This window comes from Centroberyx affinis, unplaced genomic scaffold (assembly GCF_046629955.1).
Source record: "Centroberyx affinis isolate AG114_WGS23_722 - 3 ecotype Tasmania unplaced genomic scaffold, CSIRO-AGI_Caff_v1 ptg000511l_1, whole genome shotgun sequence".
Taxonomy (NCBI): Eukaryota; Metazoa; Chordata; class Actinopteri; order Beryciformes; family Berycidae; genus Centroberyx; species Centroberyx affinis.
In genome coordinates this window covers 254,156-322,194 of record NW_027279161.1, presented here as the reverse complement: position 1 = coordinate 322,194, position 68,039 = coordinate 254,156, and the positions used below count along the sequence as shown (strand labels likewise).

Below are 68,039 nucleotides of genomic sequence, written 5' to 3'. Positions count from 1 at the left end.
CTGATAATAGCTATAGATCATGATAATAAAATTAGTCAATTATAGCAAGGAAATTGGAATCATTTGTCCATTCAAGTGCATATTTTATTGATTGAAGTAATCCAAAATTAACCAAAGGTAATGAGATTATGTTACGGAGTTGGAGAAAAACAGTGGATTACATTACTGAAGTACTGGAGTAATTAATAATCTGCAATAGGTTATTAGGTAACCTCGTCTAGCACAGCAGACATACCTAACACATAATATTTTCAAATAAAATACTAATCATGGGAGTCTAGGTCTATAAAGTTGTTGTGGTTTTATGTTATCTCTGACCTCAATTTAGGCCTATAGCTCAAAGTCAACTGAATTAGCGTACAACTTGAGTCCAAAGTCCATGAAACACATGAAATGATAGTGCAGTATGGAAACAGTGTGTTATCACATGGATCACATAAACCTGGATTTCTGATTATTTTACATTTCTGTCTTTTTTTAAATGTTGGAGATTCAGGAGAAAGTTATTGTAGATATAGTTGACAATTACTTCCAGTGTTATTCCAGTGATGTACACAGTGAAGTGTCTGGATGGACCCTAATAATTCCCCATTAGGCAACACCAACTGTGGCCTTATCACAACTGAAATGCTGAAACTCAGTGCTTTCTATCAACTGCACTGCTATAAAGTCAAACTGGACACCGCATGGATAAAGTCTAGGATGATTTGTCCATTCATCCCTTATCTTAATTACCTTATCAGATAAGAGCAATTATGGACACACAGTATCTAATCTATGTAGCTGTCAGATAAGCTCTTTTAAATGTATGAATATTCATACTACATTCCTGTACAGGAGGAAAACAAAATCTGTTGCAACTTTTAGATTAGACCTTTCAGTTCTAATGCTTTTTAAAACCATAGTCATTTGAGCAAATAGAAAAATCCAGCTACACTTAATGAACAAGTAAAACAAACATTTTTTTATTATTTTACAACCAACATGATTCATACACCGTCTACATTCCTTTGTTCCTATAGGTTTATACTATAGTGTATCTGTTCACCTGGCGAAGGCAGTTATATCCAAAACAAGTTGGTTTTAGAGGGAATAAAGGGTTTCCTTGATGAAAAGTAAGAGATGTGCAACAAACTGGGTAGAGGGATCAAACCCACCAGTCACCACACTGCTGCAAATTGGACCAAATGTAAAGCTGAGTTTGTAAATTATTGTAAACAAGCACTCACTGAAAAAGACAAGTGAAGTAAATTTGCTGTGCCCCTTTTCAGCATGTGATGTCATGTCTGTACAACAAATGGGGACTCAGCACTTGACTCCTTTGTAAGTGTCTGAATGTATGCCAGCCAGCATGCCGACATTATGATCTGTGCTCTGTCCCCTCAAAAAAAATGTGTCTTTCACCACTTTATCTTTATTGCTTGTCGTAACATGAATAGTGTTGCATATCCAACTCTTGCCCCTCTTCTCCAGACCTTTGGCCCTCTGCATAATAAAAGGGGCCTCATGAAGAGAGCGCCATTCAGAATAAACCTGTCACTGTTGCTGTTAACACTGAGTCCATAGCAGAGCGTTGCTTGTCTCCATTATGTGGCTGTTGATTTTCTTAGTGTGGTTGGTGATATGGGCTGGTGGCACATACTGGTACCTCTTTGGGAAGCCAAGCCCGTTCTCCCTGGAGTCAGTCAGACCCCCTGGACCTCGAGAACTTGATCAAAAGAAGCGGGACAAAGTCATCAAGCAAGGTAAAGTCAATGCAGTCCTGTTGAAGAAGTTATGATTAACCAAATGCTCCCAAGCAGCATTACAGTGAATTTGCATTGTAAAGCAATGATTTATCAGAGAGGAATATTTTATATCAGTTATGCCTGGTAGGCTCTTTATTGCAAAAGTTCTTACATGGACTTGATTGTAGGTACAAAATTGCACAAGAAACAGTACATTATAATATGTTATGCTATGATGGGATACAACTGTAATGTGAATACAACTATAATGAGACAAAACTGTGGATGTCAGATATTCATTCTCCCTGGGAGCATGCACTCTTAAAAACCCATGCAGTCCAGTATAAAAACCTCATAGTGTATTACAACTGGATTATTAAAAGATGGAGTATTTTTCTCTTTTATGTAGTAACCTCCACTCTCCACTCCAGCAAAAGTGGTCCACTCCAGCAAGTGAAGTGCCAATACTGCAAACTAAATAAATAGAAAAAAAGAGGCTACACTATAACAATCGAATCTAGTCATTACCTAATAATTAAAATCTAATCCAATAGCCCCCAACAAACAAACAAACAAACAACAAACAAACACACATATAGAGCCATTATTTAGAGTAAGTGCTTTGATGTCAATATATTATACAAATAAAAACATTTTTCATTGCTACCATCTACACTAGAACCACAACTGGTAACAGAGTGACGTGGAAACAAAATGCATGTTTTTCTCAAATACCACCAAACTACAGAGGTGAAGCACTGGCTCCTGTACAACCTCTGCTGTCACAGTAAGCAGATACTGACATTTCCAAACATCCCTCACCTAAAAATGAATTAGACTAGAAATTAGGAATAGACTTACTTGTTTGCATTTTATTGCATGAACATGTGGAGGAATATTGAAAAGCAATGGACTTCAATTTTGCAGTGAGTGAAATACTGGCTATCCTTACTTGACCCTGTATACAGGCTCTTATACAACAAGTTTGGCTGAAGGTTAACCATGCACCATACTATAATTTAGAATTTTGTGGTTTTGCAACAGTCGAAACTTTGAAATTGCAGACAAAGCTGTTTCCCACGAAAAATCTCCATGGAAACCAACACAAATTAAAGTCTCTTAGGTGGGGTTATATCTCTTCTATATTAAAAAAACATCTTAAGAATCTGTTTTGTATCTACCACATTTTTCCACCTTGTGATTTTACTCTGATTTGAAAGAGTTTCTTGAGTTGAGGCTGAGGACTTCATAGAAATCCCAGAAAAGGACTTTTCTGTCAAAACAGCCTGACCTAACATTTACTGTACTTTTTATAATTCCTGGCTGTGCGGAGAGAGTTTTATCTAAATTATTTGTCTGCTGTGTCATAACTCTAATTTGGATTATACCACAATTACCAAGATTGGAGTAATTGACTTTCATGTGTGCAGTTTATCTTAATTATGACCAGGAGATTATGGTAACAGTCTAATCTACTGTTTATTACTCTTATGAGGACAGAGATACGTTAAGATAGGTTAAGGACCCATACATTTATGACAGCAGGAGTTGTGCAGTGCAACCTTCAGCCTATTTTATGTAACAAAATTATGCAACACATTTTAAACTCTCAGATTCAACATTTATCCTCATTTCAAGTCACGGTGACATTTACAGCGTATCTTGTGAAATCATCGCCAGATAACAAGATAAATATTTATTATTATACATCAGTTCAATTAGGTACATGTATGTTCTGTATATGAATGTTGCAAGTGATTTCTGTCCAGGTTTCAGCCTTGAGAAGGTGCCCCAGAACCTGGATGCCATTGTCATCGGTAGTGGGATTGGTGGGCTGACAGCTGCAGCCACACTGGCCAAAGCGGGGAAGAGGGTCCTGGTGCTGGAACAGCATGACCAGGCAGGAGGCTGCTGCCACACCTACATTGAGAAAGGCTTTGAGTTCGATGTTGGTAAGAGGACATTCATCTACTCATCCTTTAAAGGTTCCATGTGATTCATTTTTCATGACTTTTGTTTTCAAATAAACTATGGATAAGAATCGTGTTCTTCATTATATTTTGGAAATAAATGTAGTTTAGTTAAAAGTTGAATTGAATTAGTTAAACTGAATGAATTTGAAGACTAAGTCACAATACTGGACCCTGATTGGCTGACAATGCCAGCTCCTCTAATTCAAATGAGGTAAACCTACTGAGTGGAGGCTTTCCAGTTCAAATTGACCTGAAAACTGACCTGAGTGGAAGAATTTCAATAATTCTTTAGTGAGGGAGCCAATCAGAAACAAGTCCAGTTTTGATGCACTTACAGTCTGAAACTGCCTGGAAAAATTTGAAAATGCAATAACTTTAAATTTAACCACTCAAAATCAGATTTTAGCAATGTCTTCATTACACATCTTTGATCATATATACAAAAAGATGAAAGCTTGAATTCCTATTATATGGGACCTTTAAAAGGACACAACAATCGACATGTGCATTTAGGCTGTTTTGTAAAGACTATTTATTTCCCTGGTATGACTTCTGAAAAGCAATGAAATGACACTGTAAAATAAAAATCCAGAATCTACAGGAAATACCTACAACATGTTCCTACAAATGTTTCCTGCTCTTTCCTACCCAGGCCTTCACTATATCGGCCAGCTACATGAGAACAGCCTGCTGCGTATCGCCTTTGACCAGATCTCCGAAGGCCAGCTGGAGTTCCAGGAGCTGGACCAGCACTTCGACACCATTCAGATCGGCCTGGGCGAGGAGAAACGGGAGTACACCATCTTCACCGGCAAGACTGAGATGAAAGCCCACCTGCAGAAGCAGTTCCCCGATGACACTGAGGCTATTGAGACATTCTTCAACATCATGAAGGTACTGTCAATTAGAGGAAACCTATTTAGGTCACCCATCTGCCCAATATAGTCACAGAACTATGAATTATAATCCTCCCAAACCTCTCTGTTCCAACAGGTCTCAGCTAAGAAGACCCACTATCTGGCTACTCTGAAGCTGATTCCGCAGTGGGTGTCTTTGTTCCTGCTCAAGTCAGGCATCGCAGACCTTGTCTCCCCAGTCTTCCGCCTCTCTGGCACATGTGCAACAGACTTGGTGAACACCCTCACCAGCAACAAGGATCTCCATGTCATCTTTTCCTACCTTTTCTATGGTGGGTCCTCATAAATGTTGCAAGAGATATGACACAGAATTCATCTGGGACATGTAAGATGATGATTCCCCTAAAGGTTTAGATGATCTATAGTTACAGTCGGTACTGTCTTTGTGTACATCTTTAGGTGTACCTCCAAAGGATTCCAGTATTGTGATCAATGCCCTCCTGGTTCATCACTACAAACGAGGTGCCTACTACCCAAAAGGAGGTGCCAGTGAGATCGCCTTCCACATCATTCGTACCATCCAGAAATACGGAGGCAACTGCCTGGTCAGAGCTCCTGTCTCCCAGGTCCTGGTCAATGACAAAGGAGCAGCTTATGGTGAGGATTAACTCCAGCTCATCTTTTATTTGTTAAACAATTAAACAACATTGGCCACCAAAGTTAAAAAAAAACAACAGACTGAACTCTTCTATTCTGTGCCATGTGAAAGGTGTGAAAGTGAGGAAAGGCCAGGAGGAAGTGGAGGTGCATGCTCCTGTGGTAGTTTCCAACTGTGGCATCTTCACCACCTTCCAGAAACTTCTGCCGCCTGAGATCCAAGTCAAGCCAGGTGAGCAATACTGATGAGTTGATTGGCTGATTGACTGTTTGTGTTCAATCAATCAATATGTTTCCTTACATGGTCTAATTCCCAAATTTTGTAATCTACAAAATTTACTTTCTGTGAAAGTAACAAAGAAGTAGTAATGTAAAGTCCAAACTTTTCCCTGTTACAGATATTCAAGAGAGACTGAACATGATGAAACATGGCAGGGGGTCATTCTTGGTCTTCTCTGGCTTTGATGGAACCCAAGAGGAGTTGGGACTTGTGTCCACCAACTTCTGGCTGTTCAAAAACAATGATATGGATACTTCGTAAGTATGACACACATACATAACACTGAACATCATCCATAACACTGATTAAAGATGATAGGTGGCTTTCAGCGCTCACAAGGTGGCGCTGTTGTATAAGCATTAGGAATAAAAAACTATCTGCAGAAGCAAAGCTGACTTTCCTCAGTCAGTATAGAGCTGCTTGAGGAAAATATTATGCATGTAACAGCAGAAAAAACACTGTGAAGATCTCGTTGACCTTTTCACATAAGGAAACTCATTCTTATATACTTCATTCATCTCTCTTTTTGCCCTCTGGGTGGAGTACAGGATCACACAGGTTTAAGGCAGGAGTTAAGTATCTTACTCAAGGATACTTTTATAAGTATGGCCACACTGGGGATCAAGCCTGGGCCTCTCCGGCTGGGAAGCAACCTCAATAACTACAAGGCCATCCCGCTGATCTAATTTTTATGTTTTTATGTTTTTGTAGGATGGAGGAGTTCTTTGCAATGAGCAAGGAGGAAGCCCCAGATAACATTCCCATGATGTTCATCACAATGCCATCTGCCAAAGACCCTGAGGCCAAAATAAGACACCCTGGTACAAACAAACCTACTACTACAACTACTACTACTACTACTGCTACTACTACTAATAATAATACATTTTAGTTACAACATGCTATCAACATACCCAAAGTCCTTAAGTAAACACATCGAAATGTCTTGAGTATTAACATGTTTTTAAGATGTTTTTAAGATGTAAGATGTAAGATGTGTAAGATGTGCTATTAACACATCTGTGATCACAGATGTGTGAATGATGTGAACACATCATTCACAAATAATACCCATTGAGGTCACAGGTGTGTGTCCGTATAGATTAACCCATGATGTCTTGCATGTTTCATGTTCGCAGGAAAATCTTGCATGACGATATTGACCATGGTGAAGTACGAGTGGTTTGAGGAATGGAAGGACACAACTGTGCGCAAGAGGGGTGATGAATACCACAACTACAAAATGAGATTTGCCAACAAACTCTTTGACTGGGCCTGCACTATATTCCCTAAAATCAAAGACAAGGTATGATGATAACAATCTCCCTCATCCTCTCTCATATAAGCACTGGTGCAGACATGTTCAAGTCTTTGAATAAAATGTACATTGCAACATTTATATGATTTGTTTTTCAGCTGGTTTTCCAGGATGTCGCTACCCCACTGACCAACATGCACTACCTGGGTGCCCAGCGTGGAGCCATGTACTCCGCTGAGCACAACCTGGACCGCTTCCATGCTGAGGCCGTGGCAAGGAACAGGTGCAACACCCCAGTCAAAAACCTCTACATCTCAGGTATGAAACCTTCACATGAGACATTTGGCAAGGCTTTTATGTTAAAACTGTATGCAAGTACAGTCATCCCTTTGTGTTGTCTGATGAGTGACTTAGAAAATGTCTGAACAAGCCCTCAGATTGATTCAATTACTCTTCAGCTGGGAGGGCTGAATTAAAATAGTATTGCAAGATCAAGTACTGGGCAGGCAAGGTTGAAAAAAATACTTTGAAGCTTGTGAAGAAAAACCTCCCCTAGAGGGAAACAGAGACAAGACTTAGAATCCAGACTCCAGCCTTGTCTCATCCATGTATGTGTCTGTCTGCTCCAGGCCAAGACGTGTTCAGCTGTGGGATAGCAGGCGCTCTGCATGGTGGACTCCTCTGCGCCTCCACTGTCCTGGATCACATCGTCTACATCGACTTGCTCCTCCTCAAAAAGAAGCTGAAGAGGAGGAAGGCCAGAGAGCTGGCCCAACTGGCTAAGAAGAAACTGCAGTGAGATTGCTCTCTACTTCCCCTGCAGGACAATGGCACAACTGTTTAAATACTGAAACCTGGTGCAACAGGACCCTTGATTACAGTGGGACCCACACTAGGTTTTTGAGAGATTGGTGCCTTGGTCAACTTACCCAGTAAGTGTGAGAACATAGACAACAAAGTCATCCATGTGTCCCCATAGATCATTTGCTCTGGGGCTCCGTGCTAACTTTTGAACATACACTTTTTTTTTTTTAGCTGTACACAGTCTCCCATTGCCCGCAACATTCACTTCCTGTATTAACAGGTAAAGTAGTCCCCAAGTGGTCCTAAAAACAGTACCGTATTTATCATATTTTGTGTAAATTTTCTCAGAGCTGCAGAGCTGCTACAAATTTTTTTGAGTTGCCTATGCTAGTCGCCTACTATTACTCAACAAAGAAATATACTAAAGAGTTAGCATGGAGCACTGGAGCGAATGATCTACCAGGGACCTATGGATGATTTTGGTTTTGGTTGATGTTCTCCTCACTTAATGGGAAAGTTGACCAACTTGTCCCAAAAACTTGATGCATTCCTTTAACTGTATCCATACCCTTGATAGATAGTGATCACTTATTTCTTAGTTGAACTTTGGTTGAATGAACAGCTGTATCTGAGATTACTTAATTTGTAACAGTGATAAACATTTAAAAAATGTGATATTTAAACAAGCTTGCAGTGTGTTTATAGTGCCTTATCATGATCACAAAAATACAAAATGGTAAATGATAAGGAAAAATGTGTTTTATTTTATTATATTGTACAGGTCTATGTAGAAATGCTATTGCTTCATTATTTACATTTGTATTTAATTATATTGCGATCTTTTTGATGCTAAATGAAGGTGTGTTGGAAAACAACTCAAATTTAACAGTATTATGTCATGTTATCTCATCTTTTGATGATCTGATTTTGAAAGATTTATTTTTATGACTGTTTTTTATGATGTATATAGGGAAACATTTTTTTCCTGGTGCACATTCCTGATGCACATCCAAATGCACATTTGTATTTTATCCTTGACAAACTTGATAGACCAATTAAAAACTCACATTTTGTCTATCTGCAGTCTCACAGAGTTAAATGTTTTCAAACGTGCTGAAATTGAGAAACAGTGACCAATGGCAAAATTCTCATGTATTATCTTATGGAAAGTCGAATGCAAGAAGCCATTTGGGCTGCTTTGTAAGCCCAAATGCTTTGGCCTTTTGAAACATGCTAAATGTCCCTCTCAGAACAATACTTTACTATAATCTGCCAGTGAAGTCATTCTGAAACACTACTGTCCAAATCCTTTACACAAATTCTTCACTCATGATAAGAGCATAGGTCGGAGTTGAACAAGTTATTCAAGCAGTTCAACAAGAAATCCATTTCTTAGGCTACAGTACAGTATAAGGACTTCAGCAGCTGAGAGCCTAAACTGATTGATCATGTGATTAAATCAAATATTACCTATAACAAAAACATTAATCTATTAAGATTCATTATAATTATAATTAATAGCAGTGGGCAATCTAGTTATTTAAATTATTTAGACATTGCTCTATAGTGAACTGACCTTGTATCCCCCCCTGGGTTTACCAGTTCCCACCTATGTTGTTCTGACCTGGCTAGTACCCCCATGTTGTTTGGCTAAGCGCTGGATTCAAAGGTAGAGGGGGGAAACCTCGGATTTCCTGCACTAAGTGAACATTTCCTCAGTAAACGGTGAGCAGATTGGCTGGCAAACTGTGGTCTGAAAGAGACGAGCGGGGGGATCCGAGGAGAAGAATGCCCCCTCTGTCCAGGCAGCCGGTGGGATGCCAGTGCCTCTCTCACTCTGTTACCTCCATCCCTCTGCTGCACAAGCCCGGGACAAGCCCCCTGCTGCTGCTGCTGCTGCTGCCTGTGTGCATGTTCTGTACTATTCACCTCTTACCTTTAATACTTGTTGAGAGTGAAAAAGGCCAAACTAAAGAAAGTTTAAGGGAAGAAGAGCAAAATGGGAGTAAGACGAGTTAATTACATTGGCTTTGGCTGGCTGGAAATTCAGTGGGCCATAACATGTAATTACCGTGGCTCGATAAAGTGTACTACTTGACTAAAAATAAACGACAACATGGCATCTACAGTAACTCTAACTTTCCTACACTGACTTACTCACAGAGCTATAAAGAGGAATGTAGATGAGGGTAAACCCACCTAAACCCAGTTTACCCATCTTTCTTCCTGAAATAAAACTTTATGATGTTAATTCATTGTATACATTACAATAAGTACAATTAAACTGATGTTAGTGATATAGGAAAGGGGGTTTTAAGGAAAAGGCAGACAAAATTGAAAATAAAATCGGAATGATTTTTGTTTACATTGGAGGTTGTGATGCCTAAAACTGATCAGCGACTCCGTCATAGTTTACCCACCTTTTTTTTTTTTTTTACCACTACATCAGTGCCTATAAAGATTCATCATCTATGTAGTTTATCACTTTCTACACTTTCTACACTCAGCTGGTTTGAAACTCTAATCAATTTTGTAGGGGCATAAAGACTTTTCCAAGTAATTGCAGGGTCTTAGGAAAAGAAGTGCAGTGAAAGGTAACTGTAGATAAAATTTGGCCAAGTCATTTCACCCAGAGAGACACACAGCGCATACCTTTATTAGGAGGCTATTTGTGTACGCTAAAATGAGTAGATTTGAGGAGGAATTCTAGCTTCTCTTGACCAGCATGAGCACCACCTTAACCCCCTTCCTCTTTTCTTCCACTTGTGGGCGGCTCCCACATGTTAAAACATGCTCTTATATCAGGAGAGGCCCAGAGGGTCGGATCTTAACAACACACTGTCCACTCTTTCCACTGCCTCTTCCACTCTGTCCTACACTCCCCACTAGCTCTCTTTCTTTTAACACTGAAACCCAGCACATGCACACTGTATGCTAAATATAATGTGTGTTGCAATGGCTACTGTACTGTATTGCTTCACTGCCAATCCAACAACACTGACACGTGAAACTTTCGTTTGCAGAAGGTGAATAGTAGGAATCTCTCCTCCTCTAAGGCACCTTTTCAACATGTCCTGTAGCGTTATGATTGGCTGAGAGATAGCAGTCATGTTGCTGGGCTCTCTTCTCTTTGTTTCGGCCAGCTTTCCTTCTTTTCCAGATGTTGGGGCTCCTCCCCGTGGGGCCAGGCTTGGCAAGCCGGCCTGCTGCAGCCTCCCACAGCTTGAACCCAGCCAACCGCCGCAGCTGCTTCCAATCTGAAGGCTCTCATAAGAAGGTCTAAATAGACGGCCCAGACGAGAGGAAGACGCAGTCTGAGGAGAGCACCCAGGACAAGACTGGGCTTACTGGCACGAGCGAGGGATGAAAAGCAACACTATCAGTTTGGAGGGTCACATACAGTGGGAGGGCCAACTCTAGTCACCTACCATCTTGTCTTACAGTATCATACCCTTGATAGCTGACGTCTTTCACATCAAGTTTAAGTGTGGTAGAACTTTCCAGAGGGGTTTCTACAGCTACACACACATTTTGTATGCATGTGTATGTCTACATGGGAAAGGGCAAACAAGATTTCTTCATGTCTGTTTCTGTGGATGAAACCAAACCAGTCTGTAGCTGTTTTCCTGCTCCGCACAAATCCTTCTCTCTAATATTGGCAAAAGCCACCGCTTGAGGCCAACTTTCTGTTGAGCTAAATGGAAAGTCCCAGGAAAAATGGCAGCTTCCTCGTCATTTCTGCCCCTTTTAAAAGTCTTCCTACAATCTGAAACACTATCGGTTTCCTCAAGTCTACATGCTTGTATACTCACGGCTCAGAGCAGCAGTTCCGCATACTGTTTAGATTAGCTCTGCATTGGTGGAAAAGATGATCCTCCAGGGTGAGAGTCTGACTGAACTCTAGTCAGTGTCTCTTTCATGCCATCGCTCCATCTGCACAAAGAAGAGTAGAACCTCAGTTTTTCATGCTAAATAGTACCCAATACAACAAATACATATCAAGGATTTTGAATTACCCAGAGCAATCTTTTTCGACAATGTCTCATTTAGTTTTCCCCACTTTACAATGGCATACATCATGGTCCTGTGCCACCATGGATTTGCATAGTGCCACCTTGGAGGACTCTATTACTGGTTGGTGGCTCTCCTCAGCCTACCATCTGAATCAGGTCTAGGGAATGTATCTTGGCAGGCCTCTACTTTCCCTTTTCAGCTGTTAGTAATATTTCCTGTGGGGCTGCTCTGCACATTTGATTATAAATTATGTTGCATGTTGGAGTTTGGATGAGAGAGGAAAAAAGAGAGGAGGCTGGAAGAGGGAGGCCCGGGGAAAGGAGAGAACATTTGGAGCTCAGCTTTGCATAAAGCAGGACCACCTCTTTTTAGAAATGTCTCATAATTGTCATTTACTCAATCTCCCCAATTCTGTTCAATTGCCATTGCAATTCAGCGGCAAGTACGAGAGGGTAGCAAAGGTTTTATCCTCCTAAAGCAAGCTACACCTCTGCACCTGGCAACAACAAACAGCTGAACTTTGACATCCCAGCCAGTTCTATAGAGATCCCAGGAATGGAGTGATGGTCCCACTTACAGCCAGCGTTTCTGTCTATGCAGCTGCGGCACTACGACTAACACAAAGTGGCTGGGAGTGACACATTGTGCCAGAGGGAAACATTTTCCACTCTGCCATTAGAAAACAAAAGTAATCACTACCTGCAAAACCGCAGAGCTACACTATTGTGCAATCATAGTTTACACTGTATTTCAGAGTTGTGTTGAGGATAAGAATCTGGCTTGAGTCCAGTGCTGGCAATGTTATGGGTTGGGAAGTTAAGGACTTTGATATCTGGAAAAGGTACATATAAACAACTACAGAGGAGATGTTCATAGCTGAGCATTTTGAAATAATGATGCAATCTTTCATTTATTATATGTAAATAATTGGACTGCAGATTAAGGCAACACACAGGAAATGAAAGTATGATCTTCTGGTTGCGAGAAAGAGTTAATCTCTCCTCTGTTTCACACCCATCTGGACTATGTGAGAGCAGCTCCTCCTTCCAGTGGATGCTTCGGACATGATCCAGAGCCTCACATTTCACCATTTAGTCTTGAAGTTCTCCCCCACCTCACACACAGTAACCCTCACCACCCTAATGCATCCGCATCCGTCATTGTTCCTTCCGCTCCTCTGCATCTAGTGGAGGCTTGTGTTTACACGATATTCCAGCTTGTGAATTCGGGTTGAGCCTATTGTTGGCAGTGGCAGACAGAGTATGCGCTAGAGGGGGCCCTTCTGTGGGAGTGATCCCAGCCAGCCTTACATGGAGATGACTCCTCAACACTGGGTTTGGATACAGACAGCATAGTTTATTTGTCTCAGCGGTGAAGAAAAAGATTGCACTTTCTTAGTAGAGAAGGAAACTAACAGGGTGCAGCTGAAAAGGTTTTAGTGTGGCGTTTTGAAAACCTTCCCTTTAAGTTTCAGGAATGAGCTTTGAACATAAACTGATATTTCTAAGCAGTGGGCTGCAACATATGTGCTGGATTCAGTAATGGAAGATTTTCTTTTTTTTTTTTTAAACTGTTCAAGATCTGTTCAAGAGACCAGTCTGACATCCTTTTTCCACATTTTGGAAGAAACTTACAGGTTGTTGAGATGTGCTTAGGTCTTGATCTTCAGACACCATCTGTTTGTTTTTGTACTTAGCACAGATATGAGGAGCATCTGGCCAGGAGGTGGCATACTCAATTCCCTTATGGATTTCAACTCTCCATCTATTCAGTTTGGTATTCTACCTAGAAAATGTGTTCAAAACCCCCCAACCACAAAGTACAAGTGCAGCAAATGAATATGAATATAATTAATCTACCATGATATACCTCCCTATGATCACTAGATTTACTAACTTAATTTAACTGATATACCTATCACTAGTGCTATGAACCGATTAAGTAATAACAACAATACAACGCAATGTGCCAATTCCATTTCCTCTGAGGTTGAGAAAAACCTCCCTGAACAAACACACGGGCAAGGTCTGGGATGTCATCTGCTGCCTCTCAGCTCCGGTCTCCAGCTGACTGACACTAATTCTTCAGTCTTGATCTCTCCCAATGGGAGGGGTTGTTTTGCCTGGCCACAGCTCACTGGCCCCGGGTCTGAAGATCTGGCCTCACAGCGGGATGATCCCCGAGGGGTCGTACCAACATGTTTTCACTTCAGAGCCGCGGCCATGTTGGCAGGATGACTACCTCTCAGTTTAGACTAGACTTTAAGGACCATCCAAGAGGAGGGGATTTCAGGACAATAATACACAGAGGCGCAGTGGTTTCATACTGATTATTCCATTCCAGTGATTTCAGTTGTGCTATTCTAACAATCATGCCACCTATGATGATTCAATTTACAGAACTAAAGCTTTTTATGCTTCATTATACTCAAGTCATTTTTCAGTTCTATCCTCTTCCCTCTCTCCTCCAGACAGTGTGAAATAAAGACTGAAGAAGAGCTGAATAAAGGAAGTGCAAACTGTCTAAGCGGACAGTATTCTCTGCCTCATGATTCATCCTTTCTGCTCTCAGATGTTTGGTCTTCCAGCAGGGTGAGTGTGCTTGCCCCAGTGAGAGCGCTGCGCCACACACTCCAGACAAAGAAATCACTGGGACCACAGTGACAGACTCCACCTTTTGCCTTCTGTTCTGAGACTTTTTCCCCCCATCGAAAATGCTCAGATGTCCATTCCCAAATATGGAACGTTTTAATTGAGTTGGGAGTGTCGGCTTCAGGAAAGAAAAGGGTATTTGTAGAATCATATGTGGCGGCTGGAGAACTATTTTAAGCACGGGCCAAATAAAAACTTGACAGTAGAAAAGAAATACCATCTGAGAACTGTCGAGTGCTCAAATGTTATAGTGAAGTGTATGTGGGTGGAATATAGCCACAGGTAATGTAAAAAGAGGAGTCTACTTGTTATGGCTTGCATTGCCCTAAAAGTACTGAAGCAAAAACTCACATGCAGACAGAGATGCGGGAATGACATACACGCACACACGCACACACACACACACACACACACACACACACACACACACACACACACACATACACACACACACACAGTCTTACTTATGTCACTTTTGGGGCATTTATATAGACCTACATTAATTTCCTGGAGACTTACCATAACCATAACCATAACCACTACTTCCTAACCTAACCCTTACCCTAACCCTAACTTAACCCTAACCTTAAACACTGACCCAAAAATCTGCTTTTTACCAATTGGGGACACGGCTTTGTCCCCAGTTGCACAAGCCGTCCCCAATCAACTGGTCTTAAGTCTGGTGTGTGTCCCTGAAAGTGACTTAAGTCATACCCCCCCCCCCCCCACACACACACACACACACAGACACACACAAATAAGCACTTGTTTTGAGGCTTACCTTTGCATCATTAACTAGAATATGCCATTTCCCCTCAGCTTGAGGTGACATGGGTTTATGGTTGAAAGCAAGAACTACTTTTCCTCTTTCAGAAGAGCACCTACTACGTGTCTGTTGGGCAACAAAACACAGATTTGAAACTTTATTTGCAACATGTTAAAAGCTATGGACCACTTTGATGACAGATTTGGGGTTTCTAGACACATGACTGGGCTTAGTCGTGGACAACAAACATCCTGTCCTGGAGTGAGTTTGAGATAAACAACAAGTTTGTTGAAGGTTAGATTACTGACCAGTAGTCCAAAGAGTAAATACCCACTGTGTACTTCTATTGCGTACTTCTATTTGGTCCTCCACATTGCCATAACTCTCTGCTCTGCTCTGAATTCACACAATTTGTGAATTATAAGGTGACACAGCATCTATCATTCACACATGACATCTGTTAGAGTTAAAATAGCTGACTGGGTTTTATCTGTTACAGCAACATGGTCTGAGTTGAGTGTTGGGATTATTTGCTGTAGGAAATGAATAAATTATTGTAGTGAAGTAGAATAAATATTACTTTGTATGGAAATTTTCCATGTGTTTTCCCAATGGAAACAGCAAATATCTTTAATGAAGTAAACTGCACACATGGATTGTTTTCTGTGACTAACAAAACAACAATAATATGTCCCACAAACTGAGTCAGGACTCTTCTTATTCTTATTCTTTTCTTTTTCCCTCAAAATGTTTCGTTTCAAAGCTGAAGTCACAGTGCAAAGCTGAGCAAAATGCATCCAGCAGTACAGGCCCATAAGTGATTCCAGATGCGTTAGAAATTGAACTCATGTGCTGGGAGAGAACAAAAAGATGTTCCCTCTCCCTCATCTATCCAGCCTTTTTTCTGTTGCCGTCATCCCTCTGTACCTTCCCTGCCTCAACTCAAAAGCACATAGTTACTGTTATCTGTGTGTATGACTGCCCCATGCAAAGCTTTTGGGTCTTTATTATACTATCAAAAGGCGTGACGCACCCCCTCAAGCTGTGATATCAAATTTCATGAACCTGGAACGGAAAAAGTTAGACACACAGGCTTGCTGAAAATTTGGAATGAGCTAGAAGGCTAGAAGTGGGAGGATCATCTCAAAGGCCATAATCGTTCAGTACACTTGACTGCTGCGAACCACACAATAAAACCATAATCAAACACACTAACTATACTGCACATGGAATGAAAGTTAATAACTGTAGGCTCAATGCTGTGTCTATTTTGTTGTGCTTGTTAGAATGTATTTGCAAAAGAAAACTCTATAACTTGCACCAGTCCGCTGACAAATTGTGTTATTTCATGGTATGGGATTTCTCTCCCCATAAAAAGCTCAGGCAGTGTATAGCAGGGAGAGGCTGGGTGGGACGGGGCTGGGTCTGGTGGGTGGGAGAAGGTGGAGACCGATATGACGCTGTGAGCACGTGGTATGCACCCCAACACAGTGAACTAGGACGCCCCAGGGTGGCAACTCTTTTAGACTGGGTGCTTTTCCCTCCCACTGCTGAAGGATGATGGAAGGGCAGCAGGAGAGGGGGGGGGGGGGGGGGTTAAGTGAATTGAAGAACTTGAGCAATGCGCAAGGCAGGTAGAGACAGGACAAAAATTAGAGGGGGGAGAGAGAGAGAGAGAGAGAGAGAGAGAGAGAAAGAGAAAGAAAGATGGGTTCACAGAGGTGGAGAGTGGAGATGTGGCATACAATAGAACAGACAGAAAAAGAGGAAGAGATGAAGCATAAACAATCAAATCTTGAGCTACACAATGTCTGTATGAACTCTCAGGTTTCCACAGCCGGTGGATGAGTTTAGAAACCCTCAGTGTGGACATACAGTCATTACAATTTTCCCTTCTTAAATTGTATTGGTAGATGATCGGCGAAGCAGAATCCGTTTGGTAATGGTGTCTTGTAAAGGGGCTGTGCTCCAGGAAAGCTGTTTGGATGAGGAATGCAGTCTGCTCAGTGTCTCGACATGTTGAGGGAGAGGCAGTGGGCTGAGTGGGGTCCGGCACTCAGACTTTACGTCCTCCATAATCTTAGGGGTCAATACCTGTGATCTCTGTGGCTACATGCAAGATCACTGCCATTTAGTAAGAGAAATGCCTTACCATTGTAGATCTAAGGCATTCCTTTACTGCAAAATGACATTTAGATTCAGTTTTTAAATTGTGATTTCACCCATGATCTGAACCTTTGAGGTGTTATGCACAGGATTTCTCAAAGACACACAACATAAATTGATAATTATACCTGATTCCATTAGTATGGAATTATTGTCCATCACAGTACATTTTAAGACAATATTTCAGCTAGTAAACCAAGTGATAATCCAGACGGCTCTGCAGTGGCCTCTTGGCTTGTTGCTTAAGTGCAGGTATTAGGGTCAGAGGGGGAGGGGGGGCAGGAAGCTGTGGATCCTGCCTTAAATGTGGGTGGCTTGTCAGGTAAGTATAACCATTAAACTTAATGAAAAGTCTCACCTCTGTAACTGCTAGTCTCACCTCTGTTTGGAGCAAGTTTCCATTTTGGGTGCTCACTCTTTTTTTTTTAAACGCATGAGAGATAGTTACATCAGGTCCTGTGCATTAATAAACATTTATACTCATGCAGTCTATAGATTATTTATATTCCATTAAAGGACTTTCACATTCTTTGCTGTGCTGGACGGTGTGCTCTGACTTAGGCGGCCGGATCTGTTTTGAATGAACTGAGATGACTCATTCTGTTCAGACATCGCCTCACAAAAATGTGGCTCGCTCCCCCATCAAATAAGAATGTAAAGGTCGTGTAGCCAACAACTATTTAATGTGTGTCTTTATTTTACATGGACAAAACATGTAGGCCTATAGGTGTTTTGACTGCTCTTTAAGTACGTAAGTAAGTGGCTAAGGACAGTCTTATGTCTTTATTATGTCAAGACAAAAGTGTCAAAAAGATTAAAGGGAATAGGAAAAACTCAACTCTGGCCAAGCGATTAGCTAAGCTATCGATAAATACATTGACAGAATTGTTTTTTTCCCCGCTTTCGATTATTTGATTTATCCTCGTTTGAGTTTTCAAACAGCTGGATTTATCATTCTTAATCTAAGAATTAAGAGATAATGGGCCTGAAGTATTTTGTTGTCATACACAATATGGTGCAGTAATAGTAGCAGCAGTGACACTAAAAGTAACAGTGACTATAAGTAGGTTAATGGTGTGAGAAGGTATATGTGGAGATTTATCCATCATCACCATACAAACTCAATTTTGTTAGAACGCTCTGCTCCTCCCTTTTTTTCTCTGTGGTCGATTCTTACATTTTTTTTGTCTCTACTTCGAACTGAAGACATTGGTGGGTTTTTTTCTTCCTCTTTGCACCTCAGCCAAGTATACTCCCTCTGTTGATGTGGCAGGCCTGGGAAATGAAAAGTTGATGCTTCATGTCAGGCAAAGCCTCCCGAAAAAAGAGCACCTCCTCTTTTTTCCTCTTTTGTTTGCAAACGTGGACAGAAAAGAAAAAAAAAACCCTGTCATTCGGATACTAGCAACACAATAACACAAAATGTCAAGTTTAACAAATGGCCAGGCGGTGGCTTTTCAGCGTGGTTCAAAACAGATGACCCAGTCATGAGGGGCCCTGTCTTTGTTCTTTTTATTGATTTATTTTTTTTCATTTTTAAATACCATTTCTATTTCTTTATGCATTTATTAAGCAGTGTAAAGGGAAGGATGGGGGAGAGAGGGGATGAGCCAAAGTCACAAGCATGTACATGATAAAGATGTCCAAGCCAGGTCCTATAGCTATAGAGGCTATAGCTAATAACACTTTTGTCCCCATTATAACTATGTAGCTTTGACTATTTGTTGCCACAGGGAAAAACGGAATCCTTAATGGGTTATTGATTTCCATCTACTCATCAACTGAGCCAGGAAAAGGATCAAACCTTTATGGCCCACTATTTCAAAACAGACTCCTCCAACGTGTAAATGTGTCAAGGGGAGAGATAGATAATAAATGGCTGAACAAGGTGTGTTGCAGGGCCAGCCAGAGAGAGAGAGAGAGAGAGCTCCCAGTGAGTTTCCATGATGTGATGTGGAGAGAGAGAGAGCAACCAGACGTCTTGCCTTCCATTCCAAAGCGCAGCTGAACACAAACCAGGGAGGGGCAAACCACTAATCTAAATATGGGCAACCACCTGGAGCCAATCAGAACGTTAGCGTCCGTTAGCCCGCCCACTCCCAATTCACCCTCAACCCTCCGCTGTTCCTTATTGTAGTTAAACATGTGACGTGGAGACCTCAAAAGCTGCTGTTTCTTCTTACCATCCCTATCCGCCTTGGCTCAGCAGCCAGTGTGTCTGTTCTCCCCTCCTGAGTTCTGTATTTCTTCCCTGGTATTTCCTCTGAAGAGACTGTCTCAAAGCTCTGTTTCCCAGCTGAAACACTGAGGCTGATGTTGGCCGGTTACATAGTAGAAAGATGTTTGCAGTGCAGTCCTATGTCAGTATCAGGACGCTAGGCAATGCTTGCAACTCCTGATAGTCTGCATAGACACCTGTAACATCATCAATCATGCAGAATCCATTTTGCTTAAATGGGCCGTCTGTCTAGAGCTAGAAAACATGTTATGAAATGCAATAAAATAATTCCAGAACTGAAATTCTCTTTATCATCCACCTGAACTTGTTTTTCAATATTTCCATTCTCACAAGTGAGCTAGTGTCTGCAGGATGAATGGACAACCACAATCAGCATGAGACACATTTCAGTGACTCACAGACAGTTAACAGTCTTGGATGGGTAGACAGTATCAGATTTCATAGAACAATTCAGCTCCAACGTTGCCATGCCAGTCAAAACTTGGAGATTAAGGTGCTTTGAGAAGGAGAACTTTGACGTGGAATCCTAAGCCTGATCTTGTGTGGGCTGGAGCTAAATCTGGTTAAAATCTTGTAGTGTGCATTTAGCCTAAGAGGTTGTCCAGCTGACTCTCTGCACCCCTCCGCCTGATGTGAGCAGCTTCCAGCGTCACATGAATTGTTTTTCTCTTGGTCGCCGACAGAAGGCGTTTCAAACTTAGGCTTCAAATGTTTATCCAGTTGGATATAGGACACGATCGTGAAGAAAGATCAAGTCTTTGTCTGTCTGTCTTTCTCTCTCTAATGCAGCTACATTTCAGGAAGACCTTGATCGTCTTCAGGTTACTCAGTATTGCCAACATCTGAAATGAACTGTACCGCTGGGAATATGATGCATCTGTCTTGTGTGTTATGCTGCGTATGCTTCAGGAGTCATGCCCTACCTGCCTCTCGTCTCCAGCCTCCAGAACTGCTGTACCACTTTCCTCCTTATGCGATCAAAGGTCGTATTCACCATAGTGTACCATATACCTGGTCGTAAGGATACAGTCACGTCAGCATGCCATAAAGACTAATTGCCAAGCTCTCGGTAGGTGTTGCAATTGGGTTCCCCCCCTCCTGAGAGGCTTCATCCAGGCAGGGGGTTAGAGTTTACAGATTCATGGTTTCATTGAGAAACACAACATCTCCTCCTCTTTGAAGCCCATCCCAGGTACCCTAACCCCCTCTACCTGCCGTATGCTACCCATTAGCTGGGGGGAAGCAGGCCCGCTTTATGGAGCCCTATGACTGGGGAGCCTGATCCCGGCTTGGTTTAATCTGCTGGAGAACCGGTAAAAGCCCAGTGGCAACAATCAGCACTTTTGGCTCAGGTAGTAAAGACCCTCTGTTTTTCCCCCCAAACATTATTCCAGTTACTTTAGCATATTTAATGCCAGCAGGCTTCCATGCACTTTTGGTCTGACTCCTGCATTTTTGGTTAACACGGCTAAAACGTAGATGTCAGCTAACTCTAAATCAGAATTAGATAAGAATCACAATCCGTTTAATTGGCAAGTAAAATAAATACTTACGTCCAAACATGCCACAGGGACAAGGAACTATTTTCTGATAAAGCGACAAGCGTCTGTCATGTTTAGTTCTAATTGTTCCCCAAATTAGGAAGTATAAAGGCATTTTACTTGTTACATCCATGACACTGTATATGTGTTGTTACAGAGAAGATGAAGCATGTACCTTAATAAACATTGTAGATATAAGAACAGCTGTACAACAACAATGATAAAAGGCCCCATACTTTTATATATTAATTTTCCACTACCAAGCATGACAATGTAGTCCTATTTAGTCCACAATGGAGGCCTTTGAGACCCTAGCCACTTACTGTACATTTTGCAAGGGCCCTAAACTGGTTTCCGGCTCCCTATTAAACTACTGAAGTACCAGGAGCTATTGTAAAACACCCAGGGGTGCCAAAACACCTCGAATAAAAAGCCCTTGATGTTTTAAGTCACTAAATAACGAAGGCAGCAAAAGAGCCTCTTTTAAGGGTGGACTTGCAACTGTGAGGACCCTGGCATATGAATCTCAGCTTACTCTCATAAACACGTGGGTAAAAGCGTCTTTTTGCCTCCAACAAACAGAAGCTGGTCTTTGATCTGGCGTTATGATGGCCAAGGTGCCTGAATACATTTTTATGATAAGGGATAACAGATGTGAAGCCTTCAGAGGATGTAGAGGATCAGCTCTTGTTAGGTTTGGTAATTGTGTTTGCTGAATCTAAAACAAATTTCATTAGTTTAGGTGCTTAGGTGTCATATCTAAGAGTCATGCATGTCTTTTCCTCATTGGTGTTCTCAATAATATTGTAAGACATCAGAGAGTCATTACACTTTGTTCAAGAGAAGAAAATACTTGGAATATTTGTCTAAAATTATGGGCAGAAACTCTGAAGAGCACACACTGAATAACGCACACCACTCTTCACTTAGGAAGACATCCAGTGAAAGACTTGGTTTAGTCCTCATATCGATCATAGTACTTGGCCGCTGCACTCAGACACGATGTTCGCTCAGGTTGCAGTACCAGCATCCAACAACCATCTGGTTTTGTCACTCTTGGACACTTTTAAGGCTCAGCCATTAAACTCATTTTACTAGGATCTGACTGGAAAAGAAATTAGGCAGAGAACGGCCTGGAGGAGTTGGGACTGGAGTGTTTAAAAAAGTTTTACGCAGTGAGAGGATTTCCTTAACTGTCTCAGACCGAGTCCAAAGTGAGACAAACATATCGGACTGTGTTTACCTGTGGAATTGTGTTTGTGATGATAGAAAACAGAACAGTTTCTGTTTATTTCAGTCACATTTGCAACCTTTTTATGGGATTCCAGTCTCCATGGATCAACCAAGTTCCCAATGGAAAGTTGCCCTTGAGAGTTGTCCTGTGATTAACCTAACAAACTGATCAATGTCTATCGGCACCTCCCCTCACCAAGGATGAAAGGGGCTTCTGCTACTCTTGTTGGTCAATAACAATATTTCTGAAAAGGCAGGAGCTCTTATTGGAGTTTGCTTCTTTTTTCAGAAACTGGGATTTGCCACCTCACGAAAAATACAATGCAAAATACTTTAAGTAGCCTATTGGGCTTGGGGTTTAGTGCTTAGAGAATTGTTTCTAGACAAGCACTTGTTGACCAGGGAGTTAGAAAGTTAGAAAGAAAGAAGTTAAAAATGTATCTATCAGTCTTGAACTTGTATATAAAAATATTAGTGTTGACTAAAACCAGAGATCTGACAAAATGGCTGCGCTTTAAACAAGGGGAGGATTGCACCTCCCAAATTTTCTACATTTACCCTGTCATCCAATTCCTTGTTTAAACACTGGCCAGATCAGACAGAGGCAGCATAGCCAGACCTTTCTCTCTCTGTTTCTTTTTCTGTCTGTCTGTCCCACTCTCCCTGCTATCCTCTCTCTCTCTCCTCCCCACCCCCTGTCTGTCTATCTCTCTCTTACCTCTCCCTCCCACGAAATCCCTCTTTCTCTTCTTCCTTTCCCTCTCTCTTAGCTCTACCAGGCAGAAGACCAGGAATAATAGGAGTTGCAGCAGTGTGTGTGTGTGTGTGTGTGTGGGGCCAAGAACCAAACCCAATGCCTTTTTTTCACCCATTCTATAACCCTCTAATTTTACATTTATTTTAGGATGAGAGTTTATTGAGCAAACTCTCTGTGCCATGCCAAAAGCATGGGAGTCAGTCGACAATTACATTGTGTGATATTCACTCATTGCCCGCTCCACTCATCTGTTACTTACTCATCTGAGGATGATGGGTTTCGCTGCTCTTTAATTCGGGCCATTGTGGTGTTGAAATGCTTAGGGTGTTGAAGGTCACTCGACAGTGCATTTCATCCAGGATAAGTGAAGTGAGAAAGTTCAGTGCTTTGAAAATGCGGCATAAATAGACTCGCGTGGCAGAGAAAAGCCTCATTTAGACTAAAATAGATCACCACACAGAGTGATTCAGCGAGAGTCAACAGAATCAAAACCCCTTTGAATGTGTGCATCTTCCTCCTCCATTCAATTAAAATAATGAAATTTTGGTGACAGCTAGACAGAGAGCAGTCAGATAATTGCTTGTAAAGAGAGAGGTAGGCCATCCTAGGAAGGTGGGGTGCCAAATGAGTGACCGTTCTGCCTTTATGAGACATTTTAATGGGTGCAGTTAAGTGGGGAATTGCAGGGGGCAACGCAGCCTCTGTTAAAATTCCAGTTGCCACATGGCACGGTAAAAAGAACCCAAGGAAAAAATGGGAGAATCTCATGATGGGTCGAGTGCAGATCTGTACGCTCACCTGGTTTGAGAGCCATCCAGGTGTCCATGCAGCATAATTGTATTTACAGGTGCATAAGCACTGAGCAGGAATTACAGTTCTTTTGTTTTAATGACAGCATGAGGCTACAGTGGGTTTGGCCTGAGCCTTTACCGTCACTGAAGAAAAATGACAGGAGGAAGCATTATGCGAGCGAGCTGTCAGCATCACACATTATGCTGTGTGACTGAAAAGTGCTCGCTGGTTTGAAAAGCCAACCGGAGCGGTGAATGAAGACATAATTCATATTGTAACACCTGGGCCTGTTGTCACGTTGACTCCCTCACCTGCACCGTGCATGTCTTCTTGAAAATAGAAATGAAAATTATATGGTTTTGACAATCGCTTATGCATTTAGGGCTCCAGGGAGGTGCAATAAAATGCTGTTTCATGACTGTTAAGGATGGAAAACCAGAAGTGTAGAGCGATAATCATCTTTTTACCTATTCCTGATGATATACATGGGAATATTGAATCCAGGAAGGCCTAAATTCCAAACATACAAGTATCAAAACAAAGGGAAATTAAAGATTATATCTGTGTCTGTTTGTAAAACAATATATTGCTGAATGCTCCAAGGTCAAGTGCACTTGCCTCATAATATACAGTAGAGTTTATATAATAGAATAGTGCTGAGGTAGGCTTCCTCCCCCTCAATGAATACTGTCAAAAGCCCTTGAGCAAGGCACTGCTTCACTAGTACTAGTGCTAGTACTAGTACAGTACTAGACTTTGGTTTTACTAACCAGCACCCAGGAGTGAGTGTATGTGTGTGTGTGTGTACTGGAACACTCTTCCCATGCGACTACTTCCAAGCTGTTGCTGCAGATAAGAATGCGTTCCTATTCAAAATGCCAAGCTAAATTACTGTTATTATTAGCATTATCGACTTTACATATAATGATAATTAGGATAGAAGAGCAGTCTAAAGATATGCCCCTCCCACACCACCACCCCCATCCTCCATACTTCCTCCCTAACCAACATCTGAAAGCTGTTAGTCCTGCATTTCCAGGGTGAGACAGGAGGCAAGCACAAATCTTGCTCCTCCTCCTGCAGCAGCAGCAGCAGTAGTGGCTGAACATGTGGCTGGCACCAGGATGCCTCAATGCGCATGAAGTTCTCTCCAACATGGCGAATACTACTGTATATGCAGTGGTAAAAAAAACAAGACAAACACTAATGCCACAGTGATAGCCAGAATGAGAAGAATTTGTCATAGAATTGGGAACTTAATGACTGACTGACATGCTGTCACAAATTTGACAGCTTGAATTGGATAAGAGGGAAATTATTTGGACTTTACTTTGAGATTCCTTGAGGTTCAAGACCTGATGAGTTGAGCTATGATGACCTGAACATTATCTTCTCAGCATCTCTGTCCGTTTGGCATGCAAATTGAATCATATCTGATACAATCGTATTTTGATGATTCACTCAACTATGCTGAAGAGAAAATATTTGTAATAAAGCTTGAGATTTGAAACTTGATGTGTTAGATTTGTAGTTTACTTCACTTCACTTTACTTGTGATGCATGTAAAAGTAACTGGGTTCCACCTATGCTTTCTTGGCCAGTCACATGTCTCAGAAATGGGTTGCTTTCACTTGGCCTTTGTGCATCCCCACATGGCATCTCGGGATGCAAAATGACCAAAACAAAAAGCCACAGAGGGGCACTGTAACGTCAAATGAAAGCAAAAGATAGGCAAGGATGACTATTACTGTTGCAAGCAATTAAGCACAATCTAACAACACAATCTCACACAAAAGGAAGGCAATCCAAGGCAAAAGGAAGTAAAAATTGCTATCAGCATGTGTGATCAGTGTATGTTTACTTAAAGTGAATAGCATGGCCTAAATCGTCTCCTAGACTGAATCAGGTCTGATAAAGTCAGCAAAACTACAGCGTATCTGAGCAAAATTTAAATAAAAAAGACTCATAGGCACAGCTTCTGCTGTATGTTGTTGTGAACTTTAGTGACTAAGGAATCTTAGCTTTTCTTGCAAGTGAGCTGAGGATGCAGATGTCTGCCAGTGCGAGATTTATTTGTTTTCTTAAAGATCTCTTTGCAAAGTGAGAACAACAGTGAGGAGCAAGAGAGAAAGCATTTAACGTGGCAACTTTACTCGCATCCTTCCCATGAAAAAAAGAGGAGGTGAAAATAAGGGAGGGAGAGGAGGAAGGAGAGAGAAGGCGACTGTGGCCATTTAAATGGCTAAAGTCGTATACACTCCCTCTGCTAAACAGTGGGTTAAGAGAACTCATTTTGCCCGAGTTGGATGTTAGGGGAGGGAGAATAGACCACACTGCATTCTTTTGCATTGAGGTCACTTTTTTCTCCTCAACCATTCTGAAGTACTCAGCGAACCCAGGGCAGGACTGCAAGCTCTGTCTGCGGAGCGCTGAGGGATCTACTGCACATGCTCAGAAAAGAGAGAGCCTACTGGTGTTTCCTCTTCCTGACACAGTTTGCCCAAAAGCATCATGGTGGTATGGTGAGCTTAGAAAGTGAACTAGATGCTACAGTGGTCTTTGGGAAACTACAGACTCCACCCATCTATCCTGCCTGTTTTTTCATACTGTACATTCTGAAAAAAGGTTGAATATTGTAACTTTTGGTTTTGGGACTGTTGGGACCAACACTTTGAAAAAAAAAATTGTGAATTTTTTTTATTCCAATAGCCTGGACAACCTGAGCACTTAAACCCTAAAAATATGTTTTTTTCCCACACAACTAAAACACACAAACACAGAAACATACAGATTCTCATTTACCTCATCACATAATTCCTGTGGTTTCCTGCCTGGACCTGGAGGGAGTCCTATCAGGCTCCAAGCTAGAGGCAGTTTTTCATCCTTCACTGCCATGTGCTGATGTTATGTCAGGCACTGGGACTTGGGGGCCTTGAGAAAACAACGCTGGCAGAATGCGAAGAGAGGCTTTCTGGCCTTTGGAGATAGTAGGGCAACACGCCACCACCACCAGAGCTGGTGATGCTGATTCACAGCCTTGTTAAATGGATGAGCAACATTTTCCATTAGAAATACAGCATACAGGAAATGTAGAGTCTGGTAAATATTCTGATTATAAATAAGAGAGTAGAGACTTTAGTAAGCAATACATCTTCTAGTCAACTTCCACATAGTATGTTTTTTTCCCCATTTTTTCATCTCATGTATTGTTTTTTCAACCCTGTCTGAAACTAGTTGAGCTTTTGTAGTGGCTTACGGCATTCCTTTCCTCCAGACCTTTAACCTTACGATTAATATCATCACATATGGAGCACAGATGAATATACTGTTGGTAGAGACAATGGTGTAGCCTCCTTAAGAGTGGGGCACTGAAAAGAGAAGCTCCTGAGTGCCTGAAGATACAATATGTATATACGCATATTTTTTTTTCTTCTCTTCTTCTTGAATCACCTGTTGATAGAAAACATCTTTGGCTCAAGATGTATGGATCCTGGGTGTGGCTTTATCATTTACATTTTAAAACCCACAATTTATCAGTACCAGATCTGTGTTAGGTAGTTCTTAGTGACTGTTTTTAATAGCATTGGATACCAGATAAGATATTTGCCGCATAAGACAATACAATTAGGACCATAAAGTTTAAGCTTTTTGAAAGACAATTTAGTATACCTCTCTGTGATTGACAATTTATCTGACATTTTCTGAATTGAGTGGTAAACCTGGTGCTGCTAAAGGTTAAAACGATGGTTAAGAATTAATTGCAAATACCACTTCACCAAGGTCTGATCAATACATGTTTTGATATCATTTACATATGTGTAAATGCTTACTCACTACAAAGAAAGCTACTAACGAGTTAAGCTCATAGGTACACTTCATTGCTTGGATGGCTCAGGTAGGTTATCCCTCCTCCTTTTATGCAGTGATCCAAGAAACATAAAAATATTTAAAACAACACTCGGGAAGATGGGACGGTGTGGCTGCCAGGTAGACTGATGGATTTACCTTCTGTTGGTGTGTAGTGGAGGAAGTTACTGGGAGGGAAAATCCAACAAGATGCTGACTGCCAAGGCTGTGATAACATGAGAGAGCTTGTTCTCGGCCTGGGACAGACAGAATAGGCGGTAATAACTTTTACTGACCATTTACTGACCAATTAACAGGCATTCTTTAATATTCTTTCAGTTGCTTTCAAAGTATTGAAGTCTACGTGTCATGTCAATTGAGAAAGAAACATAAATATGTATCTAAACATTTCTTGGTTAACGTTCATATGTCAGCGTTCACAAAAACCTGCCCTGAGTCTCATTGTCTTAACAGTGTAAAAACTAGGAGGTTGTTCTTTCTTTTTTTCCATGGTTGTGGGGAGAGCATGAGTCATCCGTGAGATGGACATTTTTTCCTTCCATAGTTTCAGGCTTCTCTATTTCCATTCTAGTCTCCCTCAATTTGAGGTTTACCCACTCTCTACTCTCCTTTTATTTCTCTCTTTCTCTGTTATTCCTATTCCTATAATTCCTATACCTCCTGATCTCCCTTTTAATCCATCTGAGAACCTCACTGTCTCTCCTCTATCCACTTAAACTCCTTTCTCTCTCTATTTCTCTCCCTCTGTTGGTCTCTCTTGCTCTGTCTTTCTCTTCCCCCCCTTAATTCTCAGCTGTACCTCCTTTTTCCCCCTTCCTCCCTGCATGTGAACACCTCTGTAGGCCGCAGTATTTATGAGTGCTAGCAAAGGGGCGGCAGGCAGCTAGAGTAACGACATTTCCAGACGGGATCTCTGAGCTCATTTCCCCCCACAATCATTCTTGCATACTACCTTGTGACAGAGCTTGAGGCTGACTTTAGCTTCAAATCATGGCTCCCTCTGCACTATTTGTAAGTTAAAAGTTTACAACTGAGACATAATATAGAAAAGAGGTGGGAGAACTGACTATATAAGATATATAAGAGATAAGACTGACCCGTTAAAACACAGCTAGTATTCTGAGGATGACTACAAAAGGAGTGGTATACTTTACAAAGTGACTGATAAAAAAAACAACAATTTTCGCCTTTATGGAGCATACTGATTTGATTTCTACATGTGTATCCTCTGTGTTTTTTGTCACTTCCAGATAGGCTTTCTAGATGTTTTACTATCCAAAAGACAGGATCAATAAAGATAATGTGAAGTGATTGAAGGGAAAACTAGAGATAAAAGGACTGGGAATGGGCAGTGTAGTAAAAGCATGAAGACCGTCTTTTCCCAGATGTTGCTCTGGGCATCAAACCGCCCCGGACAGACTGCCAGGTCGACTGGAAATTATGTTCAGAGTGGAACAGGGAGAAGGCTGGAGCTGCTCAGCAGAGCTCTGCATGTCTGAAACACACCTCAGAGTGCAACATGTCTCCTCAGATGCTTTTCTCCAGGATAGTGTAAACACATGGCCAGGCGAAATGAAAGGTTAGAACAATGCCTTAGAGTTTGAGCAGTTTCAACAACAATTTTGAGATTTTCAAAATAGGTCACAGCATACGTATCCAATTTGGATACACGTGCAGATGAAAACTTCATGTGTCACTTTTTCCTTTTTTTTCATGTCTCCCATCCAGAATAGAATGTTCCATCCTAACATCATTCTCCTGACTCCCCTCTCCCTGCATTGCAATAGTCTCTCCCTCAGTTTCAGCTTTTGTGGCAGGGAAATATGACACCCACAATGCACAGTGGGGCTCTTTGGGTTTTGTTTTGTGGGCTCTGACGTTGTGCTAGCATGTAGATAGTCAACACAACTGCCGTCAGATGAGGGGGCGCTTTGAAATGTGTCAGTCAGAGTGTTTCATTAAGGTTTCCTGTCATTCTGTTGTAAATTATTTCATATTTGTTTCTTGGGACAATTCATTGTTCAGGAGCTGTTCTATGTGTAAATCATCCATGGAGAAGTAATCTTTTCCACAGACAGATTTCCCTATGTCACACAGTTAGACCAATCATTTCTTGCACAGCAGAGGTAAAGTACATTTTAAATCTCAAAAAGACTACATTTGCCATCTTAAAGCTTTTGGCTCAATAAAGAACGTAAGCTAACCACACAAAATGAACACTTTCTGCCGTGAAAGTTTTGCTTTAAGCAGAACTAAGAGCAGCACCCCAGAAAAACTTTTCAGTGTCCGGTATGCTCCCTCTCTGCCTTTCCCTGTGTTTAGTGGTGTCACGCTTGCCAGCAGCCTTGCACATTATCTGAAGTCAGGGAAGGATTCAGTCATATTTTCCATCCACTCCGCTGTGTCTGACTGGATGTCTGCGCCGGTGGGGGAGTGAAAGGATGGGAGAAAGGAGAGCAGGGAGAGAAAGAGGGAGGGATGGAGAGTTGGAGTGGAGTGGAGTGGAGGGGGGCTGGGACTCTGGAGAAAGCCAGATGCAGAGACGAAAAGAAAACTGGACGAAGAGAGAGAGAGAAAGAGACCTTAGCTGAAATTTGTCTTTGGACAGAACAGAAGCCAAGACAGAAGTTTAGCTTTGCATGTTGACTCCTCATAGATTACTGCAGCACATCCCACATCAAATCCTGACCATGCTTGTGCCATGTGGGTATGGAGAGGCAACTAGTAATCTGTCCTTTTAATCAAATGATGGGTTTGCATTTAACACTGAACTGTCATTTGGATGGACCCATGAAGGACATGGAGGCCATGATGAAGGCTATGGGTTTTTAGGTTTGGGTTCCTCACCATTTTCTCTCACGGCCCAAAGGGGAGGTGCAGTGCCACAGTGGGTGGAGTTCATGAGAGGCTGGGTTTTTTAGGTAGCTCTTGTTTCAAAAACAGCTTGAGGGCTTCACATTATTGTGCTTTTATTCACCCTTTTTCCTTGCCAAAACTGCATGATCTAGATTGACTCATGAAACTTTATGGAAGCCTGCTGGTAAAACCAGTAAATGTAGCAGTCATTTACTGTGTGAAGTTTTATATTTATCTATTTATTGATTATCTGCCATATTTCCGCCACAATCCTACACAGTTGTCATCAGTGTCAGTGTGGATGATGATGATGTCCACCTTAACGTAGCCGTGCAGAATGTTGAGAAGTCTGTCGTTAATGTCCCCAACATGTGCACCAACATGGATGTGGGCACCAGCTGCTGTAATTCCACCACCTACCATGTTTGCATTATACTCTGTATCTCCTGGCCTTGAGAAAGAGGTGGGCATACTGTGCTAGGGCAGTGTATCATCAGGACAACACCCACAAAGCAAAAGTATGTGTCTGAAACAGAGGCATACTCACTGCACAGTATGGGAAACTGGCAACATTTTTTGACAATCATGCATGAATGGATACAGACCCTAAATAGCCCTGATGCTTGATAGTAAATACAACCAGATTTCACAAATTCTGTAGCCCGCCACTTTAAGGAAGATAAGCATCCTATGTCTGTCTTCAAAAAGGTCTCTCTTGTCCCAAGAAGTAGTGAATTTTCTTTTCTTTCATTTTAAAAGTCTTTACCCAAATGGAGTGGATGAGGAATTTATTTTTTAAAGACCTCCTTTAGATGTTTTAATATGCAATAAGGTTCATGACTGTGAGATGGGATTCTGTGAGATGGGTTGGACCTCTATGGTGCCTCCTACAGCAGCTGATAGCAATGGGTTTTTTTTATACTGGCATCTGATTGGTCTATGGACTCCGTTATTTAATTTATTTATTATTGACTATGCATGTAATCCTGTAACCCTGACGAAAGCTATTGCAGCTGAAACGCATTGGATTTTAATATTAAAGCTTGGCCATTTGTTGCTCAAGGGAAGCTGAGCAGCTAATTTGCTATTTCCTCACATATTTTCCCTAAAATCTATAGTTAGCAGAGAGATGTCTGTAAAGATATAAGCTATTCAAATCCTCTCAAACTGCTTTCTGAATACTGCAGAATCAACTGAACTGGGACCAGGATAAACTGCCGTAACGTCTGTCGATTCACCAGATATTTACAATCTATACATCTCCAGCATTCCAGCCTTCCATCGACTGTAGAAAATCACTGGCCTGAATGTAAATGACTAGTGTATAGCAGCAAGAGTGCTGCTCAGCCAGCAGGGACTAGAGACGAAGGACAAAAGCCAGGCCTTTATGAGATGATTGTAGTTCACAAAAGGCTCCACTGGCAGTAACAGTCAGAACTGGGCTGGAGCATCCACCCTGTAATTGAGCATTTACCCATAACGCCGCGTGGAAGTCCCTCTTTTTTGAATTGGTGCTGTCGCTTTGAACGAACTTGGCGAGTCTAGGCCAAAGCGGGGAAGGTTTATTTTCACAGAGGTGACTGGTGTGGTCATGCAGGCGGTGTCACACACACCGGTTATTTGCCTGTCTGTACACGTGGGGCAGACTCTAGCTGTCTTCACAGTGAATGAAGATGGCCTGCGGTTTATAAAGGAGGCTCATCATGAGTTTACTCATATCACACTTTATTAAATGAGCCGTGGAGCTCTTATAATGATTTGAATTAGTGCTTCGTTATCACCTTAGTTAGTGACTAAGCCTTTGATGATGTATGTTTTACTGTAACATTTTACAAAGCCTGAGGGTTTGATCCACAAACCATGTAGCAGCTATGACTCTACTTCTGGCATCTATTTACTGTTTGCTACTTACTGTATCAATAGAGAAAGTAGATATGGCATAGGCACATACCTGGCAAACTGACTGTAAGTTGTACTGAAATGTGAAATGTTTCACTAAATCTCTAAACACATTAATTGCAACAGTTTTATTTCTTTATCACAAATGTTTAATTTTGAAAATATCTTTGAGATATAATAGATTATAATGTGGCGTTACACTTGATAACAGACATTTTCGATTTAAATATATAACTGATTTTATTCACAATCCTGTACAATTTTCCCCATCTTACCCTATAATTTGTCTGAAACAGGTGGGACTACAATGGGCTGCTACCTAAAGAAAGCATGAAATGTCTGCGCCGAACCCGTAATTGACAATAATTGACAAACATCATAATAGCATGTAACTAAGGTATAACAGAGAGTAATATTGGCCTTATTGCAAAACTCCAGTCAGTCGAGTGAGACGTTAAAGTAAAAAAAAAAAGGGCAGCCTAAGTCTGCTGGAAAACGATAGACCTCCAGGCGCTGATTGATAGAACGAGAAAGATAGATAAGCAAAAGCAGAGAGAGAGAGAGAGAAAGAGAGAGAGAGAGAGACAGACAGAGAGAGGGAGAAAGACAGAGAGAGACAGACCGAGTTTTGGCATTATGAGACTTTGGAGCTGGTCTAGCATAAGCTCAAAGTCTTACAAGTAGAAACACGTGGACGAGGCCAGGCAGATGCTACGTGTTGCTGGCTGCAGCTCAGAGGCTTGCTGGGGAATGCACAGTTTAGGTCCTTTTAGTTGCCTCTCAAGCTGTGTGTGGACTGTACTGTGTAGTCTGGATGCTGCAAGGCTGCCCTCCCCAAAACTCATTTGAAGATACCTAGTTGTGCTCCTGGTTTACTGTCAATCTCTTTTTAATGTTATAGAAATAGCTTTGATAAAAAATGTTTCTAGAGAGGTGATCCCATTAGAGACCAACGCCCTGCTGCATGATTATGAATTCCAGGATGTTTCAAATAAACCGATCAGCCAATTAAGTAGTTGCTCTCTTGTTTGCCCCTCATGAGGCTCAACGCTACTTCTAACAAACACGTGATCCTTCCAACATCAAACAGCCAGCTTCTGTTCATAAATGCCTCTCCATGGGAGGCCTATTAGGTTTCATTGTGGAAAACAGTCACATCATTCTCACTAAAGAGTAATGAAAAAATCTGTAGCCGGTGCTGTGATGATACTTTAGCCCAAAACCTGTCACATCTTAGGCTGATACCTCCACAAGCTGCCAGTGACAAACGTGGGATTTCCTTCTTCAAGTCGGCAAGGTTCAGTGGCTCCAATTCAACAATTTTTTTTCTCCTTCCACTGTTGTGACACGACTGCCTGACATGGGTTGATTTCTAGTGATTATCTATGTCGGCAAGGAAATAGCGGTTATTTTAAAATTAGGCTTGGACTGAGACTTGGAATGTTTCAGATTTGGCTGCTGAACCTGAGACCAAGTGAAGTTTCTGTGTCAATTTTTCAAGAGGTTATTTTACCTGTGAGAAAACAAGTAGCTCCAGGCAGAATGGAGGGACATTCAGTAGTAGAAGTACAGCTGAAACTCCATAATCGCGTTCAGAGTGCTTCCACCCAAACCACCAGTCTGAACTCGGAGAGACGCACCACAGAAATATATTATAGATTGCAGCAACTGGATCCAAGGCAAACACCAGAAAATTACCAGTTCTATTTAAACACTGTCCTGTGAGCTTCAGCTTCAGTTCACTCATGGAAAGTCGCTCAGAATGTACAAAAGTATTGTCCAAAAGACAGACAGATTCCATCCACTCATCTAAACAAATGCATTTTACACACTTTACACACTGAGAACAGTAAAGAAAGCAAGCAACAAGGTTAAAGTAACAATCACAAAACCATAATAAATTCATCCATGCATGCATCCATCCAACAATTTGTTACAACCACTATCACTACAGAGATAGCATGCTGACACAGTTCTTATCAAATGAGCTTCCTCTCTGACTCAACAGGACATCCCTATTTTCATTTCATGTTTTTTTCAAGAAGCATCCTGTGATACCCTGTAGCTTCAACAGTTACTCTTCCATCCTTCTCTCTTTTATCAAAAGAGTCACAGGATTTAGGTGTCTTGTCTTGTGTTGGAGCCTCCTCACCTCCTACCCGAGGCAGTCAGTTGTGGCATTGTAAAATGCTTTATTGAGACATTATGTTGCACTGCAAACAATGGACACAATCTCCCTCTAAATCACCACAACAGCCATCAGTGGCAGTGATTAATATGTAGCAATTTAACCATAAAAACAATCAGTCAATCTATCTTTATAAGTCAAGGTGCTTTATAGTGTGGTTAAAAAAAGTTTGAATCAAAAAGACCATGATCGGGAAGCGATCATGGTTTTTTGGCATCATTACACTCACTGCCTGTCTGCTGTCTGTGTGAGTGTGTACATGTGTGGGTCGTGCTTAGTGCGGTTGAGTGTGTGTATGGCTGTCTGTTTGTCTTTCCTCTCTTTCAGGCACCTTTTGCATGCATCTTTTACCTGGCATGAACGCCGGCGCTGGCCAAACTCCCATCTATCTGCCTCATCATGTTTCTCTCTGTCTTATCTGCTTCCTTATCTCAATGTCATTGCCCATGTTATTGTCCTTTTTATTGTTTGGTCCCGGCACCTATTGCACGTACAGCCGTCTCGGTGGGGGATCCCTCTTTGAACTGGCCCGCCAAAGGTTTCTTCCATTTTATTTTCCTTATAAAGGTTAGGCTCAGCTAGGACAGTTAGGCCTGTTATGTCGCTTCAACACGCTTTTTTCTGTCTTGTGCTTTGTTTTGTTTCCTTTTGTTTTATTTTGTTGCATGCTGTATTGCATCACTTTGTTTTGTGATTGACTGTTGATTAGTTAGATCTAGTTAGGCTTGTTCTCTGTAAAGTCTTTTGAGACATGTTTGTGATGAAGGACTGGATAAATACACTTGTCTTGACTTGACTATGATAGAAAAGGTGTGAAACAGTCAAATATTAGAAAGAAAACAAGACATACAAGCACAAAACTATTTAAAAGGCAAGATAGAGATAAAATGAAAGATAAAACCAAAAACATAGATAATATGAGATAATCTACAAAGCACAATGGTGCTGAGTGAAAGCTACAGTAGGTAAAAAGGTGTGTCCACTGCTTTTTCTAAATCACAGTCTATTTATATGTGTAGGTTTTACTCATGTATTTATTTGAATCTACTTTTCCAGCAAAGATGCATATCATAACATATTCTGCAGTTAGGCGGAACAGCACTTTCTCACCCAAGGAAGGCAACGTAAACCTCCAGCAGACAGCAAAAGGTACAAAAGTGCATGTGTCATAAAATTTGATAAACCCTGGTGCACCGCAACACCCTATAGAGAACAAGGAAAAAATGTAAAGAGGCATTGAAATAGAGATTGACAGCTGCCTGTCTGTTAATGGCAGGTGTTAGCGCCGTCACCCAGCTTTCATTAGACTAGGAACAGATGCTAAGAAATACCTGCTCAGCGCAGACAAAATCACTAACCACATAGTTTCCCCGGAAACTATTCATTTTCCCTGCAGCTGAAGCCTCATCATAAAAAATGATACAAGTCTTAGCTAACCTGAAGCCTTGGATAACAGTTGTACTGTGTGCATCCTCACATGTGGAGGTGCAGCTTATGCCATCAGAGACGCAAAAAAACCATGCAGGGTTATTTCAAACGCATCAATAAACATCAGAATGGGTTTTGTCTAATGGGCATTTTGTGCAGTTTTGAATCATAAATCATGATAGTGTGGAAATGCTCTCTAGTTCAGCCTATTGAACAGGTGTGATGTATAAAATACAAATCAGATGCTTTCATACTTCATGCTTTCGTACATGCGGTATGAAGACTTTCATGCAAAAAGAGTTATTCATCATATGAAGAAATGTAGCCTACACCTTCTTTTACAAAATCAAAGTAAATCACATTATGGGTTACTGGTAATGAGTCATCTTAAGAGATTTGCTTACAAGATAGTTCTGTTTTGTGAATAGAATCGTGTTTTTGAAATGTTGGCTGATAAATTTCAGGTGACAAATCTTTGCCAAAATGCTTATATAGTGTGAAACCATTCCTATGAACTTTTGTATTCAACATCCAGTCAAAAAGTAGATCCCGTAATTTATTTGATTACTTGTCCTACATCAGCAGTCTAACATTTCAGTACTTTGCCCATGACCACAAATTATTCGTAATGAAAATGTCTAATGTTCATATCATTTATGGAGCCAGGACGGGTTCCTTGGCTCGAGTGTCAAATAAAGACAAACGAAGGGAGCAAATGAAAGGTCAGACTGGGCCATAGTTGTAGAAGCTGCAACGTGTCCACAGTGTAACCAGAGTGCTTTGTGGAGCTGCCAAATTTTCTTCTCTCTCTCCCTCCCTGTCTAACATCATGCAGATAGGAGGGCCAAGCCTGATTTGGAAAAGGGGGATTATGCATGTAATGTCCTTGCCTTCAATACAGGATTTTTTGTGCATGAAATTAAACTCACTTTGTTCAATTTGTTAATTTGGGGTGATTGAAACAAGGTCAGAATGACATAATAGTGTGCACTATAGGTTGTATTGGTGCGTAAAAACATAAAAGAATGAAATACTTGTGAATATATTAACATTTCATGATGGGCATGCTTTATGATTCAAGCTTGGCCAATGGCACTATATAGAAGATGTTAAAAAATGCAAATAATAAACTTATATTTCATCATCAACACATTGGATCTACTATATATAGGCTACTACTACCATGAGGCAAAGGTGTGGATCCTACAAGTGCAGGTGCTTGATACTCACAAGGCTGGCAGGCCCAGAGCTAAACCAACATACTGTATTTATAGTTTTTATACATCATAACGTCTAGAGGATTCTGTCCAAAGAATATCTGTATGGGATAGATGCTTTTTATTGCTGGTATAAAGCAATTCATGTACAATCAATAGGCCTAAATGTTAAAAACAAACAAATCAAAAAGGATCTGCAAATGATCCAGGGAATAAGCATTTTAATCTCCGTTTGGTTTGCATCTCCATGCGTAAAGTGCGCACACTTTTCGTTAATTGATACTTGTACAACATCCATACAGAACTCTTCTTCAAAGAAACCATTAAGCCTAGTTGACCACAGTATAAGCCTTAAAACAAACCACGGCTCCAATCTTCTTGCAAAACAGAAATCAAACTAGTCCTCTACTAGAATTACATCTCCTTGATACAGTAAACAATACAGTAGGCCTAATGAAGATACACAAATCTCTAAAATAAAAACACCCAAAGTCCAAAAGAGTAAAAAGCAACTCGGTGACACAGTGCCTCAGGTTGGATGCCGGAAAGACAGCACACCCCATCAAAAGTTTCAATTGAGAAAATCCATGAAAAGCTGAAGATGATAAAACGCGTCTAAACGGAGCAGGGCCGGCGCGTTAATGATGACTGCACATCCACGTTTGAGCTGAAACGTGAACTTGTTTGACATGTTTTAAGACGGCCCCTCCGAGTGATGAAGGAGGGACTCTGTGACTTGAACATGTACAAGTTATCTGGTGCGCCCGGGACCTCCCCAAATGTTCTGGCATATAAAAGCCAAGCTTACCCATTTCTTTAGGCAGTAGGGAGTTTCTGCTAGGGTCTGGATTGGAGTTACACAGACCGGACCCTAACTTGTATGAGTGGTGTCTGAGGAGAAAAACAGGATTCCCCTTGCCTCAAAGAGTCTACATGTCTAATATTTAGACATGTTCAGCTTTGTGGATATTCGGTTAGCGCTGTTGCTCAGCGCAACAGTGCTTTTGGCGAGAGGTCAAGGCGAGGATGATGGTAAGTATCACTTTCAAACATTGATTTGAGTTGTTTTGGGACAGTGGCGCCCTCAAGCTCTGGATAGCCCGCAAGGATGCTGAGCAGTTTTCTGTTGTTTGGAAGAGATCATGCTCTGCGGGAGACCTGAGTAATGGGCAGTGATGGTGACAAATGTTACAGTGAGGCGTTTTGATGCTTTTGGAGATCTGGAAGTGGACAGGATTTTATAGAACGGGATTTGTATTGTTTGCTGCTCTCACTGACGTGCAAATACATGTTCAGTGCGTCCCCCTGTCGGAGCGCAGATCCATTTCCCAGGGCGAGGGAAATTTCAGCAGCTGCACAATCTTTGATGCGCAATGAGAGGACACTGGGTTCAAAGGGAGTGGAAGCAGACTACGGCTTTAAAAACACTTGAAAACTGCCAGTTCCTTTTGATGAAAGCTTAATTATATGTAGTCAATAGGTTGCAAGGCAGTTTTTTTTTTATCACCAACTTTAGAAAAGTTGCATCTTGATTTACAAAGATGTGTCGAAGTCTGTAGATTATAGCATTTAGATTTTTCAGAAGTTCCACTATAACCGCATCAAAATTGAATAGATAGTTCAAGCTGATTGAGGAGACTGGGGAAAAAATGATAATGCATAGGCTTCATCCCTTTTAGCGCTCAAACTTTTCCAATAAGGCTACATGACCAAGTTATACTTAATTAACCAACAATACTATACACTTTGTGTGAAACTGGAATTAGTTAATAAAATCACAATGGAAAATCTCTGAACTCTGACGTCGACTGCGAAATTGTCTAGACATCAATTAATCACCGAAGAGTGGAGGGTGTGTGGAGGAGCTCTTTTTGTAGGTTAATAGCGCCACTCCGTGGCAAGTACTGGAACTGTAGATCCAGCCTCCAGACCACGATCCTCCCACCTCTGAGGCCCAACCCACACATCCAGCAAAAGCCCAAAATATGATTAAAGCCACTTTCTCCCGTTTTCCACTAGTGGGTTTCTGGAAAAACAAATCTTACCACAACTGTGCAGAAATGTTGGAAAGTGACTGGTGATGCAAGCCAGTCCCATCTGGCAGCAAGGCCTCAGACCTGACAGTATACAAGCCCAGATAACGTTGTAATAGCTGCTGTAGGCAGGTACTGTTACATTATACTAGTGCCGCTTTATTCCGAGGTCTCTTCCGTGTCATGACCCATTCTTATCACCCAACACTTCCTAAGACGTTGGCACATTGGCATTGCCCATTAACCCAGTTTCCCAGACTTTGGCACACCCCTGCTGACCTGGTGAGATGGAAGACCCAACAGTTCATCACATTTGTTGAAGAACTGATCTAAAATATAACCAGAGTTATTGTATGTTGGAAAAACTAAAACTACCAAAAGGACCAGAGCTAATTGGTTTAGGGTCTCTTCATTTTTAAGCGCAAAAGTGGTAGGCCTGCTCATATTCTTATTTCATGTGACAGTAGGGCTGGGTTAGTGTCTAGCCCAGGTCTATCGGGCATGTGTTTCCTATGTGATGCACACCTGTGCTGGTGTAGCCAAGGCTAAACTAGGTTCTACCTATATACACTGTCAGCCACTTTAATGATGCAGTAAGAAACAGTCTATGTCGTTTTTAAGCATTTATAATCCAACAATTTATCCTAGATGTCAGTTCCCTCTGTGGTCGTTCACTCTTACCCAGTGTCACCAAGCTCACCGCGGTCTCCTCTTCTCAGGCACATTCGGCAGCTGCACATTGGACGGACAGTTGTACAACGACAAGGATGTATGGAAACCCGAGCCCTGCCAGATCTGCGTGTGCGACAGCGGAACCGTCATGTGCGACGAGGTGATTTGCGAGGACACCTCCGACTGCGCCGACCCCATCATCCCCGAGGGAGAGTGTTGCCCTATCTGCCCTGACGATGGTACTCCTCCTTCATCCCCCTCTCCATTCTCTGTGGTTGATTTAGCATTTTGGCGCCACCCACACCTTCATTTGAGGCACCTCATTTTTTTTGACCATGGGGCTTGCTGGCCAGAAATGGACTTGAGGCCCTAAGCCTACCGCTTGCTTGAGGATTTTATTTCAGAAAAGAAACGCTTTGGATTTACCCTGTATTCAGTTCTTTTTTTATTTATTCATTTAAAGACGGATTACACCTGCTCTTTGGCGAAGTCTGACAATGAATATGTAAACTCCCAGCAGACCTAGGCTACCTGTAGGATTACACCACAGGGTCTAGCAGGGTTTACACATAATGTCACATTCCTCCTAAAACACAAATTCTAATAGCCTAGATTCTTTTTTGCACCTACACTGCAGAAATGATTTACCAGCTAGGCTACAGATGATCAAATCAACAATCTCAGTGAAACATTCACTAGCCTTGACCCCCAGCCTGGCCCTGCTATGGATATGTAGCCTTGAAATATCAGGGTAGGCCTAACACAAACTGCACAGGCCTACCCTCTCACCTTAATATAGGGTTACATTGTTTTGTAAATGTCAGAAGTTATGATTTGTGTCTGTTGTAAATATGTTGAAGGGATGTTGACATTTTCTCCTTCTCCATTGGCCCTGTAGGACCCCAGGTGCCAACCGAGGTGAGGGATTTTGCCTTTTAACTTGTCAGGGTTTTCAAATTCATATGCTTGTTAATCATGTGGGCTTAAATAAAAAAAAAAATCCCTGTTTGGGCATGCTGACATAGCCCAATTTGGTTTAGTTTGTCATTACATCTGCATGTTGTGTATCATGAGCCTATATGTTAGATGATGCACTTTGCAGAAGTGTTTTTATAATGTGAAGGACACATCGCAACAAAGCCTAACTCCCTTTTTCTGCCTATCCATAGCCAACTAAGGGAGACACTGGCCCCAAGGGAGACAGGGTAGGTTCCTGTTCACTTTCAATTTTCAACTTCACTCACACTTTTATTCAGTCTCAAAATTATACCTTCTATAGAATTTCTACAGTGAAATAGAGGTACAAACTGACTGTAGACAAGAAATAAAGCTCAAGCGACTCTGCCTTGATACTGTAGATATTCTTCAGTATCATTATTTCCTGTTGGAGACAAGTTGATTGTATTAACCCAAACATTCACATCACAATGTGTGTCTGCTGTGTTGAGTATTGTGTAGTTTTCATTAACACTCACAGTGGCTCATGCACTTCACATAATATAAGATTTCACTACAAGTCATACACCTTTGCTGCATTGCATGTTGTTGCTAATTTATAGTTTTCTACCTCTCTAAGTTTTTACTTCATATCATAGACTTTTTACTGACTAAATAAGTGAAAATGTAAACAATCTACACCACATCTTTGCCGTCTGTGCCCCTAGAAACTAATCTCAATCCTGATGAATCTGCTGTGATGTAATTGTCCCAATGACCTTTGATGTATCGGTCAAAAGGTCAACAGGTCATTAAAAGTTCAAAGGTTACATAAACATTTATTGATTGATACATGAAGAAGTAATACAAGTCCCATTAATTGTTAAGAAACAGTGGCAAGTAGCATGTCAACTAAAATTGAACATTCACTCATTTAAAACATTTTGAGAGTTTTCATGATTGAAAAGAAGCATTATTAGAGTTATTATTATTTTTTTTAAATCAACTATAGAGGTCAAATCAACATGAAAACATCATTTAAAGTTCTTTAGAATAACAGAAAAAAGGAAAAATGATATTTTAAAACAAAAAGCAAATGAATTGCATTAGAAAATATACATTTAAACAGTCTGTACTGTATAATTACAATCAATACTGACTCATTTGTTGTTCTAATTTGTCAATATAAATAATTATTACAGAGAAATTACATGGTCTAATATATGTTGGTTATACTATGAGCCATAATCTTCCTCCAAGACAGATTAGCCGTAACAATAAATAGATGAATGAAATAATGAATGTGAAATTGACCATGTCTGCATGTCTTTTTCTTCAGGGTCTTCCTGGTCCTCCTGGCAATGATGGGATCCCCGGCCAGCCTGGACTCCCTGGACCCCCTGGACCCCCTGGCCCCCCTGGCCTTGGCGGAGTAAGTACCTCCACGTCAAAACACCCAGGAAGTCTAGCGCTGGTTTCACAGTCGGGGATTAAGCCTGGTCTTTAAAAAAATGTCTTTACAAAGGAGATACCTACATGCAAGCTTGGGTTCAGTTTAATCCACGTCCAGGAAAGCCGCCCCTTGTTTCCACGAGGTTATATCAATGATCATTCACTGAACAGGAGAGAAAAAGATCAGCAGGCAAGGAGAGTCTCCTCCCTGTTGGCTTCAGCACTGGGACTGCAGACAGCTCCTCAGGTTTAGGTCTGTGGAGTTAACCCACAAACCTGTTTATTGAGACTCTTACAATATTGGAATACTGTCTAAATTCTAAGTTCCCTTCTAAATCTGTGCTATGGGATTTAATATGTGATTTCCTTCTGTAAGTTTTACTCCACTGCTGAAATAGGAGAAGTGTGTGATTCAGGCAACACTGCAAAACTTTCCCATTAAATGAATGGACTCACTTTAAGAGTGCAAAGTAACAGTCAGAAAAGAACACACTTTAGGTGTCCCATGTGATGTTTTTGTGCCACATTACCCCATGAACATCTTAAAGAACAATCATTTGATGTAGATCGTTCCTGCACTGCATGGTCCTTCACTGATCTACAAAACAGTTTAAATCAAAGCTCAATGACTAATTCTCTCCTCTTCCCTCTGCAGAACTTCTCTCCTCAAATGAGCTACGTTGATCACTCCAAATCCAGCGGCCCACCTGTTCCTGGCCCAATGGTATGGATGTTTTGCTCTCTCTCTACATAAACTAAGAACTTACAACCTTTATTGCTAAAAATGCAAAAGGTGTACTGTACTGTACATATGGTATTTGTCCTGATTAATCTAATTTCAACTTATCTGTTGAAATAAGAGACTTCTTAGCAGATCTGACAAGCTTCTGTCTAATGAAGTGATGATGTATCAGTCAGGTGCTAGTTGTCATTGTTTTCACCCACCTTTGTTGTACTTTTAAAACACCACTGTCCCAGCTAATGCAGCTACAGTTTTGTATAGCTCCTCTATGTATCACCTGCTGTGTGATGTCACTCTTGTCACAGATAAATAGAATCTAAAGCCTTGTTTCTCATCTTGGTCAACAGGGTCCTATGGGTCCCCGTGGTCCTGCTGGACCCTCTGGCTCCTCTGTAAGTATTTCCTTATCAGTTATATGTTGGTTCAGCTGCACATTCAGACAATGACAGGATAGTTACAGTTAGTTGGTGTAGAATATTCCAAATGCTGTACAGATTTTCAGCTTAAATGTCTTCAGTGAGGGGATTTTTCTTGCATCAGATATATGAAATCACACAGATATTGATAGATATTGTATTGATTTTCTCTTCTTGATGTCCAACAGGGTCCTCAGGGTTTCACTGGCCCCCCAGGAGAGCCTGGTGAGCCCGGAGCTTCTGTGAGTATACAAAATTTTCGACTACATAAACGCTTCCTGCGGTTTGACTGTGATGAAAATGCTGTGTGTGTGTGTGAAAATGTCAGCTGTTTGCACCTTACTAAAGAAGCTACCCAATCTATTTAGTTCTACATTACTTGATAATACCTGTTGATTATACCTGTTCCACTTCCGGTTGTACTCACTGACCCACTGACACACATCTGCACACATCACTTACTGTCAATGACAAATGCTTCCTCACCCCCTGTTCTTTACACACAGGCACACACACACCCACACACCCACACACACACACACACACACACACACACACACACACACACACACACACACACACACACACACACACACACACACACACACAAAGAACATATTCACAGACAGATAAACAGCTACATGAATTCACTTAGTAATCCAGTAATTTCTTGGTCTCTTTTTAGGGTCCCATGGGTTCTCGTGGTCCCGCTGGCCCCCCTGGAAAGAACGGAGATGATGTAAGTGATCTGCTGATTATTTTCTCCTCTATCTGTTTCTGTTCATGATGCCATCCTTGGGATCTGCACAGCTCAATGCAGTATGCAGTTTCAGTATAATTGTATTCATACATTACCTATATATGGCTAAATATATGCCTAACACTTCCCAACACGTAATACATTCAGTAGAATATATGTAGCTTGTAGGTTATATTATTTTGTTATTCCTAAAAACAGTTATTCTGCTATATCAAGGATGTCAACATGTTGATGTGTACTGAAAAACCAAAGAAAAATATATATCATATATTCTAGCCTGTGATTTATTTATGATGTATTTGGTGCCTGTAGGGTACATAGTTCCTCCGACACACTGATCTGTTCTCACTAACCTCCCTGTGTGTCTCCCACAGGGTGAGCCCGGCAAGGCTGGTCGCCCTGGAGAGCGCGGAGCTGCTGGCCCCCAGGTGAGTGTTGCCCACAGAGGGCAAAGGTCAGGGAAAGGTCAGCCAAAAATGGATCTTATATGGGCATTTATGTTAAAGGAGATTATCCTGAGACGACCTAGGTCACACAAATGCGTGCACACACACACACACACACACACACACACACAAATAAGCACATGACATGAGCCTTTGATTTCACTTATTTTCCAAATGATGTGCCCATTTTGAGAGTCAGTCAAGCACACCTCAAGTAGTTAAGCTATTTCAAACCATTTTCCAACACATTTTCTGTATAGGGAAACCCCCATATCAGAGTTTATCATAGGATGTTACCATGTATCATAGAAGAAGAATAAGCATGTTGTTTCTGAAGATGCGTTACTGAGATCTCTCCTGTTCTTCCTCTTGTCCTGCAGGGAGCTCGTGGATTCCCCGGAACCCCCGGACTCCCCGGCATCAAGGGACACAGAGTGAGTAGATAAGGGCAATGGACGCCAACATAACCATTTTCAATTGCTGCTGTGATGTCGTTATGAGTGGCATCTGACCTAATGATGCTGATTGATTTTGTCCCCAGGGTTTCAGCGGTCTGGATGGAGCTAAGGGAGACTCTGGACCTGCTGGCCCCAAGGTAAGATAGCAAGTTTCTGATCACCAGTGCAGGAAAGTCGACATCAGCTGCCAGACAAATCACAATCCCTTGCTGAAATACTGAGGCTTACAATGTTTCAGACTGTACCGAAACGTTACAGTCATTCCAATGGTGATACTTCTTTTTGAGCTCATTGTTCCTTCTGTATTTGTCTACAGGGAGAGGCTGGTTCCCCTGGTGAGAACGGTACTCCTGGAGCCATGGTAAGCCTTTCTCTCATCTCAATCATTCAGGATATCAGACGTCAGTATAACTTAAGAAATGTATGATGTCCTAGCACTTCATCAAGCTAATATCACTCTCTCCTTTCTTCCTTCCCAGGGTGCTCGTGGTCTTCCTGGTGAGAGAGGCCGCCCCGGAGCTGCTGGCCCTGCTGTAAGCACTGCTACACTCCTCTAAAATTGGACCTATTCCTATTTAATCCCATTAATTAACCAGAACACCTTAGATTGCTAGAGAAAAGCAAGATGACACAGTCTATGTTGTTCAATCACTTGCTATTGTTTAAAGCTTACCTACCTATATAGGCTGAATTCTGAAAACATGAATTTGATCTAATATCCTTATCCTGTGCAGGGCGCTCGTGGTAACGATGGCAACACTGGTGCTGCTGGACCCCCTGTAAGTATTATTCATTATATAGGTGCCATATTGCATATTGTATGTCAACATCACCAATTTAAAATCATCTGGTGACATCAACACCAAACGCTCTAGCAAAAGCTTTAGTACATTGTTGTTTTGGTACCAAACATATTCTGTAAATGGAAGGATTCATCGTTTGTGCCATTTCATCTGCATCAAGTTTGTCTCAGTCTAGACTTTTGTTAACATGGTGTGTCTTTCTCTTCCAGGGACCCACCGGACCTGCTGGAGCCCCTGGATTCCCCGGTGGTGCTGGAGCTAAGGTGAGTCTCCCAATACACAAGCCATTTCCTCATCCAACAAATGTGACCACAGCTGGTCCATCTAACTAAAACTAGGCTGTTTAAATGGCTTGGTAGGTCTGTGTGCACCGCCTTTATGTAAAGTCCAACAGTACCTCTCTGCTTTACTGTATCTCTCACTGTCTAAATTAACTGATTATTGCAGTGCACTGTTGTATTCTGTATCCATTCAAATTGCAGCATTCAGTCGTTTTCCTCACTAGCCCCAGCCCCCTGTGTCATCCACCTGACCCAGACAGCATCAAGCTATTTCTGAGGTTTTTGTTGTTGCTCTTGATTGCTGAACTTGATCAGCTGCCCCACTGTTTCCCCACTTCAGCATTAGTAGTAGGAAGATTGGAGAAACTCACTCCCTCGTGGTTTAGGGGCAATGTGACCCTGGGAAATTTCAGCAGCATAGCCAGGATCAGCATCCACCTGGATCAGATGAATAAACAGCCCCAATATCTCCACTCCTCTCCACTCCCCACCATCAGCCATCAGCCAGCATATTGCAAAATTGAAAGGGGGCTACTTGCCCCAGCACAGATGAACACAGTAACCACCAGATGGCATCAGCACACCTCTAATGGTACCCCGCCTCTGCTGCCCCCCTCCCTGTGCTGCTGCAGGCCTTTGAGCTATTATAGCATCCTGTAACTCTCACCTATTATATAATCATATATCCTTCATACACATTGCAAGAGACTTGAGGAAGAGAGTAGGGAAAGCAGTTTGTGATGTGACAGCAGACAGAAAGTGGGCATAATTACCTGCTTTGAACAAACAAAAATACTCCCTGTATATGCACTATAATTTCTTCCTCCATTTATACTCCACCCAGCCTCTTGCAAATAAACTGGGAAATTTAATTTAGGAGTGGTACTCTGCTCCCTACTGTGACTCCTTCACAATCCCACTACAAGCTTTTATGTTTTGAAAAGCTATTAAACTGTGGTAGAAGATAATCACTCCCTCATTTCCTCCAACTACAGTGAATAAACCCATGGACTGTATACTGAGTGATATTCTGTACAACAGTTTACTGCTATATCAAATATAAACAATCCTGGTGTCGATGTGGTGAGATGCTACTAAGTTTTGTTATTTAGTATTTATTCATTTTTGATTTACCAACACACACACACACACACACAGATGATATTAAATTGCAGTTTTCAGTGACATTGTGACTAAAGTGCAGCTGTTTGCTTCCCTTCACAGGGAGAGAGTGGTCCTCAGGGAGGCCGTGGAAACGAGGGACCCCAGGGAGCCCGTGGTGAGCCTGGTAACCCCGGACCTGCTGGAGCTGCTGGACCCGCTGTGAGTATATGCTGGACTTAGGTCTTCTCTTTTACCTCCCTGGCAATGCACTTGTATCATGTATCATTTCTATAGTATTTTTAACTATTTTGCAGTAAAATCTGTGAAGGCAGACACTTTAGAAAAGTGTTTTTTTCTTTGTCTCACCACAGGGTGCCCCTGGATCTGATGGCTCTCCTGGTGCCAAGGGTGCTACTGTAAGTATCACACACATTGATCTGCTTATCACACTCGCATCTACAAATCTTGCACATGAAGTGTCGTGACGCCCACCTCTGCATTCCATAGGGTGCTGCTGGTATTGCTGGTGCCCCCGGTTTCCCCGGAGCTCGTGGTCCCGCTGGAGCCCAGGGTGCTGTCGGTGCCCCCGGTCCCAAGGGTAACAATGTGAGTAGAAAGTGCCATTCAGTGAGCCTTTGTATCAACACACTGTTCTTCAGTATTAGAGACCCAGGGTCACCTGACAGCATAAACTGAATGTGTGTGTGTGTGTGTTTCTGCTAACAGGGTGATGTTGGAAACCCCGGTCCTAAGGGAGAGCCCGGTGCCAAGGGAGAGCCTGTAAGTTTTAAAATACAATGACCTTGTATTGATATTTGGCAATAACTTAACACATACGCTGTATTTGCTGTTGGCCTTTTCTCTAAATGTCTCTCCTCACTTGCTGTCTTGTCCAGGGCCCCGCTGGAGTTCAGGGACTTTCCGGCCCCTCTGGAGAGGAGGGAAAGAGAGGCGCCCGTGGAGAGCCTGGTGGTGCTGGAGCCCGTGGAGCCCCTGGAGAGCGCGTATGTTACTTCCTCTTTCTCAGCACCTACATCAAACACACTTGCCGCTGGGGGGTCAAACCCAGAGAGAAAGAGATGCATGCAGAGTTATTAAACCATGGAGCAGCTATTTCAAATAATAATGGGAAGGGCCATGATGTTAAGCTTACACTCAAATTGATCCCATAGTACTGACAGAATTCTTTCTCAGCATCACTAATGTTAAGGAAGCAACTCAAATTGCTGAAAAATGAAAATGTATCAATATAAATCAGATTTCCATCTTGAAATCTTGTAAATTAAACATTGTATGTTGAATTCCCAAGGGGATTCATCCTAGAGGAGCGAGTCAAGCGCTTTCCACCCCACTTAGTGACATTGTTGGTGTGTGTGCTTGTTCCATTAGGGTGCCCCTGGTGCTCGTGGTTTCCCTGGTGCTGATGGAGCTGCTGGTGGCAAGGTGAGTTGACGGATCTACTCAAGGATTTCTCAACCGTGTCAGGACTAAATTGAAAATTTTGGTTCAGGCTCAGTCAGTATTATGAGCATTCACACCTACTGGATTTCCAATTTGCATTACTTCACTCCATTCCTAATATAAAGCCAGAGACTCTTTCTTTCTTTTCTATATCATGTTTAAATCTAAATCATGCTTAGGAAATCATAGCAAACCTTCCAATACACCAAAGATCACTCTACAGTTTAAACACTCAGAGCTCAGTGTTATGGCTAGCGGCCATCTCACCTGACTTTTCTCCACCTGTGTGACAGGGAGGACCTGGTGAGCGCGGTGGCCCCGGACCAATGGGACCTCAGGGAGCCACCGGTGAGGCTGGACGCCCTGGTGAGCCTGGAATGCCCGGATCCAAGGTGAGATTTGGAACACCACAGAAACTCTCTCTAATGTAACTAAGACCCACTGAAGTGTACTGAGGCATGCAGCACTGTTAAATACACTTGCTATGACTTTCATGTGTTGTTGGTCTGTATACACACTGAATTGCTTCACATTGTTTCATATATACTCTTCTCTCCATAGGGTATGACTGGTAGCCCTGGAAGCCCTGGCCCTGATGGCAAAGCTGGACCTTCTGTAAGTCCTGACTGACTAGACTCACTCATACTGTAGTTTCATACAAGAAAGATGGACTGTAACCATAAGCAGTGTGTTTCTTCACAATAGGAGAGTACATGTTCAGTATTCCTCTGTCTTCCAATGCTCTTTAGGGTGTTTCTGGACAAGATGGCCGCCCCGGACCCCCTGGCCCCGCTGGAGGCAGAGGACAGCCTGGAGTTATGGGATTCCCCGGACCCAAGGGAGTTGCTGTGAGTAAACGGTCCCAACCTCCCACTCCCCTGCTTTTATTCATTTCAGATGCAAAAAATAGACATTACATTAATGTTAGCATACGTGCATGACACATACGCACATCCTTACATTTCATCCAAGTGACAGCAGTGATTATAGCACTGAATAAAAGACTTTAGACATACCAATTCAGACAAAAAGGAACAGTGATGCAGCATCTTCTGTTCACCAGATGTAAGTGTGGACTTGGTTCTTTTCCCTATAGGGTGATGCTGGCAAGCCCGGAGAGAGAGGTGTCGCTGGTGCTGCTGGCCCTCTGGTAAGTACTGGCCTATCATCCAACTCTACCACTGTAAGAGGTATTTAAATTAAAATGCCATAATGTGACTGGGTCTGTAATGGAGTGTGTTTCCTCCTAGGGCGCCCCTGGCAAAGACGGTGACGCTGGTGCTCCTGGACCTAGTGGCCCTGCTGTATGTATCTTTTCAGCATTATTTCAACATCACTTGAATAAAATACAGCATCTGTTCCCAGGTTTCATATCATGTTGTTTGCTCCTTCCTCTCTAGGGACCTGCTGGAGAGAAGGGAGAGCAGGGACCTGCTGGTCCTAACGGATTCCAGGTAAGTTTGAGAGCAACCTGAGCCCCATCTTTTACTCTCTTGATATACAGTATTTCTGAGCTGTGTCACCATTCCACTTTATAACCAAAACTTTCTTCCCTTATTATTTCTGCAGGGTCTTCCCGGACCCCAGGGTGCTACTGGTGAGACTGGCAAGCCCGGTGAGCAGGTAAGTGTCCACATGTTTTGTGAATTCGTTTCATATCCAAAACTTGTTACTGCTTGTAAACTGGGCCTTCACATGCAGTTCATTCAGATGTGGATATTTACTGTAATAAGCCATTCTGTTGAAACGTTCAGCTGCTTGTTCAGACATGGCAGTCATGCTAGATGTCATAGTACACACTAGTCAAACCACATCCTGCATGTTGTCACAGTAAACCAGCTTCATGATAACTCCTCTCTCTCTCTCTCTCTCTCTCTCTCTCCTGGTCAGGGTGTTCCCGGTGAGGCCGGCCCCTTCGGCCCATCTGGAGCAAGAGTAAGTATCTACTATCTATCTGTGCCACAGAATCCAACATTTTGGGCGTCCGTGTTAAACACCGCTTCTCCATCTGTTTATCTGATGATCATGGCTCATGCGTCCCTTCTCTCCTCCAGGGTGACAGAGGTTTCCCCGGTGAGCGCGGTGCCAACGGCCCTGCCGGCCCCACTGGACCCCGTGGTGCTCCTGGTCCTGGTGGTAACGATGGTGCTAAGGTAGCTTATCCGCCGCTCCCATATCCATCCACTCACACACCTGTAGCTGATCATGATCAACATGAAAACACTATTGACCTCAAATGATCAGCGTTGACTTGGATACAAATTAGTTCTAGACAGTAAATACTTACATAGTATATATACACAGATACACTGTATACACATTGTTGTCCAGTGATAGTGGATTGTTCACATGCAGCATGTAGTATGAATGGAGAATAATGCCATTGTTTCTCTTTCTGTGTGTGTGTGTGTGCAGGGAGAGGCTGGTACTGCCGGTGCCCCCGGTGGTCAGGGACCCCCAGGTATGCAGGGAATGCCCGGTGAGCGCGGTGCTGGTGGTCTGCCTGGAGTCAAGGGAGAGAGAGTGAGTATCCCACCTGTCAGACGAGTCTCCTACAGCAGCAGAGACACATGAGCGTGTCCAGATGAAGGGTCGGGTTCAGTATGAATCATGAGAAGATTAAAATGTACACTTTGATCCATTTATCTTCATCTCATATACCACCTGATCTGTTTCATGATACATTTCAGATATTTAGTCGATGTGCTGATTGTAATTATAGACTTCACCATAATTTAGTGTTTTTAGACTTATAGGGTGATGTCTGGAGACAAGAAGTGTGCATATCAAGTTTTGCAATGAATGACAGATTATGTTAGTCATTATATTATTGTACAATCAGCAACATTTTTAGATTATTGTACAATGAGCAACATTTTGTGGCATGCAGTACATGATGATGAAATTTCCAGACTTTGTGAGACAGAAAGAGAGACCACAGTAAAAAGGTGTGATGAAGGTTATTGAGATGAAAGCTATTGCTCAGAAGAAATGCCAGAGGTGGAAAGTGTACTGACATGTTTTATTCAAGTATGAGAGATTTTCTCTTCCTTTAAATTTGACACAAGTTACTCCAGTAAAAGAGTAGCTCACAAGAAAGTATGCAAGTCAAGATGTTCTATATGTCCTATAATTATTCTCCCAATTATAAACTAATAACCTGTTTGGGTGTGGCTCTTGTAATTAAGGATGGTCTATTTTTATTCATATCAACAAAGCTAGCATCAGTTACAGGAAGTAAATTAACATTGTGTGAACTTCCCTCTCTTCCCAGGGTGATGGCGGACCCAAGGGCGCTGATGGTGGTGCTGGCAAGGACGGCATGCGTGGTATGACTGGTGCTATTGGACCCCCCGGACCTCCTGGTGGTCAGGGTGAGAAGGTGAGACCAGACACAAGTTGGTTTAAACCTTTAAATATCTCATTGATTCACTTTCATGATCTCTCTGGATGTTTTCTCTTCCTTTTATCATGATTACAGTCAACTCTGTCTTTATTCACATATACTGTTAGGTTTATTCCAAGGCTAAATCACATCAACATAAACTGGGGGTTCATTTAAAAAAAATGTTCCTCTTCTTGATCCAGGAAACAATCATATGATTATGTTGAATAGCATCCATGCCTTTGTCATAGCATAACAATTTGCATTAGATATCTCCAAGAACATGGTGGAAATATACTCTAATTGCTTGTTTTGACACCCAGATTATATATTTCATAAGGTTGTTTGCACAAAATGTGTGTGTAAGAACCTTGTCTAATTCACATGTGTGTGTGTGTTTCCAGGGAGAGGGCGGCCCCGTTGGAGTTTCTGGACCCACCGGTCCTCGTGGTGCCCCTGTAAGTTCATCTGCAAACAAACAATCCATACAACGCTAGAAAACAAACCCAAGATACACATATATACTCTATAGTGTGCTGTAAAACACACTGAAGATGTATTCTATAGATTAAACATTACATGTGTGTTGTTCATCCCTAATGCTCCTTTTCCCATAATCCAATAGGGTGAGCGTGGAGAGTCTGGCCCCCCCGGACCCGCTGGATTCGCTGGACCTCCTGTAAGAACCTCATCATTATATTTCAATCCAACACACTGACTTTTTCTGCAGATTCAAATGCTTTAAATGATGAAAAACATCTAAAAAGAAAGCATGTCTTGAACCGTTTCCTGCCTTGTATCTTCCCACCACAGGGTGCTGATGGTCAGCCTGGTGCCAAGGGAGAGTCTGGTGACTCCGGACCCAAGGGAGATGCTGGTGCTCCTGGACCTAATGGACCTGTTGGAGCTGCTGGACCTCAGGTAGGTTGGCCCTCCAAGCAACTCAAACCACTGCAACTGGTGGTGTAGTCTGGTCGAGCCCAAGCCCACATTTCACCTTAATTCCCACTGACACAGTACAGTCATGGTAAGCAGTCACATAAGATAGCCAACCTCCTGCTGTCACTACACCACAGTCTGTCATCCCAATTTGTTTTTCCCAAATTGTATTTCCTGTCTAACTTATAAATGTTTGTGTCAACAGGGACCTGCTGGTGCTCCTGGACCCAAAGGTGCTCGCGGTGGTGCTGGATCCCCTGTAAGTATCACATCAACTTCAAGACTACACTTCACACTGATGCTATTTCATGTTTCATTTTGAAGTGGAGATGGACTCCTCTCATTCTATTTGTGTGTGTGTGTGTAGGGTGCTACTGGATTCCCTGGACCCGCTGGCAGAGTTGGACCCCCCGGCCCTGCTGTAAGTTTCCCCAATGTCCAAATGACCAGCATTTCTTTATAATTCACCTGTGAGGCCAACAATCACCAAACGTAGACGACATGAAAGTCTTCATTCTACCTCGGGTTGACTTGACTCTTCCTCTGGGTGTTTGCAGGGAGCTGGTGGACCCCCCGGACCCGTTGGACCCGCTGGCAAAGAGGGACAGAAGGGAGCTCGTGGTGAGACTGGTGTTGCTGGTCGCCCTGGTGAGGCTGGTGCCGCTGGACCCCCAGGATCTAGTGGAGAGAAGGGATCTGTTGGCTCTGACGGACCCGCTGTGAGTGCCCCCTCAAATTCCACGATAGATGTACCCATGAGATGATAGCTGAGCAGCTGTACATACTGTATTACCCCCTTAAAATTCCCTTTCTGTCAAGGCTTTTGATCACCTAGAATACACTATAGTGTTTTATATACCTGCAGTACAGTGGCTAACTGCTGGCTGTGTCCTCTCTCTGTGCAGGGTGCCCCTGGTATCTCTGGACCTCAGGGTATTGCTGGAATGCGTGGTATTGTAGGTCTGCCTGGACAGCGTGGAGAGCGTGGTTTCCCTGGTCTCCCCGGACCCTCTGTGAGTATTCCCTCAGTGCCCGTAACACCATGGCTGGAGTGCATCCTGCCGTACCCTGTAGACTAATTCTGACTATATAGTTGGCAGTTGGCTGAGCACAAAATGTTTAGAATCGGACAAAAAAATGTTCACAGACATTTGTCTTGCTGATACTGGTCGAGAAAGAATTGACACCTTGTACCAAGTTCCACAGAATGACACAAGCTTTACAGCGAATGGGACAATGCTAAAACTAGCTAAGCTAACAGAGATGACGAGATGAAAGTATTTAAGCTCTGGTTCCTCTCAGAGCTTCCATCTGCAGCCAGAGAACCAACCTCTCTCTTGTTTTGTTTACTCAGGGTGAGCCAGGAAAGCAGGGAACCTCTGGAGCTCTTGGTGAGCGTGGACCCCCCGGACCCATGGGACCCCCCGGACTGTCTGGTGCTCCCGGAGAGTCTGGTCGTGAGGTGAGAGGCCTCAGTCTGCTGTGTACTGAATGAGAATCAGAATCACTTTCATCACCAAGTCTCAGTCTCAGAGTTTCACAACATTTACTGACACACTGTAGAGACTGCACAATAGACTGTGTGTATTTGTGTACTGCACACACACATTTAGTATTAGCACTGTATTATTGGTACATCATTAGTCCTTTTAGCCATGGCTCATCCAGCAGGTTGTTGCTAGCCATTGAACACTGTGATGATTGACCAGCATGGCTGTCTATTCCACAGGGATCCACTGGTCATGATGGTGCTCCTGGTCGTGATGGACCTTCTGGCCCCAAGGTAAGCTAGACTTCCTCTAGACTTTTTTTTAATTATTATTAAATCCTGAAGAATTTCTCATCATTAAACCTCCTGTTATGTTTGATTCTCAGTAAACAGTGAAAAACAGAGCATCAATTTGACCAAAATGGCTTCCCTATAGAAACAGCATCACAGTTAGCGATTAGCTGCCTAGCATTGTCTTTGTTGTTGACACCACCTCTCATTGGAGATATTCCCTGTCTGGCTGCTCCTGTAGGGAGACCGTGGTGAGAGTGGTCCTGCTGGTGCCCCCGGCGCCCCTGGTGCTCCTGGTGCCCCCGGAGTTGTTGGCCCCTCTGGCAAGACCGGTGACCGTGGAGAGTCTGTAAGTGGCCATCACTAAGACCTGCTTATCTTGATCCAGTTCAAAAATGTAACTTATTTTGATAAACAACTCTGCAGATCCTCATGTTGTATGACTATACATTTTTAAAACATTTTAAGTAACATACACCATTGAATATCATTGTGATCCGCACATGAAGACTTGCTAAGATTTTCTCACTTTCTCTTTCCTTTAGGGTCCCGCTGGTCCCGCTGGCCCTGCTGGCCCCGCTGGATCCCGTGGTGCTGCTGTATGTTCAGCACTACATCACACGAACCCTTAACATGCATAAACCATTCTTTGCATATGTACACATACACAAGCCTAGGATGACATGTTGACCCCTTGTTGCTTTCTCTCAGGGCCCTGCTGGTGCTCGTGGTGACAAGGGAGAGGCTGGAGAGGCTGGAGAGAGAGGCCACAAGGGACACAGAGGATTCACTGGCATGCAGGGTCTGCCCGGACCTTCTGTGAGTAACCTTTTCACTCATTACCCCTTTACCCACCACTTTCATTATTTTTATGCCCAACTAAATGTTTAGAATATAATAGGACCTCCAAACAATGGCTGGTTATATATAAAAGTGGCTGGTAAACTTCCCAGCCACATCTCAAATTTGGAAACGTTTAATTGCTAGCTGCTGTTTGTTTCTCATCCTGCATTCATGTCTAATGCATGAACTCACGTTATGGAGAATTCATATAGTTTTGATTACTACAAAAGGTTTATAGTATGCTGCATCAGACAGTCTCTTAGTTCAGGTACAGGTGACACAGGTGACTCAAGCTAGTTTTGACTTTATAGGCTATCCATCCATTCTCTTTTCTGAATCAGTGATGCAATTTTCATCTTCATCTGACTCTAGGGATCCCATGGAGAGCAAGGACCTGCTGGTGCTTCCGGACCTGCTGGACCCAGAGTAAGTACAACTGCTTTTTCAATCAAGTCACATTAGGAGTAGTCATTAACGCAAAAATGAACTCTCTACCCATATGGTGAGACCTGGAGAATCTCTTTTCATTTTCTCTTAGTCTTTTTTACGTTGGCTCAGGGAAAATAATGGTCAAATCAATCATAATAGAGTGAACATAAAGCAGCAATATTATACATTAGGCTGATAAGCAGCACTATATATGTAAAATGGCAAGGGGAACTGTACTGAATTGGTGGTTTCTCTTAATAAGTGATCATGTGGCTTTTGTTCCATAGGGACCCTCTGGATCTAATGGTGCCCCTGGTAAGGATGGCATGAACGGTCTGCCTGGACCCATGGGACCCCCTGGACCTCGTGGTCGCAATGGAGAGATGGGACCTGCTGTAAGTTGCACTAGGATGTCTTTTTGTCACAAACATGCATACCCAGATACCCATCCATACACACATGGCACACCCACACACTCTGAAACTAGTGCAATACGTAAACCCCTGCTATCTCCAATCAGGGTCCTCCTGGAGTTCCCGGAGCCCCCGGCCCCCCTGGACCTCCCGGCAGCGGATTCGACTTCGTCAGCCAGCCTATTCAGGAGAAGGCCCCAGATCCCTTCCGCGGCGGACACTACCGCGCCGATGACCCCAACATGATGCGCGATCGTGACATGGAGGTCGACACCACCCTCAAGACCCTGACTCAGAAGATCGAGAACATCCGCAGCCCCGAGGGTACCCAGAAGAACCCCGCCCGCATGTGCCGTGACCTGAGGATGTGCCACCCCGAGTGGAAGAGCGGTGAGTGCAGCGCAAGGCCCAGATCAATGTACTGATCGAGCCCCTAGAAGAAATCAGGTGCGATCTGAAGATGAGCTCCGCTTCAAACTCTTAACTGTGTGTTATCTTCCTGCATTTGCACAGGCATGTACTGGGTTGACCCCAACCAGGGCTCCTCTCTGGATGCCATCAAGGTTCACTGCAACATGGAGACTGGCGAGACTTGCGTCTACCCCTCCGAGACCAGCATCCCCATGAAGAACTGGTACCTCAGCAAGAACATCAGAGAGAAGAAGCACGTCTGGTTCAGCGAGTCCATGACCGGTGGATCCCAGGTGAGAAAGCAGAGCCAGAACCTTTTGGTTGCAGTAACTAAAGTCAACGTTAGAACTCTTACCAATCCATGGACCAGAAGATAAAGACAGCAGCATATGAATTCTGAAAACACATACCTCTCTCTGTCCCACCATGCAGTTCCAGTATGGCACAGATGGAGCCGACTCTGAGGACGTCAGCATCCAGATGACCTTCATGCGCCTGATGTCCAACCAGGCCTCTCAGAACGTCACATACCACTGCAAGAACAGCATTGCCTACATGGACTCTGCCACCGGCAACCTGAAGAAGGCCCTGCTGCTCCAGGGCTCCAATGACATCGAGATCAGAGCCGAGGGCAACAGCCGCTTCACATACAGCGTCAGCGAGGATGGCTGCACGGTGAGCAATCCCTCTCTCTCTCTTTTCCTTATACTTGAAATTATACTTGCTAAATCACCCAGCCTTGTCTTTAGAGAAGCAGTGGAATTTCAGATCCTTATTGCACTCTAGATTGTAACTTAGCAAGCGTGTGAAAAGAGAATAGGTAGAGCTAGTGCAATAGAAAACTCCACTCGATTACTCAAGCAAATCGTGAATGGTTTCTGACCTTTGCTCTCCTTTGTTTCCCTCCATAGTCACACACTGGCACATGGGGCAAGACAGTCATCGACTACAAGACATCAAAAACATCCCGCCTGCCCATCATTGACATTGCTCCTATGGATGTTGGTGCACCTGATCAGGAATTTGGCGTCGAAGTTGGCCCAGTTTGCTTCTTGTAAAAAGGAAAGAAATATGGACATGAAATTGTTGTTTTTTTTCTAGCAGTCATCTCTAAATCCTTTTCTATGCATTCAAAACTCATTCGGCTGCCATTGGTCCACATGCTTAAAACCACTCTACTGAAGACGGTGTTTGTGTTTTTCCAATCATGAGAAGCATTTTTTTTGGGACTGCTACTTCAACCGAAACCAACCACAAGGACACTTTAAAAGAATCTTTTGTTTCCACTGGCAACAAGAAAATAATATATACTTGTGTAAAATTTCCCCCTGGAGTTTGAAAAAAAAAGATCCACACACACAATGAAACACAGGTGACTTTTGCCGTTTTTTTACCACTGCGGAAGGACATTGAAAACAACAAATGATATGTACCATTTTCTGGTGTTAAATAAATTGTAAAAAGTGTGAAGTGTCTCCTTGTTCTAAATTCATGAAAAACACCTGAATGTGGCTCAGAAAAAAATGACCCGTAATAGAGCAAGACAAAGAAACTCACCTTAATTTTGATACCTTGATGGCTACCTCATACAAGAAGTCACCCCCAATTTTTGTTAAACACAAGGGTATATTTTACACAACAAGTCTATTGGGAAAATCAACAACAGTCAAAGGTGCTATTATCGATTCAATGAGGTCCAGTTATTGGTGTTTGATAGGGAAGCTATCACTATCATACTGTAATGTTGCCACTAATGCCTGCAGAACCTTTGGTGCTAGTAAATTGACTTATTGTCTTGTTGTCTATGCAGTGCAATTGTTTTCTTCTTCAGTGTTGCTTTGATGACAGAAGTCCTTTGAAAGGTGATCACTGCAGATGTAATGCATGCAATCATGTCTTTGTAGATAAAAGCAAGTGACTCTGGTTAAATATCATTCCCCTGCCCACATGTTCATTGTTGATCCTTATGTCTGTATGCCCCTGTGGATAACTCCTCTTCACTAAAACAGCACACATCTCCCACCCTTTTGTTTTTGTTGTTTGTTGATTTCTTTTCCGCGAAGGGTTTCTTAAAAAAGAAAGAAAAGAGTAAAAAAGTTAAATTGAAGCAGACCCACTTTCATGGTTTAAAGGAAAGATTCTGTACTTATTTTGTACATGTATAATAAATCAAGATGTTTTTAATTATTTTGGGTGCTGAAATAAAGCATGTGAAGTGGTCTACTCAATGGCTGAGTTTTCACTGTTCTGTTTGCAACTGTTGTGAAACTGGGATTAGGTTGTAGCATATGGAAAATACTTCATATACTCAAGATGAATTCAACAGTTTCAGAGTGCTGTGCCTTTGACAGAGAGATACATGATATTTGCTACATCTGGCATTAAAATATAATTTAAAAAGGTTTAAAAATCAATTGTTCCACAACCGTTGCACTGAAATAAGTTTTTACTAAACAGCAGTGAAAACAAGGCCAATGATTGATATCAAAACCTGGCTTTTCTTTCTAAATACACACACATAAACTTCCTTCCTTTCATCACATCTGCCATTAAATCACTCATTACAAATATTGCAGAATAAAATGTAGCCTGTAGCAAACATTAAATATCTGTTGGTCATTCAGCAGTTGCAGTTATATATGCAGTTATTTGCGTGTGATTTCTGTTCATCTGAATCCACCAAATTTCCATAATCTCTCTAATATACAAAAATAGATTTGCATGAGAACAAATGTTATCCCCATAACAAACTGGTAAAGGGAGAGGAGATGTGTGTCATTGAGGTGGTTGGCCCCGAAACCAGACAGATACACAAGTGACTCCTTGTGGACTGGTAATGGAACTGCAGAGACTTTAATTCTCCATTCATTTTTCCACCACCATCACTGTAGTTACCCCTGATCTGGGATTTGTGTCCCATTGCTCATTATTTGTTTAGTCACCGAAGGCCATGTATAGCCTTTAGGATGGTGGGGAAGAGAGTCATTTCAAAGTCATTTCAAGTCAGGTTGATGTGGGCTATAGAGCGCCTGTAGCAAACAGGTTTGTCAGAAAAAGAGACTGAACAGCCAAGAAACAGGGCCAGAGCTTTTGCGTGTGTGTTTGTGTGTGCGAGTCTGCTGAAAAAATGAGTTGAGTCATTGGATTTAAATACTGAGACAGTGTCTGATTGCCTGACAGTGGTGGGAAACTTGTTCCAGAGGGAACGGCTCCTACAGGAGAAGACTTTGCCCCCTGCTGGTTTCTACTGAAGGCGTGAAATGACAAACCCTTTTTACACCAAAATTAGCGTGTATATGCGGGAGACTGCATCTAGAGAGCAAAGAGTATGAGTGGGCTTATAGGGAATAAATAAACCAGTTATTATATATTGAGGCTCAAAGCCATGCAATGTCTTCTAAGTTAGAAGACATCTTTGGTGCTAAGCAGTCATTGCTGTGGTGTTTCTGCACTGCACTTCCCAGAAATCACCTGTCAATCAAACAGTGTGTCCAGTACTGTGATGTCTTTTTCCTTTTTCCTTCCTTTTTCTGTTGATGGAGTTAGAGTTTCTGTAGGTGCCGTTCTTTTCTTTGTCTGTTCAGCCATGGTGGCTATTGCTGCTCATGCTAACTACACAGTTCTTCTTCTATTTATTCCAAATAAACTGCTGTTACAGTAGCTAATTCTGGTGGAGACAAAAGCATTTCAATAGTTTTACTAAGATGCTAAAAGAGATGAGATGCCTAATCCATGGAGATATTTCTAATTTTCAAGTGGCCTTGTAGAAGTGCCTATATTTACTCTGAGTGTCAAGGTTCCACTTTGGTGCCTTTTGCTTTTAAATACACCTTTTTTTTTCACTGAGAGAAAAGTGAGGAGAAAATGGTCAGATAGAAGTGGGCATTCGCTGGAGCTGGTTAAGTTCTTCATATCAACACTGTTACAGAGGACTGAACTTAAGACTTCTGGGCCAGCCACACTGAGGTGAAATCTCAGCTGAGAAAAGTTCACCTGGTCTTGTGGAAACAAGATATAATACTTCCATGTCATCACTGATCTTCCCTCTGATGGGTCTTGTGCTTTAGATTTCTAGAACACAAAATGACTCACAGGAAGAGACAGTGGCCCAAAACCTCTGTGGGCTGGGAGCAGAATCTGAATCTGCAATATCACAACCAGAGGATGAGTCAACATTTATAATACAGTGGAGGATAAAGTGTAAAATGTCAATGTCATTAGTTGGATTTCTCAAGTAATAAAAATAAAATATAGATATTATAACTACATATAGGGGCTTGTGGCGGTTTCAATGGAGACGGACATCAATCGTCCCCCAGGTGCCTTCAGGGGCTCGTCCTCTGTCTGTCCTGAGCTCAGCAGGAAAAGACACCAACTGTTCATATCAACACAAGGAGGCCATTTATTACATTAAACTAACATTCAGATGGGATGTTTCTTACACCAATAAAGCCTATTAACCCTAGAATGCAGGACTTCACAGACTTACAACTTTCAACAGGGTCAAAATGACCCTGTTTAAAATTTTTCATTAAAAAATCCTTTTGTCATCATAGCCTATTTTCCTTCAACTTAATGACAGAAATTATGCATTTTACCTTGCAGAAATGTTACAATGTTAGAATTATTTATTATTTTATTATTTATTCCTCTCCTTCTCCACCTTCCCCTCCATGGCAAATCTCCTCTGAACCCATACATACCACAGTCATTCAGGTGTTCTGCACAGTTGCACCTCTTGTTCCTCACTCAGTCTGCCTCTCTGTCACTACTGTAAATGATGATACTGATTGGAGGCTCCAGCCTATAAGCCTTTGTAAACCTGCTGTCATGGGTTGTTTTTAACTGCATAGGCATTCTGTTCAGTTTCTAATCCAAAAAAGCAAATAAAGTTAATTTTAGTTCTCACTGGGTGTATTTCCATTAGACTGTTTATCCAAAAGCACCTTACAGTAGCATGTGTTTAATTTTTTTTTTTACATTTTTGCATGGCTAGTCCCAGTGGGAATCAAATCCCTAACCTTCATGCCCCTTCACCCTGCCACTCACAACTTGCACTCATACAATATGGTCATTTATTCTTTCATAATTTTAAACAGAGGAGGGTATCTGTGGGAAAAAAAGAGGTACACAATTTATTTTAAATAGCAAAGAATAAAAGGCAATACCCATCTCTTCCATGGTTTGTGTGGGAGTGCCCCTTCCTTTTACTTTTTTGTCTGTGTCCAGTCCTGAAGCAGCACCAGGCTACACATCACCCACTGACTGATACCTGCAGTGAGGAGTTCTTCAGATAGGTTGTTTCAGTCATGTGGCATTTTAGACTTTGATGGGACTAATAATAATGAAGAATGCAGCTCTTGATAGTTTTTTATTATTATTATTGAAACATACTGAAATACAGAATATCATAGACTGCAGTGACAAGTGACAATTCAAAAAACCAGATACTGTTAATTTATTTTAATAGCAATTTAAGAAAATAAGACAAAAAACAACACTCAAATTTGCACTGCAAACTCATAACCATAAAAATCAATATCACATCCTGCATTCAAGTTTGTCCATCGTTGTTTTTACTTCCTGCAAAAACACACAACATGATGAGACTGTGATCACACAGATAATAATCCATGTTAAAATGTAATTATCAACCAGAATGACTGTAGCACTAGAGGTGAAGTAAGGAGGGACTCTCCCACCTGGGCAGTGTGTCACTGTAGGGGTCACTATGAAAACAAATGAAAAAAAAATCATGTTAAGTGTGGATTTTCCTTTGCTTTCCATGGCCAAGAAGACACATTTTAGAATTTAAATCAGCACCACAGTTGGCAGCGGGCCAGCAGCTGTGTTCAACAAGCACCACTAGATGGAGAAACACTGCACAGATTCCATCTATCTAATAATATAATCTCCTAATGTCTTATGATGTTCCCACAAACATGTTTCGTCAAGGCATGTCTCAAGACACCTGGAGACAAACAGGTGGTTATCACAACTGTAATGTCACCATGGCTGCTCTTAGCAAAATGAATCACATAAAAATGTTTTAACATGTTTTTGTTTTTCATTTTTTCAATGAAGAAACTATTCTGAGGGGTTTTGGTTACCCTATATGTGCCTTGCATTTTCTGCATATTTTTTTTTTTTTTATTTTATTAGTATTTATCTCTTTGTTACGGAAGCCGAGAACGGCTGTGCTTGCAATTATTTTTTTTAATGCCGTTATCTCGAGATCACGAGTTAATTATCTCGTGATCTCAAGATAACAAAGCTCGTTTTCTCGAGATAACGGGTTAATATATCTCGTTATCTCGAGATAATAAAGCTCGTTTTCTCCATCGTAACTGCAGCAAACAAAACTACACATTTATGCTTCCTGTTCAGTTATGAATCCTCCCCGACAGTCATGACAGTGATCTTGAAGGCTGAAATCAGGTGTGATCAAATGAACCAGACATTCTTTCGAGTTCTCCATATTATCCCGTGATCTCGAGAAAACAAAAGTCGTTTTCTCGTGATAAATTATCTCGTTATCTCGAGAAAACGACTTTAGTTTTCTCGAGATCACAAGATAAATTAACCCGTTATCTCGAGAAAACGAGCTTTGTTATCTCGAGATAACGGCATTAAAAAAAATAATTGCAAGCACAGACGTTCTCGGCTTCCGTAGGGGAAAACACTATTTGTACTAGGCTAAGTGTATTATTGTATTAACATAATAATAATGATAACAATTTTCTCATTCTTCTTCTTTCTCTTCCTCTTCTTCTCCCTATTATTCATGAATAAATGGATAAATCAAACAGTGTAGTAATCAGTAGACAGAAAGGTGAAAGCCTTACTGCTGGGCCATGATGAGCGGGATGCTGGGGCTGTCAGACTGCAGAGGCGGCGCTCTCTCTCCGGTCCGGGCGTTGAACATGGGCAGAGTGGACAGAGGTGGAGGCACGCCGCGGCCTCCGGCCATGCTCCTGAGCTCGTCACTGTTCCCGTGGATGGTGTGGTGGTGGTACAGCTGAATTCTGCAGAAAAGTTAACATCACATGCTGTGTTTTCCTAAAGCAACTTGGATGAGTGCTGAATGAGATCACTGTGACGATCAAACCTCTAGATTCTCTGGAAGTGTTAGTGGTTTGCTTTAACCATTCAAACATTAGAAAAATACAGAAATATTGAGATGCAGGGCTGATGCAGGTGAGTAGAGGTTAATGCTCGAGAAAAAAGGGGCGTCTGATCTTCACTATAGCTGATGATTAAGATAAAGGTTAGAAAGCTGCCATGCTGTTGGCCTTTGTAACATTTTGATCATTTTTTGCATCAGAGCTGCATCAGAGTGTCTAGCCATTTTTTCCATTATTTCCTCACATCATCATGCTGAGAGAAGAGTTAGAAAATAGTTCTTAATCTCACAGGTAGTGTGTTAGTAATGCAAAATGTTTCTGTAAGGATGATGACAACACAAAACAGTGAACAACTCAAGTGTTCCCAAGTACTTACTGGTTTGTTCTCGCATTCCTTTTCTCACTACAAATAAAGAATTAAATGCGTCAACAACTAACCAAGAGAAGTAGTCACAGTTTATCAGGTTTAATCAAAATGCCTGTATCATTATGGCTGCAGCTGCTTACTAGAAAGACATTATAGATACATTTTTCATTCAGTAGATTTAAGTGGATACGTACACTCCTTCTCGTCTGCCGAACATGATGTAGGCCAGCAGGAGGCACAGGATGATGGCCAGGATCAGGGGCACGATCACTGTCACTATGTAGTCTGGCAGAAAGTCCCTGCTGGGGGGGGACTCAGGAGGGTTGAAGTCGCCCCCAGCCTCCAGAATCCCCGGGCCCATGGTGGGAGCAGGTGGAGCCGGCTCCTGCTTTGACAGATCAATCTACAGGGAGAAAGAAGGGACACATCACATTGCATTTTGTCTATTTAGAGTCATTTCAAGATATTTTGTCACATATTACATTATCATATGTATCATATATGTATCATATGAGAAAATCGTACACCGTACTCTTGCATACTAGGCATATATAAACTCTCTCATTGCTCATTCAGAGACAACATATACCATATATTTTTTTATTCATAATAAATTCACAAATGACTCACAAGCTCAGTCTTGCACCAGGTGATGCAGTTGCTGGGGATGCTGCAGAAGTTGCAGCCTCCAGGGATCTTGATTTTGGCCCCTGCCTTGCACTGCCTTTCATGCTCTGGTGTCAGCACTTTCAGAAGACACTCAGAGAAGTACTGCTCCGACGCCACCTTCACATACACACTGAAACACAGCAGATTGTTGCTATTGCGTAGGTATTCCAAGGCTATGTACATGCAGCAAGGCTCTTCTGACAGAAAAAGTCAAAAGAACCAAAAACGCAAAACAAACTTGGAATAGTTTGATGTGACATTGAGGTAACAGCTTGGCTCGAAACTGTCACCATATTCATTTTACCCCTCATAGTGTCCCGCAAGAGGGAGGGGGACTCTGCCGCCGCGGTCGAGGGCATTGGAAATATTGACAACCTCCAGCGCCTCTGTCCTCCACAGCTTCTGCAGGTCCTGCTTTATCTCGTCCTGAACAGGAGAGGGCAGCACCTTCTCAATCTCCCTCAGCTTGATGAAGAACTCGGCCTGATAGGGCAGGATCTTTTCTGAGGGACCAACGTGAGTGACAGCAGTGATGTAAGATGGGTCACCATTTATTTGGTCATCAACTCTTCATCTTTCATCATGTCATTTTATTCCTTTATTATTACTACCACTGCACTATGGATTTATGATACTGAAACCATGCATACCTGTAATGGCATTGATTATGATTGTTTGTCTGGCTGTTTCATAGCTCCGTTTGTTGATGGCATAAATCTGTCAGACAAAGGTTGAGAGATTGTGATTTTCCATCATAGTTATGCTGTGTAACAGAACTGCCATGAAGTGCTTTTGAAACAGCATTTTTAAGATATGTAAACACTTAAAGGAACAATGCACCCATGGATACTTTTACACTGTTAGTTATCGGTTTGTGATGTTCAGTGCATTCAAGGAGTTATTTTGTGATGAAATGTTGTAATTGACTTTTTTGTTGTACCCACTTTCCCTCAACCTGCCTCCTCTACTTCTACTTCAGTTACTGATTTCCTACATTTCCCAGAATTACTTTCAACAGCCCACAGGGAAGGGGCGTGAACTTGTTGCTTTCAATCAAAGGTGGGTGGATGGGTGTATAAATATAGCGAGCTAGCCAAATAGTTTGTTGACATTGGGGTGTGTCTATGATCATGGCTGTGCCTGTTATTCAAAACACAACACGTATCATGGCTATGTTGCATTCTGGTCTATTGAGGCTACTGCCAGTGGAGAAACTGATATCTCTTCTTCTTCTACGATGGATTTCTCCCTGTATGATTGCAGAAGCCCTTGCTCATTGATTTTAAGGGACTGACACCCAAACCTGACGTTTACCACTGATCGCTGACATTTGTTCTGCTATGAAACTCAATTGTTGTTGCACTGGAAATATATTGATGTGATGTCAAGTCATCTATGTTTAGCCAGTTATCCATGGCAATAGGAAAAATACACCACTAAACAACAAAACGGTCCTAGAAATGCAAGATATAGTACATTGTGTAAAAGTGTTGTAGGCTGGATTTTTCCTTTAAGAACCATCAGTCAGGCTTATATCCATATTGGTGTAGATGGAGAGCACATACCTCAATTATACTTTTGCCTGGGGATGTCGGCGTGCCATAGAGGAAGCCATTATCATAGGGGTGCCTTTGGGTGAAGCGGAGCCACTCTGGGAGGTCTGGGAAGTTCTGCAGGTTGCACTTAAAAATCATGGGGTCATCATACAAGCGCCCGGCTTCACAGCATTCAAAGGGGGGAGTACAGAGATACACACATAAAATAAGACATGCATTATATCTATATCTAATGATTTAGCTTGAGCATGAATAATGGGTGAATTCATGTGATTGAGGCTCTTACCATATAGTTTTGACAAAGGTTCAAAGTCATTTTGGAAAGTCTCTCTCATCAGCTCGTACGTAAATAGCTTTCCCACAGGAATGGAAAATTTGATGTCTGCATTGGACCCCAACAAACTGACAGCACAAACTGTGTAGAAGAGTAGCATAAGCACCAAAAGATTTAGCTGAATGATCTAAAAGACATGTAAACTACAAACTAAAAACCTAACCTTGACTTTAAAATACTACAGCAAATAAGTTGTGATGTCGTGTGACTGCACAGCTCCAACCTTTGACAGCTGTCTACAAGATCAAGTATTATATAGCAAATAATGCAGATTTGATACTAAAACATGAGGAGGACTTATCAGTGTTGTCATATTACATGAAGTTAAGTAAATTGTGGAATAAACTTGCCTGTTAAAAAGAAGACCCAGCTCCTGTTGCCTGCCATTTTGTTTTGGCCTGTGATTGACAGAGCCAAGCGGAGAGGGCTCGGTCACAGCTACAGACATTTCAGTGCTATTTTTGCCCCACTCACCTAATAACATCCGAGAGGGTGTGTGTGTGTGTATATATATGTGTGTGTGTGTATGCGTGTGTGTGTGCCTGTGTGGAGTGCTGTAAATCAAAAGCTCCATTATTCTTGCTGCTCATTTCAAAGAAATCATATTAATCTTTCTGTATTTCAATTCCAAAAAGTATTGAAGGAGATTATAAATGCACCAGACAGACTATTTCCCCTTATTATTATGATTGGTCATTTTAAACTTGATATATCCAGGGAATGCTTTACTGAGCACAGAAGCTCTTTTTTTTCCTACTAAACCAGTAGAATTACAACAGGAGGAAACTAGTCATCTCTGTGTAGGTGGATCTGTGTGTCTTCATCTGTCAAACTCAGTCTGTGGTCAAACACCAACACCACAGTCAGATAGCTAGATGGCACCAATGTCCTACTTGAAGTATATCCTGTTTGACATCACCTCAAGCTATGTACTCTTTAGTCTGAGTTGCATTATTCTGCTGTTCAGTCAAGGGAAATGTTTCCAAACATTTTCATGACACCCATCCCCAATAGATACTGTACCTCCATTTGATAACATTTTGTCTGACAGACCA

At 42.1% G+C, this 68,039-nt stretch overlaps 3 protein-coding genes across 3 annotated transcripts; 2 read left to right on the top strand and 1 right to left on the bottom strand.

The window, feature by feature from the left end:
- The first annotated feature begins 1,588 nt into the window (after positions 1-1,588).
- LOC139642704 (inactive all-trans-retinol 13,14-reductase) lies at positions 1,589-7,551 on the top strand. The gene is made up of 11 exons (XM_071517666.1): positions 1,589-1,745; positions 3,497-3,679; positions 4,353-4,594; positions 4,694-4,889; positions 5,017-5,214; positions 5,327-5,446; positions 5,613-5,751; positions 6,206-6,315; positions 6,634-6,800; positions 6,911-7,070; positions 7,382-7,551. The coding sequence occupies exons 1-11, from the start codon at positions 1,589-1,591 to the stop codon at positions 7,549-7,551; spliced, it is 1,842 nt and encodes a 613-aa protein (XP_071373767.1).
- Positions 7,552-37,999: 30,448 nt separating this feature from the next.
- col1a1b (collagen, type I, alpha 1b) lies at positions 38,000-58,400 on the top strand. Its single transcript, XM_071517663.1, has 51 exons — positions 38,000-38,202; positions 39,923-40,114; positions 40,774-40,793; positions 41,045-41,080; positions 42,151-42,243; positions 42,919-42,987; positions 43,353-43,397; positions 43,610-43,663; positions 44,107-44,160; positions 44,556-44,609; positions 45,008-45,061; positions 45,169-45,222; positions 45,402-45,446; positions 45,565-45,618; positions 45,820-45,864; positions 46,098-46,151; positions 47,394-47,492; positions 47,645-47,689; positions 47,781-47,879; positions 48,000-48,053; positions 48,170-48,277; positions 48,663-48,716; positions 49,028-49,126; positions 49,296-49,349; positions 49,484-49,582; positions 49,831-49,884; positions 49,985-50,038; positions 50,135-50,188; positions 50,304-50,357; positions 50,625-50,669; positions 50,789-50,887; positions 51,150-51,257; positions 52,009-52,116; positions 52,524-52,577; positions 52,745-52,798; positions 52,933-53,040; positions 53,264-53,317; positions 53,426-53,479; positions 53,616-53,777; positions 53,964-54,071; positions 54,413-54,520; positions 54,788-54,841; positions 55,080-55,187; positions 55,384-55,437; positions 55,550-55,657; positions 56,054-56,107; positions 56,398-56,505; positions 56,631-56,913; positions 57,037-57,227; positions 57,367-57,609; positions 57,846-58,400. Exons 1-51 carry the CDS (start codon positions 38,121-38,123, stop codon positions 57,990-57,992), a joined length of 4,344 nt encoding a protein of 1,447 aa, XP_071373764.1. The 5' UTR covers positions 38,000-38,120; the 3' UTR covers positions 57,993-58,400.
- Positions 58,401-62,534: 4,134 nt separating this feature from the next.
- On the bottom strand, positions 62,535-67,401 carry sgca (sarcoglycan, alpha). The gene is made up of 10 exons (XM_071517667.1): positions 67,335-67,401; positions 66,937-67,065; positions 66,660-66,811; positions 65,745-65,811; positions 65,399-65,597; positions 65,056-65,224; positions 64,620-64,828; positions 64,435-64,461; positions 63,780-63,959; positions 62,535-62,663 (listed from the first exon to the last, which is right to left on the bottom strand). Exons 1-10 carry the CDS (start codon positions 67,369-67,371, stop codon positions 62,606-62,608), a joined length of 1,227 nt encoding a protein of 408 aa, XP_071373768.1. The 5' UTR covers positions 67,372-67,401; the 3' UTR covers positions 62,535-62,605.
- Positions 67,402-68,039: the final 638 nt, after the last annotated feature.

What these genes read in the sequence shown, in the direction of transcription:
- LOC139642704 (XM_071517666.1), top strand. Translation starts at nt 1,589, where the DNA reads ATGTGGCTGTTGATTTTCTTAGTGTGGTTGGTGATATGGGCTGGTGGC. An exon ending in GGACAAAGTCATCAAGCAAG is followed by an intron (nt 1,746 to 3,496) that starts GTAAAGTCAATG and finishes ATTTCTGTCCAG; the next exon opens with GTTTCAGCCTTGAGAAGGTG. An exon ending in TGAGATCCAAGTCAAGCCAG is followed by an intron (nt 5,447 to 5,612) that starts GTGAGCAATACT and finishes TCCCTGTTACAG; the next exon opens with ATATTCAAGAGAGACTGAAC.
- sgca (XM_071517667.1), bottom strand. Translation starts at nt 67,371, where the DNA reads ATGGCAGGCAACAGGAGCTGGGTCTTCTTTTTAACAG. An exon ending in ACCTTTGTCAAAACTATATG is followed by an intron (nt 66,812 to 66,936) that starts GTAAGAGCCTCA and finishes AATGCTGTGAAG; the next exon opens with CCGGGCGCTTGTATGATGAC. An exon ending in AGGAATGCGAGAACAAACCA is followed by an intron (nt 63,960 to 64,434) that starts GTAAGTACTTGG and finishes ACTTTTCTGCAG; the next exon opens with AATTCAGCTGTACCACCACC.
- col1a1b (XM_071517663.1), top strand. Translation starts at nt 38,121, where the DNA reads ATGTTCAGCTTTGTGGATATTCGGTTAGCGCTGTTGCTCAGCGCAACA. An exon ending in GCGGTGGTGCTGGATCCCCT is followed by an intron (nt 53,318 to 53,425) that starts GTAAGTATCACA and finishes GTGTGTGTGTAG; the next exon opens with GGTGCTACTGGATTCCCTGG. An exon ending in TTGGCTCTGACGGACCCGCT is followed by an intron (nt 53,778 to 53,963) that starts GTGAGTGCCCCC and finishes CTCTCTGTGCAG; the next exon opens with GGTGCCCCTGGTATCTCTGG.